The sequence below is a fragment of the Eutrema salsugineum genome, unplaced genomic scaffold, assembly GCF_000478725.1.
Source record: "Eutrema salsugineum unplaced genomic scaffold, Eutsalg1_0 scaffold_1, whole genome shotgun sequence".
In the NCBI taxonomy this organism is placed as follows: Eukaryota; Viridiplantae; Streptophyta; class Magnoliopsida; order Brassicales; family Brassicaceae; genus Eutrema; species Eutrema salsugineum.
The window spans coordinates 18562906-18634462 of NW_006256909.1; the positions used below are offsets into that span (position 1 = coordinate 18562906).

At 40.4% G+C, this 71557-nt stretch overlaps 1 protein-coding gene, 2 long non-coding RNA genes and 1 other non-coding gene across 5 annotated transcripts; 2 read left to right on the plus strand and 2 right to left on the minus strand.

Moving 5' to 3' along the window:
• Positions 1-7232: 7232 nt before the first annotated feature.
• On the minus strand, positions 7233-8586 carry LOC112082176. Of its 2 annotated transcripts, XR_002896808.1 has the most exons (4): positions 8539-8586; positions 8383-8466; positions 8086-8249; positions 7233-7993 (listed from the first exon to the last, which is right to left on the minus strand). It is a non-coding gene; the product is annotated as an uncharacterized LOC112082176 (long non-coding RNA). The 2 variants fall into 2 exon arrangements; XR_002896807.1 differs by lacking the exon at positions 8539-8586 and having other exon boundaries at positions 8383-8522.
• Positions 8587-12495: 3909 nt separating this feature from the next.
• Positions 12496-12825, plus strand: LOC18029966 (CLAVATA3/ESR (CLE)-related protein 44). Its single transcript, XM_006414895.2, has one exon. The coding sequence runs from the start codon at positions 12496-12498 to the stop codon at positions 12823-12825; it is 330 nt and encodes a 109-aa protein (XP_006414958.1).
• Positions 12826-13920: 1095 nt separating this feature from the next.
• On the plus strand, positions 13921-15078 carry LOC18029967. The gene is made up of 3 exons (XR_002896942.1): positions 13921-14102; positions 14184-14217; positions 14718-15078. It is a non-coding gene; the product is annotated as an uncharacterized LOC18029967 (long non-coding RNA).
• A 22324-nt stretch (positions 15079-37402) lies between these two features.
• Positions 37403-37509, minus strand: LOC112082645. Its single transcript, XR_002897311.1, has one exon. It is a non-coding gene; the product is annotated as a small nucleolar RNA R71 (small nucleolar RNA).
• Positions 37510-71557: the final 34048 nt, after the last annotated feature.

Here is a 71557-nt window from a genome sequence, read left to right on the forward strand (position 1 = left end):
GTAAATTGCGAGTGTTTCTGCGGCATGGTCTCCTTCCTCTCCAACTCGCAGGGCTGAGCCGGTTTCTGGGGGATGTAGAAACTGTGCGGGTTGGTCTCTATTGCACTTAGGTCGCAGGCTCAAGTCGGAGTGAATTCCGAGTGATCGTGCGGCATAGATCCAGGCGCGGATGACTCGCATGCCTAAGTCGCACGATTGTGGACTTAGCATTTCTCTTGCTCGGGAGCTCCAGACCTCTTCCAGTGATAGTTTACCCGCACATTTCAACTCGCAGCATCAGCATTCAGGCGTTCATCTTCAGGCCTGCGGGTTAACCAAGTCGCAAGACCATCTCGCAGCATCCAGAGCAGCTTAGATCACTTCGCATTCCGGAGAGTGTAACTCCTGTGATACTTGTCCGAATTGAATGATTTCGGTTGCAGAAGACAGAGGACTCATTTATCTCCAACTTTTGTGAAGGAAGTTTCAGTGCTTGGGAGGTGGAAGGCTTCCTGGAGGGCACATCTTTGCAGTGCATGTATACGACCAGAGAGAGGCGTCTAGACATGTGTCCATTCCGGAGGCCGTATCTTCCTGCTCATAGATCCGAATTGAATGCTCTTGGACGTTCTGGAAAGAAGACTCAAATGTCTCTGATTCTCATGAAGGACCCGGAAGCTGAATCGGCCTGGAAGTGCACCGTCCTTCGCATCCTTCAGAACTGATCTGCTCGGTCCGGAATACCTGCGAGACAGGGGTTTCTTCCGACGAGCTTATCTCTCTGCTCACGCGTCCGAATTCTACGATTCCAATTGCTATGAGACCGTGCTTCAATGCTCTCCAACTTCTATGAAGGACCCGCCATCTGAATCGGACCGGAAGGCTCCCCGGACAGGTGATTTCTGAGACTCGTTCGCACCCGGAGATTTTAGCCGATATACTTAATTCGCGGTACGTGAAAATGGCCGGTAAAGCTTCCCGCGGTACATGAAAATGGCCGGTAAAACCTTCCTGGCCAGCGAGAATGGCCGATAACCTCCATAGACTCAAGTTTTCCACTTTTTCAAGCTCTGCTCACCATTCCACCTCCTGGATTCATCTTTTCAGCTCCATAATCACCTGATAGACACTCAAAACATGCAAAGACTCATTGGGACCTAATGCATCTCCTAAGTTCTAAAACAAACCCTAAGGACCTAAAATACATGAAATAAAACATGATTTGGAATGATTTATGCAACCTAAATGATGCAAATTATGAACATATCAAGACCCAGCTCCAAATCAAAAAGACAAGGACAAGGAGAAGGTGTTGGAAGATAAGAAAGAACTAAAAGCACTTGCATCTAGGCAATTTGAGAACATCAAGATAGTGGTGCCACCAGACATCAGCAAGGAAAAAGAGAAAAATCTTGAAGGAATTGTTGAGAAGACAAAATATGTCCTCAAGGATGCAAAAAATCCTTAAGAAAGGAAAAGAGATTGTGATTCAAGATGAAGGAATCCAAAGTTCAGGCTAAGAAGGACCACAAGGACTCTTAGTTCAAGGGGTCCTGTCTCTTCTTCTCAATCTTAATCCTGCCAAGAGTCTAGCTAAAAGACTTTAAACAAAAGCGCTTAATGGGAGGCAACCCATTTGGTATGATTTTCTTTTTTTTTATTTCTTTTTCTATTTGATTTTTTTTCTTTTTATGCATTTCAGGCTTTCATAAAACGTAGAAAATAAACTAAAAACATTCAAAAAACAGAAAATACAAAAAGAAAGAGTGAAAGAGTGAAAAAGCAGGAAAACGGGAAAAACCAGGAACTCCCAGAGGCATTTACCGCGACCGCGATCAACATAGCCGCAGCTGACCCATCATTTACCGCAGCCCGCACACTTCAGCCACGCCCCAACTCGACTTTACCACAGGCGCGCGCGCCTGGCCCGAGGCCGGCCTTGGTTTGATCACCAGGCGAGTTTTCCCTGTTTTCCGTAAACCGGAACTTCAATTTCCCGTTTTATTTCGGGATTTAACCGGGAAGTTCCCGAAGCGTAATTTCCGTGTTAAACACGCCAGGTAAGTCTTCTAAACTTTTAAAAAAAAACAAATTTCTTAGGAAAACACCTTTTTAAAAGAAAAAGAAGATTTAAAAGATCAAAAGGGTCTTTTCTCTTCATCTTCACCAACAAGCTTGGAGATCTAGAGAAAAAGACAGATTTCAAACTTGACAAATCGCTTCCAAATTTTCGAACATATCTCACTCTTTTTCCAAGGAGATTTCGAATCTATCATCATATAACACTTTCATCAAGGTATGAGCTCAAATTTCTCACTTTTTCTTAAGAACTCAGATTTAGGGTTTTCTTAGAATGAGTAGAAATTCACCTTATGATGATTGGAAACTGTCTTTGGACTTAAGGCTAGACTACTGGGTAGTTTAATTGCATGATTAAACACTTAGACCATAGAGATTTGAAATTTTCAAAAATCTGAGATTTGAACTTTGAGCAAATCGAAATTTGGAGATTTGTTTGGTTCAACTTTGTAAATCTGGATTGTTTGGTTCTTGTTGATAGAAAACTAGATTAGATTACATGTGAATGAGCATAAACAACATCCTGATTCAGAAATCTCATGTGTTGAACATCAGTATATCGAACTTGACCAGAAATTCTCAGATTTTGTAATGATTGATGCATTCCCAGCCTGTTTTTCATGATAATGTGTTTGTGATTTCTTTATAAACACCTTGATCATAAAAATCGATACCAAAGCACCTTGATTTATCCTTTTTCTTGAGAATCTCGTTTTTGCAGGTCGTGGATCTCTCTCAAGTTCGACTGATTCGAACCAAGACGAGCCGTCATGCAAAAAAGCCCCATTCGCAGGAGACATATGATGCATTGAACGAGACACAATTGAGTGAAGATGAGCCTCTATCCACCTTCATTACCGCGCAAAGAAGAATCTTTTCAGGAGAGATTGAGCAGACCTCCACTCAGCTATCTTTCCCAAGAAGATTCAAGTCTTCCTCTAAGCCGAAAGTGAAGTTTGTTGGTAAAGCCATTGACCTTGACATCGATTACTTGGCACAGCTTGAGAAGCTGAAGATCAAGCCAACTCCAAAAATTGACTACTCAACTCTTGAGATGCTTGGAATCAGAGAAGATGTGATATGGTATCTTGATAGGCTTGGAATGAGATCGTTCAAGGAGCAGAACTTTCAGACCTATGAGAACCACACCAAGGAGTTCCTTGCATCAGCAACTTTGAGCTACAAGAAGAGAGCTACTCCTAGAGCTCTAGATGGCACACTCTTCTTCTTTATAGGAGATGAGAATCTTTGGAAGCTGATGGGTTATGGAGTTTATGACAAAGGAAGGTCCAAGGCTTCATTACTTTCCCATCCTGCTGTTCGCTATGTCCATAAGTAACTAGCACACACTGTGTTTTCGCGAGCCAATCAAGCGAATGTCCTTAAGCCAGAGTTGGTGACACTATAGCTACCATTCGCAGATCACCCCAGGACTACTCACCAGCTTTTGGGAGCATCATCACTTTGCTTATGATAGCAGCAGGAGTTGATTTTTCAGCTGAGACACCTCTTAGAGAGGATTGGTTTGATCTTTCTCAGTTCTCTAGAGACAGGACTATCACCAGGGCCAAGATGGACCCAATTGGATTTGCTTACAAGTTCTCCACCAGTTCCACCGACTACAGGGTACTACTACCATCGGATTCAATGCCCCATCTCCGAGATGGTTCAGACCTAGGATGGAAACCAGAGACTAGCGACTTCCTACCATCTTTGCCACTCTTACCTCTGACCATGAAGCAATTTCTGATTGCAAAAGCCAAGAGAGAGGTAGCTGCAAACAGCAGGAGACTACAGCTTGCACCATCCTCATTCAGAGCCAGTTCTTCTCATTTCAGAGCATCCACTAGGAGTGATGCAGACTTTGCAGCTTTGAAGAAGAAGCTTGACCAGCAAGAGAAGATCAACAGGCGCATAAAGAGACTACTGAAGATCCGCCGGTCTGATGACTCCTCATCTACAGAGACAGATGGCAGTCATGAGACATAGGCGCCTATCCATCACCACATCATGCCCACGGTTCTATCACCATTTTTTCTTTTCTTTTATTTTTAGACTCTTTTGCTTTTATTTCACCATCTTCTCACCAACTTTTTCACACTGGAGACAGTGTGATTTATGTATGGGGGAGGATGTCTATCCGTACTAATCTATTTTTCTTTGTTTCTTATCTTTTTCTTGCAATTTTTAAAATTTTCTATGCTTACTAAAAGACCTTGAGTATTTTTCAGGAATGTTTGACACAAAACGATGACGAGTAAGACCCATTTGCTTCTAGACTTTTCATGCTAGTTTCTTTTGTGGTTAGTCTAGACTAGGCAGTAGCTAGACTAGGCAGTAGCTAGAGTACTTGCACTACGAACTCCGACCAGAGGATTTCTATTCATGGAGATCTTTTCTTCCAGGATATACTAGCTCATTCTACTTGAACATAATCTTAACATCTAATTTTCTCATCATTGGTTCTAGCAGGCATCATGATACACATCTAGGACATCTTTACATCATTATTACCACTCTTTGTTGTCCTAGATGGCCAGTTCATCTTTAGCAGGTACCACACCCTTTACCCAAACCTTTATATTTAAACCTCATGCATTCTCTCTTTAGTTTATGTCGACAGATATGTGCAAAAACGCCGGAGAGAGAGGAGCAACATAGTTTTCAGTCACTCAATAAGAAGACTGAAAGAATTTGGGAAAGTCAAGCATGAAGAATCTATCAAAGCTCGATGGTGCCTCAAAAAGCTTGAATTTTTTGCTTTCTAAGACTCTCAATCCAAAGGCGGTTTCCCCTTTCTAAAAAATAAAAAAATAAAAAAATAATAATAAATAATAAAAAAAAATAAAAAGGAGAAAAAGGAGAAAAAGAATGAAAGAAAAGGAAAGGAAACTAAAAGCCTAAAGAGTCTAGGGTAGCCGAAATTATTTGAAGCAAAGGCTGGAAGTATTCATTGGTGAGCATTGGTTTTAAGACCTCTACAAAAATCTAAGTCTGGGGAGTTATGAGGAGAACCTGAAGAAGGGAGATCAATGATCTTAAAGCAAGAAGAATGTGACTGAAAACTGTGGATATCAATAGCTCCACCCTCTCTTACTGTTTTGCATAATGTCTTGTCTCTCCAGAAAAGGTAACCCTATTACTAAAAGCCTCACCTTCTAAACAGCCATTTTGAATACCTAGCCTTAATTGCCTTTCTAAACTCCTTTTGATGAGAACCACTGGAACCTATAAATGAATGTTAAGAGCTAGTTGACTGGAGGATAGGTTTAAGTGTGTAGACATTCGCATGACGGATCAACGGACTAGTTATGCTTGTGCTTTGGTGAGAATTTTCTAGACTATCCTTGATTTGAACATAATGACTAACTCTGGTTTAGAAGCATGGTCTCTGAGATTCTGTTAGTTCCTGCGATTTTCAAACCTCTTTTCCAGGTTAAAATCTTTGGTTTTGTTTGAGGACAAACAAAGGTTTAAGTCTGGAGGAGTTGATAACACCTGATTTTGACCACTTTTATGGATCACTTTCAATATCTTATGCAGGTGTTTTTACTCAGTTTTAAAGGTTTTATAAGTGTTTTCCATGTTTTGGAGTTTCAAAACATTTTTCAGGAAACTTGGGACTTCGGAGTGCATTTTGGAGCAAAAATACATTTTTAAATAAATTCACGCCATCAGAAGTTTGGCAACCAAAGAAAACTTTCTCACCGTCCGATCATCCCCAAATTTGGAGACAGTATAGAGGAGACAACCAGATTTCCAACACATTTGAAATCAAATCAATCCAACGGTTAGATCTCAAGATATCATCAATGCACTTAAGGCCAATCAACACAAGCCCAGTCAAGCACAAGTGCTTTCACCCGCGGCCAGCCTTCTTCCCACCGCGGCTCAGGAGGTTTCACCCCCAGTGGACCTATTTCCGAACCTCAGGAGCCCAACTAAGGCCCAAGACACTTCCTGCACCCATTTTACAAGCCCTAGACGCCCAAGTCTTGGAGAAACACTATAAATACTCATTTTTAGGTCTTTTGTAAGAGGAGTCTCTTTCTTTTCTTTGAGAGAGAACTCATTTGTAGTTTTAGGTTTTGGCTTTAATTGGTAACTTTGCGGAATGGCGGAATTGCGGAAAAAATCTTGCGGAATAGATTAAGCGACTTATAAGTCGCTTTTCTGCGGAATGATTTTTCTTATGTATTTTTGTTAAGCAAAAACGCAGTCTGCGTTTTTGTGTATATTTTTTCATTACGCGGATTTTTGTTGATTTGCAAAAAACCTGCGGAATTGTGTTTAAAAACGCAATTCCACCATTCCGCAGGTTACCAATCAGAGCCTTTATTTTTATGCACTTGTAGAAGAACTCCATCGCCATTCTGTCTTCAATAAGAGAAGTTTTCTGCAACTTTGTTTCTTTTACTTTTCTTCTTCTTAGTTCTAAACCGATGATGATGTCTACCTCAGCCATGTCTGAGTAGTCACCTAGTTGAGTGAAAGGATAATCCAAAGGGACCCCATGTTCGAATGATATCTAGGTTTTTAGAAAAAAGGATTTCGATTTTTAAACATGATTCTCCCATTCATCCAAATTTCAAAGCGGTAATTCTGGATTGATCATCCAGAATCTGATCCTAGGTTTAATCCGAGCCACGAGAGTGTTGTATCTGGGTTGCCTGAACTGGATATTATGGAAGTCCCCGTCGTAGGAGACGAAAGCTACCTACGGAGGATACGTAAGCAGAGATGGATTCCGATCTACAAAGCATGATCTTGTTCTGGCATGAGAGCGAGAATTAATTGCCATGAACAAGTGATTGGATGATTAAGGTGACGAGAGTTGGCTAATCTTACATGTGTATATCCTAGTTTCAGAGTCATAGATTCTATCCTTGCCTAAATTCCTTGTGTTTTAGAACATGAACCCTAAAGATAAACATTGAACCCAGCGCTTTTTCCTTACTGTTTTTCAACCGATTTTTATTCAAAGCTTCTTTTAATTCTCTGCATAATTAGATTTAGTGGCAAACCAAAACCCTTTTTTTATTAGATTAGGTTTACGATTGTTTTTAGTATCAGTTAGAAGTCCTCAACACACAGATCTCTGTGGATTCGATCCCTAAGTACTACTGCGTTTGCTGTGCACTTGCAGCTTGTCTAGGGTAAAACTTGTGTTGCCCACTGCACTCACATCAGATTCATCTTCTGAGCTGACAGTACTTTGAGCCTGCAAGGACTTCATCGATACATCTATTAAACACAAAAAAATAGTTTCTTCTCAACTTTTGAGACTTCATAGAGTTCATGGCCCCTTGCGATCTATATGACCTCAGTCACACGGGTAATCCGCTTTCATGGTGGGGAGTCAGGAATACTCACAACATCCACTGCCGCCTTGATAGAGCAATATAACAGTGACTGGGCTGAAAATTTTCCACAAGAAAGATGTAAGTATCTCCAGTTTGAAGGCTCAGACCACCTACTTATGATCTCTTTCTTTGATGTGCTACGAGGTGAGGGAAAAAGTTTTACCCTTGATAAAAACAATTGAAAGCTGCAAGTGCACAGCTAATCAATTGTAGTACTTAGGATCGAATCTACAGGGATTTGTGTGTCTGATATTTTTCTATGGCTTTTAAGTTTATGTCTAGACTAAATCTGGTTTTAGGGGTTGGTTGTTTGTCACAGATTAAATTAAAACTAAAGAACGTAAATGAATCTATCCTAAAAAGCAAGTAGAAAATCGAATGAAAGCAAATGAAATAAGCAGAAAATCGAACTAAGGCAAAAAAATGCAGATCTAGAGAAGGAAGTAAATATCGACTAAAGGCAGCCAGTTAGTCCTCACGGTTTCTCTCGAGTGCTGGCAAACTAGTTATGCTCAAGTCAGTCCTATCTGCAATTCTTACACGATGTCCTGTTTCAAACTCCCAACCAGCCCCTGCAAAGAATTCAGTCAGTACTCACTAGATTTTAGTGGGATGACACACCATGGATATGCTGGCCAATCTGGTCAGCACGAAACCTCCTCACCTTTGAGAACATAAATTTCTCACCGGAGGATACAACCAAAGCCGTATCTGATGCTCAAGGCCAAATCACAAAGTAATCCAGCAACAGATCAGACAACCTTCAGACACCATCATATGCTTCTCCGATGCAGCCTGGAGAGCAGATCTAAAGACGGCAGACATCGGCTGGATTTTCCAAAATCAAGCAAGAAGAACAATCAGGCAAAACGCAAAGGTGGAAACCTTCGTCAATTCACCTCTAGTGGCTGAAGCTATTGCCATTAGAGAGGCCATCCAACATGCAAAAGGCCTTTGATACCTGAATCTAAGGATAAATTCTGATTCCCCAACGCTCATCCGAGCTATTCGATCCGGTGATCAGATCGCCGAAATTTATGGTGTTCTGCAAGACATCAAAAAATTATCTCTCTTGTTTTCTTCGATCGCATTAAATTTTATTCCGAGATCTACCAACCTGTTGGCATATTTTCTCAAAAAAACGCTCTGCATAATTTATCTCCTGTAAGCGACGTTGAAGTTTCTGATATTAAAAAAAAAGACTTGTTGTCTCCTTGTTTTCTTTTATTTCAATATGCTTTTGGACTAATTATTATAAATGTAATACACTTATATTAATGAATCCTTTTTATTTCATATTTTACTTATACAAACTTTGAGGATACAATCCACCTAATCAACAAAAATAAAACAATCAGGAATAACAAGCGCTGCTTTTTATTGTGTTCACTAGTGCCCTATAATGTTTTTAATAAAATATAAATAAAAATTATATCCTTAAAGATAAATTTACTATTTACTATACAAAATGTAAACACAATGTTCTACGTTTAAACAAGCATGACAGAACAAACCACATTTTAATTCTTATTATGCTAACAACTTTATATTAGAAAACAAATAAAAAAAAGAAAAACCTTTATATTAGATCCATAACCATATTGAAGAAGATTCAAAAGTCCATCATTCTTAACCTTTAGAACCCAACGCTTTAGGAAAGTTTGAAACTTGTACAAATTAATATATATATATATGTATATATATATATATAAAGTCTAAATAAAGAAAACCAAAACAAAACATCAGGGTTGCAACTTCCATGTGTTTGATTTCTTGTGTCTTTTAGATTGCTACAAGAATACAAAATATGTAATATTAGCCAATGCTTTGGTCGAGATGACGTCGTATCTACGTCTAATTTCATTTTAATTATAGAAAAGCATGCATTATTAGAATTTGTAATGTAGAGTTTTTTTTTTTTTTTGAACTAAGGTTTTTGTAATGTAATGTTAGTATATATTTTCTAAATCTTTTGCCTTTATTAATTCTCTAAAGTTTATTGTTTGCACTTTCTTAATAACCTTTTTCTAAATTTAAAATTTCAACGAAAAATATACTCCTATATGCTAAGGTATGGAAAAAGATTAGGGAAGGAGACAAGAAGCAGGTATGGAGTTACTCTCATACAGGTCAATCAAATATCAATTCCACCATGCTAATAGCTACTTGCTATTCTCTCTTTTCCATGTCTCTATATTTCCAATCTAATTTACTAAGTTCTTTTAACATGACAATTACAGAAATTTCATTGTAAACCGTCGAAGGGTTTATTTTATAAAATAATGAGTTCCGGGATTCTCTAAGACTCTAACTATATTAAAAAAAAGTTGTCCTCATCAATTTATGAGTAGGGGTACTTCATGGATGGAGAATGGCCAATAGCAAATAAATTAAGAAAAAGACAATGAAATGGAGAAAAAAACTGTCGAAAATGAGCTCGAAGTACTATCGTTCTCGAGTGCAAGATGCCGAGAAAAATCTTCGGCCATAAACCATAAAGGTTTTACAAGATAGAAAACGAAAAGGAAATTTACAAGAAAGGATTAAGTACCTCTGTGCAACAATTGTATCTTGTGTATGTATTTTTAAATATTGTTTATCTGACTATTGTTCATGTTTATAACTCCTTTGACTATTGATTATAGGGACATTTTTTATTTTATTTTTGAGATCGAAATAGGAACCTTTGTTAATACACGCAAGGTATATATATCATTGGCCAAGCATCGAGATAGTCAACAAAATTTTTTCTTGCGGAAGAAGCAAAGCTAAAAAATGTGTTACCAGTTAAGTGACTTTTGAGTTATTAATTACAAAAAAAAAAGACTTCTGTGTTTTAATGTCTAACAAATGCACTTCCTATATTTTACTCCTATTTTTTGACTTTTTTACCCTTTTTCTTTTTTTTTTATTTGTTTTATTAAAGGTATGACACCCACTTAACTTTATCCATCAACTTTTACATACTAAAATCGTATGAGACCTACATAATTCATTTCTTTCCACATATAATTATATCTAACAATGTTATATATATATAGATATATATATATATATATATAATTGTGTTTATATATATAACTATGTGGATACACATATAAATATACAATTATTTGTTATTATTTATCTATTATTCAAAAAATATTCAAATAATTAATTTGACATTGTAAAATATATAATTTTTTTTTAATATTTTGATATTCATTTTATATTTTTGATTTAAATTATTTTTATTATTTAGTGATAAACACATAAATATCCATATAGTAGCGTCCACGTAAACACAAATATATGGATATCTACGTAATTATATAGATATTATATTAATATCACACACCCCCATAATTGTTTGTTCTTATTTATCTATTATTTAAAAAATATTCGAATAATTATTTTGACACTATAAATTATATATTTTTTTAAATATTTTGATACCCATTTTATACTTTTTGATTTAAATTATTTCATTTTTTAGTGATAAACACATACGTATCCATGTAGTTGCGTCCACGTGGACACAAATATATAGATATCTATGTAATTATAGAAATATTATATTAATATCACACACTCCCATAATTGTTTGTTCTTATTTATCTATTATTTAAAAAACATTCGAATAGTAGCGTCCACATAAACACAAATATATGCATATCAATGCAATTATATAGATATTATATTAATATCACACACCCCCATAATTGTTTGTTCTTATTTATCTATTATTTAAAAAACATTTAAATAATTATTTTGACACTATAAATTATATAATTTTTTTCTTAATATTTTGATACCCATTTTATACTTTTTGATTTAAATAATCTTATCTTTTAGTGATAAATACATACGTATCCATGTAGTTGCGTCCACGTGGACACAAATATATAGATATCTATGTAATTATATAGATATTATATTAATATAACACACCTCGATAATTGTTTGTTCTTATTTATATATTAATTAAAAATTATTCGAATAATTATTTTGACACTATAAATTATATAATTTTTTTCTTGATATTTTGATATCCATTTTGTATTTTTTTTCATTTAAATTATTTTGTTATTTAATAATAAATACAAACGTCTCCATATAGTAGTGTACACGTGGACACAAATATATGAATACCTATTCAATTATATATATATATATATATATATGTATATCCATGTATATAGAATAGAAATGGATGTAACTATATAGATACATGTATATTTATATGTATATCCATATAGTTATATATATATATATTTATATGTATATAACATAGTTAGATATAACTATGTATGGAAAGAGATTAATTATGTGGGTCTCGTATGATTTAATATGTGAAATTTGATAGATAAAATTAAGTGGATCCCATACCTTTAATAAAGCAAATAAAAAGAAAAGGGAAAAAATGGCAAAAACGTCAGAAAATGGGAGCAAAATATAGAAAGTGCATCTCCTCCAAAAAGTGCGGTTTTTGGTAATTAAAAATAAAAAAGTACATCTATCGGTAATATTCTCTCTACCTCGTTTCTCTTTTTTTTTTTTGCTATTTTTCCTCTAATTACTTTTTGTATTGTATCTCCTTTGCTTATATGCTTTACCTTTTAAGATTCTTTAATTTAGAATAGCGAGTTGACCATTACACGTTTTTTCTTGAAAAACTGTTTCAAATCTTTCACCATTGCAAATGTTTCGATAGCACTCTCTTATTCAAACCCTAGCATGTCCCATGTATACGTCCGCACTCTCCAAAGATGCGGACTCTTTAGTAATTTAACCCCTCGTGACATATCTGCCACACTTTTTTTCCCTGACCAAGTGTCCCATTTTTTTGTCAAAGGCTGAAACACTTGATGCGATGTTCTCCAACAACACCTTTATCATGCCATAAGATTAAAATTGTGTGTGAAAATTTGAGTCTCTCTTTTCTCTCTCTCATAATTAGCTCATCAAGGTCCTATTTTTTTATCCCTTATTTCTTAGTAGATTTTTCTTTTGCTTTTTATTTTTATTTCATGGTTCATGGATATTGAACCTTCTTGTAGTTTTGGGAGTTGTTTTTTATTTTCTTCTAAACTGTATGGCAACTTCAATTGATCAAACTAGCTCCAAGTCATTGCATCTTAATCACGTAATCACACTCGTTTTCTTAGCTTTCCTTCTGCTCATTAACCCTACAAGTCTCATGACTCATCCCATCCATGAATCCTCATCTAAGAACACTATGGCTTCTTCCAAGAGGTTCCTTCTAGAACCTTCCAGTCCATCTTCATCGACTATGAATTTGCATCCAACAGCTCAACTGCGACGTAGTCACACCGCTTCTTCTTCTGCGTGGAAGAGCAGGAGGACAAAATTCGGAGCTCAAGCTCATGCGGTTCCAAGTGGTCCAAACCCTATCTCCAACTAGGTGAGCTTCGGCTTTTTTGAGTAATTTAATTTAATATTTTGGGGGTGAATTTGAAAGATGAGTTCATATAGAAGAATATGTAAGTTTGTAATGGATACATATAATTATAATAGATTTTGAAATTATTATAGTCCATCTTTGAAGTTTCCCTGCTTCGTTTTTTTGGATATTTCATCTTCATCTTTGAAGTTTTGAAGTTAGCATTGTATAAAAAAAAAGAGATGACTATTTTTCAAATATATACATATATATATATATTTCCATCACGATTATGTATTATTTATTTTTAGAAATTAAAAATCAAAATTACAGAATCGGATAAATGTAAACTATCAAATCTATATAAAGTAAAAGAATATAAATTTATTTCATTTATTTAAAAGGGTATTTATTGATAATATGAATCAATTTTAAAACTTTTAATTGTGAATTAGAAATTTAATTGAAAATAAAATTATACGGATCATAACAATATAGATTATTAATTTAGAATCTATATTTTATATTTTATTCGCGTTACACGCAAGATCTAATCTAGTATAAATATAAAGGAGAATATATGCATTATAACATGCTAATAATTAATGGGACTTTTGTTAAAAATGACATAAAATTTGATTTGGAATATAAAAGTAGACCCCTGATGTAACATTTGACAAAAATAACCTAAATGGATAGTGGAAAGACAATATAATCTTGTATGACCAAACAAAAAACGGATGTTTTAATTATGGTTTAAACCTTGACGAAGTCTAAAAAAGCATTTAGAAGTCTAACAAAGCTTATGAAGTCTACTATATAATTAAATTATAAAATTTAAAAAATAAAAAAATAATTTTGGTTTCAAAATTACAATCATAAATTAGATATAGTTATTTGAAATGTATATGAATTATTATTTCATATTCATAAATTTTAATTTATGATTTCAATTAATTAGTATAAAATATTTGATTTAGGATTTAAATTTAGTAGACTTTTATATAGAAATTTGCTAAACCGAATAAAAGAACTTAACCGATAACTAAACCAAAAAAAATAATTTAACCAAAAATTTTATCTCACTATATAATGAAATTAACCCTAACTTTGTCAAAAACATGAAACCATTTCTCTTTCTAACGGCGCTGTACTTCATCTCTCTCTGGCTTCTCTCGCTGCATTGTCGTTCCCGTCTGTCTCCGCCGCTCTATCCAGAAGTATCTTCGCTGTACACTCTTAACCTTCCCCTTTTTAGTTTCTTCGATCCATTTTCAAAGGAACTCCAGTTTGAAAAGGTTTGCCAATTGTTTCTTGTGTTTGGTCTCTGTAGTGTTCATTTGTTAGATCTGTTTATGATTTTCTTTTGGATATTGCAGGGAAAAGGAACCCCTCTCAAAGATATCCCTAATGGTAAGTTCTTATTCTAAATAGTTAGAGCACATATTCCGTTCCTAATAGTAGATTTCCCTGTGTGAATCTCTTTTTTTTTTTTATATAAAGTTTATGCAAGTAGACTGGTTACTTAGTTCACCAGATATGTCCATAATTAAAATATCAGTTAATAATTGTCTTCGTCTTAGAGATTCCTCTAGTAAGGACAGCAATGTTTTAGTGAAAATTTAGTGGGTTTGATTATAAAGTTTGTTTTTTGAAACAGCAAAAAAAAATGAGAAGCTAATAAATTAGCGGCAGATTTCACTCTAGTAGTATAAACTGATTCCAAAGAACCATCTGTCTGTTTGTTTGGGGATGTATTCAAAATCAATTTGAAATTAGGCTTCTCTGAAATCTGGGTTTGTAGTTGATTTGATTTGTATTCTTGGGTTTGTAGTTGATTTGATTTGTATTTTTATTTATGAAATTAGGTTTTCTAATTCAATGTTTCATGCTCTGGTTTTCACTCTCTGCAGATAAAGATTGGGAAGACATAAAGTTCGATGAGTTGTCCATGAGCTGAAGAACAAAAGTCGCAAGCTTCACGTTACCGGCACAGCAGCTCCGGCTATGGCGATGAAGGCATCTTTTCATCATCTACCTCTTTTTCTGGCGTTGTTCCCTTATGTCATTTGTTCATGATGGTTGCTCAATTACATTGCAAAACCATATACTTTAAACTTTTAAGTACACCGAAAAGTAGTATAGTGTCAAAACCATATACCACTATCTTCTTGTTTTTATATGAATACTTTCATTGTTGTTGGAGGTATGAACGATAGTTGAGTGGAGTCACAGTTACACCCTTATATGAGTGCAGTGTCATTTTTGTTTGAATTTTTATGTGCTTTGAAGTGAATTGTTACTTTCCACTGATAGTGATATTTATTATATAAAGACTCAGTTGAGTTTCACCAACTTAACACATAAGCACTCCAGCTTAACACATTGAAGTGAATTGTGACTATTCTAAAACTTTATTTTTTGAAATTATGTCTCTTAAAATACCTAATCGTGGAAATCTGTATTTACATTAATCAAATCAATGGCAATGAATTTTAAACGTTCTTCGATCCATTCCTCTTCTAAATTAACTCAATATGTCGTATCTCATCATGCTTTTATTAATTAATTTGTAATTTGAGACTCTTCAATTTTATATATTGCTTCTGCCTTCTGATGTAAAGGATATAGTCTATGTGGAACATGGTGGTGAAGCTCGTCTTCCCCCTTCTCGTACGTGTGTGGTCGAAATAAAAGAAGCACATGCCATGTAAATTTTCTCGACTCCTAATAATCCAATTCAGCAATTTGGAAGAAATCACATGATTTACATCAAATACCAACAACTAATTAAATATAAGGTATTCTATATAACGTTTTTGTTCGATTCAGTTTTCGTTTTGAAGTTTCTAATCTATGATTTGGAATCTACAATTTTGTTTGGGTATATTATCTGAATTTAAGGAACTTCGAATGTAGCAGAAAGTATACGAAAGACAAATTTTGAAGAGTCACAATAATTTATGTGTTGCAAAAATATAATACTAAAGGGATAGTTTCAATATGAATCAGTTTATATTATTTTTTCTTAGAGGATCACTTTGTTTCAATATGATCGTTAAAGGGGACATATACAGTAGCTACACGGATTGGTTTTAGTCATTAGTAGTATGATTTGAAGGTAGCAATTTTAGTTCCTTGCTCTTTGTTTTTTTTTCTTTCTCTATGCTGTGATGGAATTAGTGTTCACTGGCTTGATCCGTGGATAGAGTTAAATACAAGATATTTAGAATGAAAGAATCCTCAAGTATTGCAACAAAAGTTCTTAACATTGTTTACCATAAGAAAATCTCCATGTGGTAAGGGTTAGTAATTATTTTTAAGAATTTTGCATAGTGTACTATATTTCTTTGAGCTACTGCTGTTATATGAAAAAGTACTATAGTTTGTTATCATAAATTCTCATAAGTTTTATATATGTGTGTGTGAAGTAGACGAAACTGAATGACAGAGATGATGAGAATGAAAGTTTTGTTATTGGGATTCTAAGTGTGCGGCAAGCGTTTGATGTTTGTGTTGCCCTTTTGTATGTCAACTTTACAATCTCTTTTTTTTTTTTTTGGTAAAAAACTTTACAATCTCGTACGGCTGTTGTGATCAGTTTATTTTATATTGGTGTCAAATGATTTTTTCCACATCTCATTTTCCATTTTCTTATATTTTGTAGATAACTATGATTTTAGTCCCTTAATTGGCTATGGCGAAGTTAGATTGCACGGTTATCTATGGTGAGACCGAAACTAAATCAAGAAAATATAATTTGTTACGTGTGTATTAGCAATTATGCGGTGGAATGAAAGAAATTGTTATATATGTATGTATTAGCAATTATGCGGTGGAATGAAAGAAATTATGATATGGTAGGGTGCCTGTGCTATCCCCAATTAATCAACCACCTGGTTTTCATGATGAAGTACAAAACCTAAAATGGCTCTCAATTGTATGAAACATATGGATATTAGCATGGGGGTTTGAGACAGACACAAAGGAAATTCAGTTGACAATAGAAGCACAACATTGTATAAGGAATTCGGAAAAAAAATTATGTAAAAGACCCATGTAGTATTTCTTCTTTAGTCTCATGTTGTAAAATTTTTTAATTAAATTTAAGTAAACAAAAATATACATATCAATCCAAATATGTTTTCTACGGTTATAAATATTTTTTGGGTTTTTTTCTTTCATTTCCCAAAAAGAAAATAGAATATTAAAAAGATTAGTATGTTTTGTGTTCGCATGTACAATTTATTTAAATGGCTTCATACAATTTTTTTTTTTTAAAAATCATCAAAATAATAAAAATTTTACATAATTGGAAGTAAGCGATTTCGAGTCTGCCAATGATCGGTCTACATCAACAAATGATAGTTGGTAAATTTGGACAATAAAATTTTTAAAAATAACCTGCATGTATACGCGACTATTCATCTAGTGATTGTATAACTCTCCAGATGCTAATGCATTCATTTGTTTTTGATGCTGCGAATCTACAGCAAAATGCAAAGTTTGAGGCGTGTATGTACCCAACTGACTCGTGAGTTTGGTCGTGTTTTTTTTCTTTGAATAATGATCATCAAGTGTCATGGTATCCACTGGTCATCAATGTAATGAGCATAAGTGTATTGGTCATGTTATGTATTTTTATCAAATGTGATGCTATTTTATGCATAATGTCTTGTTGTTTTTCCTGATTACAGTCATACTCAAGTTATTCAAATGAAGACAAGAATATTGTGGTTCAGAAGAATAGTTTCATAAACTGATTCCAAAAAAACTTTTGAATCCAACAAAACTTAAATTTTTAAAAAGATAAAGAAATAAAAGAACTAATCTCATGTTTATAATACAACTCATCACCTAAGGCAACACACATTATATCTAAAGCCACAATGCCATTACCTAAGAAAACACATTATATCTAAAGCCACATAAGAAGCACATTAGTAGACTTCAAAATTTCGTTTGAAGTCTACTCAAAAAGTTAACTCCACCAACTCATTTTTCTTGTTCAGATTATAATCATTTTGTGTCATTTCAATAAGTTCCTCAAAGGTACAACCATCACTCAAAAAGAATATTTTTTCTCCATAATCATCTTGTGCTATTTCTATATAGGAGACTTCGTCTGCAGACTTCATCTGTAGACTGGAGATGAAGTCTATTCTTCCAAGCTAACTAGCTATTAAATCAACAAATTCGATTTCACAATATATATCGACTTAAAACAAATGAAACTCATTGAATAATTACACCAGTTGGTAACACACATTCCAAAACCTAAAAATATAAAAAAAATTATTTATATATATATTCTGTAATTTTGTTTTTAAAATAATGATACCGAGCAGACTTCGTGTGTAGACTTCATCCGTAGACTGCTGTAAAAGTCTAATTTGATAAGCTAACTAGCTTAAAAATAAAAAATCTGATTCCCCAATAAATATCGACTTAAACGAAATGAAAATCATTGAGTAGTTCAATCATTTGCTAACACGCATTTCAAAACCAAAATATTGAAAATATACTTTATAAATTTGCCTAAAACACGTTTTTAAAAAAATACAATAAGTAGACTTCTACAACAGACTTCAAACGTAGACTGGAGGAGAAGTATACTTTTTCCTATCGAAGTCTGCGAAAGAGTCTACTTAAAAACAAGTTATTTTTGCAATTGACCAAACCATTGACTTTTCCTTCAGTAGACTTCAAAAGTAGACTTCCGACCAAAAATGTTACTTTAGCATTTGACCGAGCTATTGACTAACAAAGTAGACTTCTATAATAGACTTCAACTAAGAGTAGACTTCCCTGACAGTCTACTTTTGAAGTCTACTTTTTCAATAAAAGTCTACAGAAAAATGTAGGTTATTTTTGCAATTGATTGTTTCTAGTAGACTTCAACTCAAAAAAAGATTCCTTCTAAGTTTGACCGGAAAACAGAAGTAGACTTCCTGACTTCTTTCTGAAGTCTACTGCAGTTTTCCGGAGTTTTCTGTATTTTTTATTTTTTAAAAAAAACTTTAGTCAAACACTAAAATGACATATATGCTTTTGGTCAAACTACAAAAGTAACTTAAAAGTAGACTTCTTGTGTAGACGTAAACTGTAGACTTTAGAAAAAAGTGTATATTAAAAAGTCAATATACAGTCAAGTACAAAAATAACCTTTTTTCTTTCGTAGACTTCTTAAGCCTTTAAACGAAGTCTACTAGGTTTTTTTTTTGTTTTCAAAGGATATCGAGTAGACTTCTCGTGAAGTTTAATGAAGTCTACTTTTAAAAAGTCAATTGCAAAAATAAGCTTAGGTTGACTAGTAGACTTGAAGTCTACTTTGAGTTAGTTTTTAGGTCTCTCATGCACCCAAAACTCTGAATTTGACCCAAAAAAAAAACAACACAGGTCATGATTAAGCTGAAATCACCAAAAATGTATAAACTTTGACATTGTAACTCAGCCCTGAAGTTTTAGAGAATAAATTAGGAAAGAATATGGAATGTTATGAGTGTATGAGCGCTCATATTAACTTATTACAGCTTTAAAATTGGTTGAGAAGCATTTATTCTATTTTTGGGGTTGTTCATGGTGGTTGAAGGTATTGAAAAAGATGACATTATTGTAATAAAAAAATTTTAGGAGGTCCAATGAGACTTTAGCGAATATTTAAAAAATCAAAATAATGGTTTATAATGATATTTTCGTTAATATCTTGAGTAAGAAAAATAGAATTGTGACAAAATGGCAAAAGTTGGAGAGAGAAAAAAAAGTTATTTTGGTGTTTGACTTCTTTTTTAAGGTTAAATTTGAAACTCTTTCATAATTAATTGGTTGCTGATAGATTTGGAGCATCACCGTTTAATTGAAGTTCATTATATGAATTCGTTATATTTTATTGACATTTATAAGAATGAATTTTTGTTATAATACCTATGACATTATATAAGTGAAATTCAAACATGAAATTATATCTTTGATCTTTCAATTTTAAAATATAACTTATATTCTATTTTAACAACTTCTGTGTTAGATATCTTCTTTAAGAATTAACTTTAAAAATAAACACCTGTCTAAATTATAGGTTTCGAACCATATCCTTTGAGGTTTTTTTTTTTTGTTTTTGAACTGAACAATCCATTAGCGAGTATAAAACTTTATTAGAGAAAGCATTGTATAATTTTACTTATATGAATGAACCTCTTCCATATATGACACATATTTTTTTCAATATTTAAATTCCAAAAAGTATGTATAATAATTTTGTACTCCTGGTAAAAAAATTAATATAGTAAACTTACTGAAAAAAAAAAATTTGTATCACAACTTCTATCTCAACTTTCGATAAATAAATGTTTGTTATCAACGGAGTAGGTTGTATATATATACATAACTTTAAAGATTGTTCTAACTTCTAAGGGTACTTCCAAACACTTTGTTTCACATATACGATTGTTTCCAAAGGAACTTCCATAAAAAAATTTCAACCGCTAGATCATGGATTTTTTTTTAGAAACAAAAGTTTTCATTGTGATCTTTTATTGGAATAATATCTTAAATCAAAAGTGTGATGAGACACTAAGTGATATACATGGATTATATATCAATTCACTCATTGCCAATTAGTTTTAAGTTGAAATCCGTGAACTTTAACATAATATGAGAGTTGAAAGATAAGTACCCTATCCAAACCAAAATCAATCCAAGTCAAAATAAGTCTAATTGTTTTGTGTCTTAATTCAGTGTGACTCGAATTTAAATAAGCTAATCTAAGCCGAAAATGATCATATAATTGTTTGAGGTTGCATCTGTGGATGTTTGTTTCAAGTTTCCCCCTTCTTCGTTTCTGATATTAATCTGATGTGAATTGTTTGCGTAAGTTGAATCTCTTGGCTAAAATTCTGAATTGTATACTGTATGACAAAATCCGATGCTTTCGACAACAGTCCTGAAATTTGATAATTTGATACCTCTGTATAAGTCTTTTGAAATATTTTGATTTGTTGTTCTCCTAATTCGATACATAGAAAATCTTATTCCTTCTTCTAATTAAATGATGTCATCGATGATTCCAGGATAAAAACCCAAATGAAACCTTCATACCACAGAGAAGGACAATCACGGGTTGATAACCGGACTTTTTTCCGGCAGAGATAAAACTCACCGGAAACAAATACTCTACTAAGAGATATTGAAATTCCACTGAACCATCACTAAGATATTAAAAGAACGAAAACGGTTCCAATTACAAAAAAAAATTGCCGAAGTATTGGAGAAGGACTAAGAACCCCGAATTAGGTAGGTCCATCTTAACACTAAAGTTCGTTTGACCAGATCAATCCAGAAGTCAACATATCCAGTCAGCTGGGACCCACTGAGCTGACACCTGCGCGCACCAATCTATAGTGTCTGAACCGAGTAGAGATCGACACATGGAGAGGCAGTTCACCAACAGTACTCTACCTACACAGTAGCTCGGCGCCGAACTCATGACTACCTTACTAGACGTAGGACAGCCTAAGCGCGTGGCTCGAGACGCCATACAAGTGAAAGACGCTGAGACTGCCATGTCATCTTGGAATACGCAGAGACCTGCCACATCATCCCGGAATACGCAGAGACCTGCTACGTTTTCCAAGAATACATGGAGACTTGCCACGTCTTCCCAGAATATGTGGAGACCTGCCACATTGTGAGACCCCGCTCCCTTCTTCCCTAACGGGAACCAGTCTGACCGGCTATCAATCCATGAGACCCCGAATCCGCTTATCATCTGGATTGGCTATCAACTCTGAACGCCCCCAACCGCCCTTACCAGTGAGCCCAACACCATATAATCTAGGGCCCAACATCCTCTCTCTAGGTCCGTTGGCCCACCAACAGCCTCTACCAGTGAGCCTAACATCTCTCTAGGCCCGTTGGCCCACCACTGTCCGACGGTTGGCCTCTTTCTAACCCCAAGGGCCCACCCCTGTCTGACCGTCGGGAGTCGCTTGGTCCGGGAAGCTTGTAAGAGTTGTCTAGTGTCCCTGCAATCACCACGTGATCTTTCTCCGTGCTTTGTCCTTCCTCGCATGATACCGCAGACTACTTCCCGGTAGGTCACCCATCCTGAGATTACTCCAGCATAAGCATGCTTAACTCTGGAGTTCTCTCAAGACATTTGAACGGAAAAAGATAAGTGCACTTTGATGACATATGCTCCCTTCTTCCCTAACCGGGAACCAGACAGACCGGCTATCAATCCATGAGACCCCGAATCCGCCTTTCATCTGGATTGGCTATTAACTCTGAATGCCCCCAACCGCCCGTACCAGTGAGCCCAACACCATATAATCTAGGCCCCAACATCCTCTCTCTAGGCCCGTTGGCCCACCAACAGCCTCTATCAGTGAGCCTAACGTCTCTCTAGGCGCGTTGGCCCACCACTGTACGACGGTTGGCCTCTTTCTATGCCATGGGCCCACCCTTGTCTGACAATCGAGAGTCGCTTGGTCCGGGAGGCTCGTAAGAGTTGTCTACTGTCCCTGCAATCACCACGTGATCTTTCTCCGTGCTTTGTCCTTACTCGCACGATACCGCAGACTACTTCCCGGTAGGTCACCCATCTTGAGATTACTCAAGCATAAGCACGCTTAACTCTGGAGTTCTGTGCGAGCCAAAACTCGCATAACCAAAACTTTGTTAAGGAAAAACTTAAGGGATCAGAAATTTCTAGGGTTTATCGCAAGAACAGTAAGATCAAAAGAAGGTTTTTGCTGAAAAGTGTTTAAGTCTTATTGCTCTCGAGTCGTGAAAAGTTACATAATGAATCGCGTAAATCGTCTATTTATAATAATTCTCTAAACCGCATAGCCGAGAATCTCGGGAGAGATTTTCGGCATATTTTCTTACCGCTTCGTGCGGCTGCCGTCACGATACTTCGCCTAGGGCTTTTATGGGTTTTCATCCTTCCAGGCTTCGGTTCAGCCCATTTGAACAACTGGCTCGGCCCAACACAGGAGAAAACAGCTCGGCCCATTCCTCTTCTTGCACAGCTCGGCCCATTCTTCGTTCTCTTCACGACTCGGCCCATCTGTCTTTGTCCGCGGCTCGGCCCACTCGCCTTGATGAACATGGCTCGGCCCACTTGTTTTGTAGGTTGGCTCGGTTCTGTTTGGCGGGCAGCTGCTCTCGCTAAATCGGTTTTCTTTGGTACTTTGTCATTTTCGAGATGGTTTGATCAAGGAGGGGTGAAACCGACCCCAACAGTTAGCCCCCCATCTCGTCAGTTTTGGAGACGAGAGTGATGAGGTTCATTGCTCCTGGCCATAGGATAAACCATCGAGTTAGGCCGTTGTGGAATGATTTTGGATGAGCCATTCTTTAACGGAGCATAATAACGAGCTATTGCTGACGAGGCTGTTTGAAGAGAAATGGCGAGCCATTCAAAGATAATGGCGAGCTGTTTTTAGTGACGTGATCTCTATATAGTGCTGAACCGTGCCTTGTGACGAGGCGTGTTGAGATAAAATAATGCCGAGGCGTCTTATTAACGACGAGGCAAACTGTGGAAGCTACGCCGAGCCGAATAAACGATGAGGCGTTTTGTGTAAAGATGTCGAACTGTCGGGACTTTCTTGTTTGATAATACCGAGCCATGTTCCAAGGCAATTCTGTTAGTGATGGCGAGCCGTGTCTCAAGGAAACGACGAGGCGTTTCCGTTAACAATGCCGAGCCGTGTTTCAAGGTAACGATGAGGCGTTTCCGTTAACAATGCCGAGCCCTGTTTCAAGGTAACAATGAGGCGTTTCTATTAGCAATGCCGAGCTGTGTTTCAAGGTAAGAACGAGGCGTTTAAGGCGAAACAGAATGCCGAGCCGAATAAACGACGAGGTGTTTTGTGACAACTGTGCCGAGACATCAGCTGAAGACTCAGACCTCCCGACCGTTGGTCTTCCAATCGAAGATTCTCGGATATTAGCGCGTGTAACCGACGCGGCCAGAGTTTGTTTATACGCCGCGGATTCCACGCGCTGTTATATTGATGGCTTCCCAAGGTTCACGCGGAACTCACGCGCCTCGGCCTGTTCTATAAGAAGGTGAATCCCCTTCTTTTTTCCTCATAATTTCAGATCTTCGATTTCACTAAAGGTAGCTCTCCCTTCTCTCTTCTTTCTCTCTCTAATTTATTTATTTTCCGGCTAGGGTTCCGAGGCTTCCGCCGCTCCATATCTTTTTCCGACAAAAATTCGCCGCGTAGTATTGTAATTCCTGTACAAACTATAAATCATGTCGAACCGCTCCGACGATTCGCTGGATCCGCTTTTTTACTATGAGCCGAGCCGCGTAGATGCCGAGGTGAGAGGCGTAGCAGGGTCCTCCGAGGCGTCTGTCTCGCCAAGCCCTTCCAATTATTCAACTGAAGGCGACGAGGCGTTGAATCACTCAAATCCATCAGGTGCTCGCTCTCCCAATAACGAGCCGTCGGTTTCGACGAGCTGCTCACGGGGTCCTGCCTTTAATGAAGACGTTGATTATGCCGCAGTAAAAGCTGAGGAAGAAGCGTTTCCCTTTGATCCGGTTGGTTGCGAGACTTGAATTAGAACGTTTCATGGCATCCCGAGGTGCTTCTTCGTCTGGGCAGAGGAAACACAAGCGAGGGAAAAGACAAAAACCTGACCCGCCTGGTTCCATACTCGCTTCCCCCGACTCACTTGAGGCGTTGCGATGTCGTTTTGGAATATCCGAGGCGGTGGAATTCGTCCTTCTAGAGAAGAGCGACCGAGCTGAAAAACCCCCTAAAAATCACTTTACCCTGTACGAGGCGTTCTTCGAGCTCTGTTTCCTCTTGTTCCTGATCCCTGGAGTTATCTTCGAGTACCTATGGAAACACGAGATATCGATTGGGCAGATTATGCCGAGGGGCTTGCGGCATATGATCGGCATCCTAGTTCGGGGTTTTTAATGCGGACTCGACATCGAGCTGGATCAACTGCTAGACTTGTTGGAGATCAGAAAGGCTCCGAAGAGATGTTGATTTTATATCTCCAACAAGTCCAATCGCCGGATTATAGGCGGTTTCCCAAGTAAAGATCAGTTTTGGACCGAGCGATTCTTCTATGTCTTGGTGAACGAGGCGTTGGTTGGCGAGGACTTCGTCCGAAAAACCAAGACCGCTTGGGGACCACTTGGTAGCTGATCCGAAGATTTGCCTCGGCTCGGAGCTGTTATGGTACGATTTTCCCTCACTAAACTGGTTATTTTTGTGTTGTTTTTGCAGTTTGGAGCATTCATCCCCCAGTTCGTGACGACCTCTTCGTTGTTTGAGATACTCTTGCGGCTCGGAGAGTCAATTGGAGGAAGCACTTTACATTTGAGAGAGTGGAAAGAGCGCGAGCCATTTTTGCCAGAGTACCTGTTAGCTCTTCGTCTTCGAGTTTTTCAGGAGATACAAGGGAAAAAATGGTGACCATCACTCTTAGAGACAGAAAGAGGTGTGAAGAGGAAGAGGCTGCAAAACAAGCCACCGAGGTGGCTCAAACGGAGGCCGAGGCTATCCCTCAAGGTGATCCGCCGAGCCGTGAAGGGGAAAGCGCGATCCGAGCTGTGGAGGCAAATGTTACCGAGGTGATTGAGAAGGAACCGGGTGAGATCATCCCCGAGGCGCCCAAAGACTATTCTGCAGTTCGGAGCAAAACACCTTCCAACTCTGCTATTTTGGCTCTCCTGAAGTCGTCAAGGCCCCCGGCTTTGCATCTACAGAAACACGATGCTGGTTGAAAACGATCAGCCACAAAGAAAGGGAAAGGCGTGGCTGTCAGAAAAACGAGCCGCCCAAGAAGAAACGCAAGCCGGCGTCAGGTGATCCCGCCTTACGCAAACTGGTCGTCGACGACCCGGATGCCTCGGCAGTGATGTTTTCGCGTGTTAACAACGCCAATACGCGTCTTCCTCCTCCCGAGCAGCTGAGGAGACCGAGGTCCTATGGCGCGATGGCACAGCGCGGCACCAAGGTCTATTCTGTTTATTTTTCCTTACTTTTTTCGTGTCGAATTCTGGCTAAGTGTTTAACACATATTATTCTTTGCAGTTTGTAGCGGCTATCAACGAGCTGAGGGCTGAGTACGAGGCGGACCTGTCTAAGCTTAAGAGGCGTATCGAAGCCAAGGATGCCTTGTTTGATGCTAAGGTCAAGCGTGCGAAGAAAGAGGCGAGCCGAGAGTTGACAGCCAAGTTTCAGGAACGCCTTGCCAAGGTGGAGGAAGGTCTTGCCAAGCTTGAGATAGCAAAAACTGACGAGAATGAGCTAGGGCAGATCAAGGACAACTTTGCTATGATTGACGACCTGAGGAAGCCGGATGGCCCGACTCTCGATGAAGAAGAGGCAAAGTTAAAGGGTTGGGAGAGCGAATACGTCAACGATGAGGCGTCTGAGCGCATCACATCTGAGATCCGAGGTAAGCTATTCTTCTCGCCCGTGTCACCAAACTCTGTAGGTACCTGCCTGGGTAACGAGCCGAATGAGGAGACAATGGCTAATCTGGGTGTTGGAGATCCGACCGGATCGAACGCAGGTACGCCAGCCCTTTCGAACCTCCTTGCCGAGCGAGAGACGCAGTCTGCAGCTTGACTCTCCCCCTTCCTCCCTTGTCTTTTATTTATCGCGTTTTGTACTAAGTGCCTAGATGGCTTTATCCACTTTTCGAACTCGCGTGTTTTTGTAATTGGTGCCTGGATGAGTTTATCCACTTGACTATTGATTTTACTGATGGATTGATTTGGTAGTGGTTATACCTATCTTTCCCCTTAGTCATTTTTTGGAATTGTTACTTTTGCCTTCAGCGGATTGGAAACTTTTTAGGAAGCTGTTGTTGGACCGAGCTGTCATTAATTGGTTCGTCAAGCCGGGCCAAGAGTGCTTTTGTTTTCTTTTCTGGCCGGACCGTTACGAAAGGTCGATAAAAAATCGGATTAAGGAATAGGCTGTTTAAGTTATAGTTGGTTTTTCTAGATATCGTATAAATTCTGTTTAAGTCTAAATCCCGAGCTGGGAGTTGCTTTGTGACGGGTCCTTGTTTTAGGTAACTCTTACAAAAGAGATTAACGTTCTCTTATGCCTTCGACCGTTAGCACCGAGGCGTTTGAGTTAGGAAAGAGAGAGTGCGAAACATTTTAACTCGGATTTAGTTTTGGCTGTCTGAGGCGCTAAGTTTGGAACTCTCGTTGCCGAGGTCCACGTCCTAAGATGATATCAGAGAGGTATCAGAGTTTGATTATAGACCGGCGTTTGCGAGAGGGTGAATGCGTTTGCCGGGTTTAAGAGTTCGTTTCGGTTTTAGAGAAAGCGATGTAGTCTCGACTTACAATCTCGTGTGCGATGACGAACCGTGGTAACCGATACGTTTTTGGTCCGAAATTTGTATAGCGCGCTTGATTTTAATCCATAGAGGATGTGACTTGCACCTCGTCCTAGGAAAGGTGGTAAAAAGTCCATTTAGAAAACTTTGTGATTGTTGTCTCGTTGTTGCCAACAACGAGGCGAGGTGTTTGGAACTATAGATCAGAAAGTTTTGCCGAAGTGAATGCAAGGACAAGTAAAAGTCTAGGAGAAGTGTACACAAGTGATGAATGAAAAACTAGCCGAAGTGACAATGAATGAATTATAAATCCGAGGTGAACATGAGTAAATGAAAAACAAGCTGGAGTAAAATGAATGAAAAACTAGCCGAAGTGACAATGATCTTAGAGATAGTAGACTCAACAAGCTGAAATCTTACAGTTAATGAAGGTATGTGTATACATACCCACTCCCCCCCCCCCCACCTTGGAGGGGGGACAGTTGAACCCGTCTGAGGACGGGCTGCCTACGTACCCTTTTTGCAGGGATCAAGCCGTCCCATAGTTCATGTTGACCGTGTTGTAGCCCTAGTGATAATACTTCTTTAGGTGCATTGCGTTCCACGATCTTGGAATTGCTTCGTCAGCTACCGTCGCAAGTTCTTTGACTCCTGGGCAAACTACTTTTGTACTGTTGTAAGGGCCTTCCCAATTTGCTCCGAGCTTTCCTGCATTCCTCTCGGCAGTGTTTTGGAACACTTTTTGAAGAACGAGCTCTCATTCTTTAAATCATTGGCTTCAGACATTTTTGTTGTAGTATCTCGCCGTTGCTTGTTGGTAGTTCTGGACTCGGATTAGAGCCTGGTGGCGCCTTTCGTTGACTAAGTCGAGTTCGTCCAGCATCATTAAGTGAAGCCCTCTTGTCCTGGCAGAAGTCTTTGTCGAATCCCTGGGAAATCCACCTCGTGGGGAATTACGCACTCCGTTCCATAGAGGAGAGCGAATGGAGTTTCTCCAGTGGCTCGGCGCGGAGTCGTCCGATGCGACCAAAGGACTCCTTCGAGTTCGTCTACCCATCTTCCTTTTTTGGCATCGAGCCTCTTTTTTAGACCGTCTAGGATCGTCTTGTTGGCTGCTTCGGCTTGTCCATTCCCCTGGGAATATCTCGGCCTAGACTTGCTTAGACGAATTTTCCATTTCTCGCAGAAAGCTTTGGAGCGAGTTGAGTTGAACTGGGATCCGTTGTCGGTGACTATCTCATAGGGGACCCCGTGTCGGCAGATGATGTTTTTCCAGACGAAGTGTTCGACTTGAGCGTCCTTTATGCTTGCGTAGGAATTGGCCTCGACCCATTTAGAAAAATAATCTGTAAGGACGAGCAGAAAACGCTTCTGCTTCGATCGATGTAAAGGCCCGACTATATCCATCGACCATCTCATGAAAGGATAAGGTGACGAAATTGACGACAGCAGCTCGGTAGGTTGATGGATTGTAGGCGCGTGCCGTTGACACTTCTCGCACTTTGCCGTAAACTTCGCAATCCTTGACAATCGTTGGCCAGAAGTAACCGTGCCGTTTTATCTTCATCGCAAGTGACCTTCCGCTAGAGTGATTTCCACTTGCGCCGCTGTGCACCTCGTGCTTTTCTTGCTTCTGGTCCCTCGACACACGTCATTAGTGGTCCTGAAAATCTCCATTTGAACACTTCGCCGTCGACGAGAACGTATCGTGCGGATTGAGCCCTTAATTTGCGGGTTTCCCACTTGTTGGATGGTACTTCTCCATCGGCGATGTAGACTTGGATAGCTCTGAGCCACTCGTTGTTGCAGCCGTACTCCAGCTCGGTTGGCGAGGTATCTTCTTCCATAGCGATTGCTTCGCCGTTCTCTGGTTCTTCCTCGGGAGGATTGATCAGCTGAACTCCTTCTACCTCCTCTATGCTTGGACGTTCGATAAATTCGACTGGAATGATTCGACGTAGATCCGGGTTTGAGGTTGAAGCAAGTGCTGCTAAGGCGTCCGCCGAGGTATTTTCGCCTCAGGGTATTCGTGTGAGTTCGAACTCGTCAAACTTTCGTACCAAATCTTGTACTACTCTAAGGTAAGCTCCCATTCTTCCATCATTCGCCTCGTACTCTCTGTTAAATTGACATGCTATGAGCTGTGAATCGCAAAAGGCTCTTATTTTTTGAACTTTGATTCCCTGCGCCAGTCGTATGCCAGCGATCAGTGCCTCGTACTCTGCTTCGTTGTTCGAGGCGTTGAAGTTCAGGCAAAAAGACTGCTCCAATATTTCTCCGGTAGGCGAGGTGAGACGGATTCCTATTCCCGAGCCGTGTTTAGATGACGAGCCGTCGACGTGCAGCATCCAAACTTCGTCTGGGGTTGCCTCGGTCAGCTCGGTCGTCGCCTCGGTCGGAAGTTCGATGAGAAAATCTGCGAGCACCTGTGATTATGCAGATGACCTGTTCCGATACTCAATGTCGTACTCGCTCAACTCTATGGCCCATTTGGCGAGCCGCCCAGATTGGCTCGGGCTGTGCAGTATCGAGCGCAGCGTAAGTGTAGCAAGCACAATAATCGAATGTGATTGGAAGTATGGACGCAGCTTGCGAGCCGATACTACAACGGATGGCGACCTTCTCGATCTGGGGGTAACGGGTCTCGACATCGGTCAATGTCTGACTGACGTAAAAGATGGGTTTCTGTTCGGATCGGTCTTCTCTTATCAGCACCCCGCTCACGGCCGTAGCGGATACAGCGATGTAGAGGAAGAAAGGCTCTCCTTCTACTGGTTTCGCCAAGACCGGCGGGCTCGCCAGATAACCCTTCAACTCCTGGAAAGCTGCTTCGCATCGCTCGTCCCACTCGAACTTCTTATTTCCTCGGAGGATGTCGTAGAAAGGCAGACACCTCACGGTAGAACGGGATATGAATCTGTTAAGCGCGGCGACTCTTCCCATGAGCCTTTGAACTTCTCGCTTCGTTCTTGGAGGGGCATCTCGAGTAAAGCCTTGATCTGCTTGGGGTCCGCTTCAATGCCTCGATGAGTTACCAAGTAGCCGAGGAACTCTCCCGAGGTGACCGCGAATCTGCACTTTGCCGGGTTTAGTTTCATGTTGTGCTTTTTCAATTGCTCGAAGCATTATCGTAGGTGCGCGATATGGTCTTTTTCTTCAATCGATTTAACCAGCATGTTGTCGATGTATACCTCCATGGTTTTTCCGAGCTGATTTGCGAACATCTTATTGATGAGCTGTTGATATGTTGCCCCCACGTTTTTGAGTCCGAACGGCATGACTTTGTAGCAGTAAATCCCGCGATCGGTTATGAACGCCATTTTTTCTCTGTCATCAGGATGCATCAGGATTTGGTTGTAACCTGAAAATGCGTCCATGAATGTCAACAACTTGTTCCCTGCAGTGGCTTCGACGAGCCGGTCGATGTGCGGTAAAGGGAAACTGTCTTTTGGGCACGCGTTGTTGAGATCAGTGAAATCTATACAGACTCGCCACTTGCCGTTCTTCTTCTTCATGACAATTGGATTCGTGAGCCAGTCCGGGTACTTTGCCTCGGCGATTGATCCTAGTTTGAGCAATCTTTCCACTTTGTCGTTAACTGCTTTAGCTCGTTCGGGTCCGAGCTTCCTCCTTTTTGCTTGATTGGTTTGAAGGTTGGGTCCACGTTCAGCTCGTGACAGGTCACGTCGATGCTTATGCCTGGCATATCCTCCGCTGTCAAGGCAAAAGTGTTGATATTCTCCTTGAGGAAGGAAAGGAGTTCGTTTTTCAAAGGTTCTTCTAGCTTAGTTCCGATCTCGACGCGCCTCTCTGGATGCACTTCGTCTATGCACACCGAGTCCACCGCATCACATTCCGGCTCGGTGCGCATTTCGCGGCTCTCTGCGATCTGTAATTGCTATAAGAGTTTTGAGAGCTCGTTCGCGGGCTCTCGATCTGTCTTCAGCTTTTTGCGATCTACGTCTGCTCGTGCGTTGGTGACGGGGTTCCTCAACTTGTGCTCCATCAGAAAACTCATTCGCGACTCCTTCTGATTTCCCCAAATTGTTTTGATGCCCGCTGGAGTTGGGAATTTGAGGCAGAGGTGATAGGTGGAAGGGATCGCCTTCATTGCATTTATCCATGGGGTCCCCATGATCACATTGTAGATTTCTGGGTGATCGGTGACGGAGAATTCGACGATCTTAGTGACTCGTCCGGCCATTACTGGGAGTCTAATTGTGCCCATAGTCATTGTTGTTTCTCCTAAAAATTTGGTTAGAGGTTTAGGGACTGCCGTCACCTCGGAGATATCGATTCCCATCCTTCTGAGTGTCTCCTTGAAGATAACGTCTACCGAGCTCCCGGTATCGATGAGTACTCTCGCCACGTCGTGGTCTCTGAACGTCAGTTCGATCACTAGTGGATCAGTGTGTGGTCTATCAATCCCTGCCATTTCCTCTTCGGCGAAGGAGATCACCGTGTTTGGGATATCGGTCGGTTTGGTCCAATTCTCCTTTGTTTCGGCTCAGCGCTAATAGGCTTTGATGAAAGATACCGTGTCTTGGTAGTATTGGGATCCACTCATGATCATGTTGATTCTCTGTCTTGGCTCGGATCGTTCTTCGGGTTCGCTCGGGTCGTTCTTCGGGTTCGCCTCTCCTATCGCGCTTGGTGTTATCATCTCGTCAGGGAGGATTTTTGGGTTCTGTCGCGCCGTTCGGCTCGGTTCCCTCTTTTGGCTCAGTAGGGACGAGGTCTTTAAGATTCACCGCGCTCTGGAGCTATCCCGCTGCCATTTTAGCCGCGAGTTTGGCTCCCAGGGTTCGGCATTGCGCCGTCGAGTGCCCGTGGTTTGGTGATACTCGCAGAACACCTTTTCATCGTAGTTAGTGGGTCTCCTCACCCAAGTGTTGCTGCGCGGCTCTCCTCTTCTGCGTCCAGCGCCTACTTGGTAGTTGTGGGCGCCTCCGCTTCTCGGTTCCTCCAAGCTCTGTTTTGTTGCCTTTTTTCGAGGGGCGCGTCAGAAATCGAGCTCCGGATCGCTGCTTTCGTTGCTTCGTACTGCTCGTCCAGATTTTTCATCTCTTCCTCGTTTACGACAAAGTCTGACGACCGATATAAAGCGTCTAGAATCGTTTGTGGCGTGTTGAGGGCCATTTCCCGTCGGAATTCAGATTTGTACCACAAGGACCGCTTCAGAGCCTCGAGTGCAGCCTTGTCGCTTATTCCTTCTACTTTGGACAAGACCGCCTTGAATCTCGCCATGTAGTCCCGAAACGATTCGTTCCGTTCTTGGGATAGCGTCCATAGGTCGGCATCGGAGGTTACTCAAACCATGAACATTGAATACTGCTTGGGGAAGAAAGCGGAGAGCTGTTGGAAACTGCTGATTGAATTGCGCTCCTGTCTTGAAAACCATTCCAGCGCGGCTCCCTTGAGATGCTCTACGAAGAGCAGGCAATATCCGGCATCTACCTCCCGCCCGGTCAGGTTGGCAGCGTTCTTTGTGAAGGCTCGCCCCATTGCTATCCGAAACGCTGTGATGTGCGCCTTCAGGTCAGTTGTTCCTTCGTAGACAGGGATTCTCACTTTCCCGGGCTCGGGAATCCTAGCCTCCGTGATTCTTGTGTTGAACGGTGTTCTGTGGGTCTCTTCAAGCATTCGATTCTCAGGCGCAACACTTGTCGCGTTATGCACTTGAGATTTCATGGCGCGTATCTCGACCACTGTTCAAGCCATTGAGGCTCGCAGCTCTTCGATTTAGAGGGTTTGTGCGCGAGTCATTCTCTTAGATTGGCGAAGCCGCTCCTGATCTTCTCTCCTGCGCTCGTCTTCGCGCTCCGCCTTCTCGATCCATTGGAGATTTTCCTTTTCTTCAGTTGGGTTGTCGTCGCAAGCCAGGTCGGTGACTTCATCAGTCCGTATGCCATTTAGTGCCGAATCAAGCTCTTCTTGGCTTATTCGCCGAGCTGAGCCGTTTTGTTGCGAATTTGTGGTTCCATCGTTTTGTTTGGCGTCCACGTCGATCACGTCGTTCTCCTCTTCGTCGGCTCGTTGCCTTGAATTCTGACGGAATGGAGGCGGCTCGGTGATGTTGATTCGGGTTGCTGCGGGAGTCTGTTCGCCGAGGGGACGAAACATTGGTGGAGCCATGGGGTTTCTTGTGCCGCTACCCGAGGCTCCTGCAGGTGTTGAGAAATCGAAGCGTCTCCGGACTCCATTCATCGGATCAAAGATTCCGGCTCTCCAAGTCGGGTGTCGTCTCTCAGCCGTCATGGCGTCGAGCCTTTCTGTAATCGCCTCGTTCCTTTTGTCCTGCTCGTCGATTTTCTTCATCAATGTAGCCATCATGTTTCGCATCTCCTCTTGGGTTTCGGTTGTCGCCGTTGTTGTGCCCGATGGTGGAGCGTCCTTTTCCGTGCTGTTGTCGTTGTTGTTGTTGTTGTTGTCGTCGGGGGTGTTGCTCGCCATGTTCTTCAGATCTTAAAGTCTTGTTGATTTAGAGTAAGAAATTTTCGATTTCCAACAGACGGCACCAAATTGTGTGAGCCAAAACTCGCACAACCAAAAATTTGTTAAGGAAAAACTTAAGGGATCCGAAATTTCTAGGGTTTATCGCAAGAACAGTAAGATCAAAAGAAAGTTTTTGCTGAAAAGTGTTTAAGTCTTATTGCTCTCGAGTTGTGAAAAGTTACATAATGAATCGCGTAAATCGTCTATTTATAATAATTCTCTAAACCGCCTAGCCGAGAATCTCGGGAGAGATTTTCGGAATATTTCCTTACCGCTTCGTGTGGCTGCCCTCATGATACTTCGCCTAGGGTTTTTATGGGTTTTCATCCTTCCAGGCTTTGGTTCGGCCCATTTGAACAACCGGCTCGGCCCAACAGAAAACGGCTCGGCCCATTCCTCTTCTTGCACAGCTCGGCCCATTCTTCATTCTCTTCACGACTCGGCCCATCTGTCTTTGTCCGCGGCTCGACCCACTCGCCTTGATGAACATGGCTCGGCCCACTTATTTCGTAGGTCGGCTCGGTTCATGTCTGGCGGGCAGCTGCTCTCGCTAAATCGGTTTTCTTCGGTACTTGGTCATTTTCGAGATGGTTTGATCAAGGAGGGTGATATATTCATAATTTGCCATGTTTAGGACTGCATTTTTGTCCAAATATTGAGTCTCATGCATACATTTAGCTAGTTTTGTTAGAGTTTGTCTTTGGTTCTAGCTTTGTTTAGGATTTGCATTAGGTCCTAGAGTGTCCTGCATTTTTGGAGTGTTCTCAGGTCATTTGGAGACTTTTGGAAGCAACTTGGAGCTGGGATCATGGAGGAACCCTCACCTGTGTACAGCAACTCGGACAGATAGTTTGGTGCAGACAAGACCCTCACTTTGATCGCGTGAGACGAAGGACTTGCAATGCGATTCAGCTTCGGAAATCTTCATCAAGAATCAAGAGTGTCGAGTGTAGTTCTCAGAACACTTGAGATCGTCCTATTTGGAGTTTTGAGATGAAAGTTACGACGATCGGAAGCAGTGCATGTCTCGGAGCTGATAAAAGACCAAAGCAACGCGCGTCAAAGAACTGACGGAACGGAGCCTTTGCCGACGTCACCTGAGCTCGAGCCCTTCACCAAAGTTGAATATGTCTGAGTCTTCTGTCCACTGAAACTAGAATCACACCGTTTCGACCAGTATCCTGGAAGTTACTCTCCCCTGAATGTGAAGTGGTCCGAGGAGCCCTGAATGTTGCGAGATAGTCTTGCGATTTGGTTAACTCGCAACGCCTGGACACTAATGCCTGGGGGTTGAGCTGCGTGTTGAGATGTGCGAGTAAGGTATCACTGGGTAAGATCTAAGGTTCCCGAGCAAGAAAAATGCTAAGTCCACAACCGTGCGACTTGAGCATGCGAGTTGGCCAAGCTTGGAACTGAACCACATGAAGACTCGCAATCTACACCGACTTGAGCATGCGACTTGGGAATGATGGAGACCACCCGGTACATATCTCTGAAGGCCCCTGATACATGGTCGTGCGAGTTAAGGAGCAAAGAAGACTTAGCCGCATGAAGGTTCGCAAATCACACCGAGAGAGTAATGCGGCTGAGCTTACAAGGGTTTTATCTCGTTCAAGCTTCTTTCTTTGGTTGTGCGACTTAGGCATGCAACTTGGGATTACATGAGGACCAAGTCGCACACATATCCTCCCCAGATTTCGTCTTGGTCATGCGAGTTGAAGAGGAAGAGAACTGAATCGCACAAAGACTCGCAAAACACACCTAGATGGGCATGCGGCTGAGACTAAGGGACTTAAGGCTCACAAGACTGCTTCTTCACCTGTGCGACTTGGGCATGCGACCTGGGAGGCTCCTGACCAACTCGCACATTCGTCACCTTATCCACTAAAGCCGGGTCAGGACCCGGTTTGTTCTGGGCTGACCCGGTTTGTTTTTAGAGACCTATATATAGTTTTTAGGGTTTTATCCCCAAGACTTAAGCTTTATTCCATAATCTCTTTGCCTCTTTTGTGTAAGAAAACTCCTTTTGAAGAGAAATACCTGATTTGGGCGTTTTAATCAAGAGAGTTTGAGAGATATTGAGTTTAAAAGCTGTCTTCTTCTTAATCTATCATCTCCATCTTCATTTACACACTTCTAATCATGATTAACAACACATCTTGCAAAGGATCTAGTGTGTTGATCATGATTAGTGAGTAATCCCTATATTAAGGTCTTAGATATGTAGATTAGGGTGCTTAAGTGGTAGATTAGTGAGCTTAGGGGTTAGATCATTCATATTCCATTCTCTACAACCTGTTCTTAATGCTAGATCCATACGCATCATATGTGGTTTAGATTCTGGGCATTTCATGCACCAAAAGTGTTTGATGAAATGCCTGAACCAAGGTTGTTAGAGGTTTAAGTGTTATTGATCATGAGAATGGTTGTTTATATGCTTAAATGACAGATTAAACTGGTTCTTAATGCTTGTTGATTCATGTTTCACTAATGATGATTAGGTTAGAAACTGTTTTAGCGTAGAAGTTGATACCTTCATGAGAGGATTAACTTAATCAATAATGTTTAAGTTGAATGGTTTGCTTGATCACATGATTCATTAGCTCCCTAGTTTAACACTGAAGGCACCCTAATCCACTATCATGTTTAAGACCTTTCTCATCATCATACATACAATCTCATCTCATTTAGCTTACTTGTTTGCTTGTTCAAGTTGATCATTAGCTTTAATCCTTGTTTTCCATTCTTAGTTGTCATTAATCATAAAAACCTCACTCATTTGGCTTGAATTAAGAACTGATCCTGCATCTTAGTGTCTACACATGATGGATTAATACCCTTTGTACTGCAAAGTGACAAAAGGGATTGATAACCCCTCATTTAAAGCCTTGAAAACTCTAAGTTATCAATTGGCGCCGTTGCCAAAGTGTGATAGCATTAAGATTGTGTCATTTATTGAGATCAAGCATTTTCTTTTGTGTTTTCTAATATCTTTCAAGTTCTGTTTGTGAGTTTCAGGTGCATGAACACCAGGTCCAGATCAAGAAGTTGTGGTTCACCTTTCCCCTTAAACGACAACATTAATCTTTTGGTACCAAGGAGGAGAAGGGACAGGCGTGGAAGACAGATTGATCAGGCTGATATGGAAGATCAAAGAGAGCATGTGGTTGACATGGAACAACCGGCTTAGGAGCAACAAGCTCAGGGTAATGGAGCTGGTAATGGAGTTGGTCAAGGGTTACACCAGGTAATGTTCATCAGGAACAGGTGCATCAACAGCAAGCTTATGTCCACCAGGGACAAGCTCCAGCTCATCAGCAGAGGCATCAGGCCAATGTACAGAAAAGACAACAGGTGCACCAACATCAGCCCTTCCAACACCAGCAAAGGAGATATGAGCAGCCACAGGTCTATGTTGGAGAGAATGACAGGGCCAATGCTCATCAGTATGGAGCTGCAATTCAAGCTCCACCTGTGCAAAACAACAACTTTGAAGTGAAGGCATCCTTGTTGAATATGGTTCAGAACTCAAAGTTCCATGGATTGGCAATGGAAGATCCCTTGGAACACTTGGATCAATTTGATAAAGTGTGTGACCTGACAAAGATAAATGGAGTTTCTGAGGACAGTTTCAAGCTCAGATTATTCCCCTTCAGTCTTGGTGACAAAGCTCACCAATGGGAGAAGAACCTCCCAAGAGGCTCCATTCAAACCTGGGAGCAATGCAAGCAGGCCTTTTCTATCTAAGTTCTTCTCCACCTCCAAAACTGCTAAACTGAGAAACCAAATCTCTAGCTTCACTCAGCACAGCAATGAGAGTTTTGGTGAAGCATATGAGAGATCCAGGAGCTACACCAACCAATGCCCACACCATGGGTTTAGTGAGGCTTCTCTTCTCAGCACACTTTATAGAGGAGCTCTTCCCAAGATTAGAAACCAGCTGGATACTGCCTCCAATGGAAACTTTCTGGGAAAGGAGATTCATGCTGCTTTAGAGCTAGTTGAGAACTTAGCAATGAGCAATGACACTTATGATGAAGACTATGACAGATCAAATAGATCAGAAGGTTCAAGCTCTGAACAGAGGCTCACTAGAGAAGTTAAGGAGTTGAGGAGTGAATTGGACAAGTTGAAATTGGTTTCTCACAAACCAATTCACTATGTTGGTGAATATGATGATTCTCCAAAATTTGAGAACATCAATGAAGAAGGCTTGACACAGGAGGAGTTGAACTACATTGGGAACCAAAACAGATTCCAAAGGTTCAACAACTACAATGCCAACAACAACCTGTCTTATAGAAGCAACAATGTGGCAAACCCACAAGACCAGGTTTATCCTCCTCAACAAGGTTTTGTGCCTAAACCTCAATTTCAGAGCTCTTACCAGTCTAAGCCACAATTCAGCCAACCTCAGAATCAGGGTTTTGGTCAGCAACAGCAGCCATTTCAGGGATCTGGTTTCAGTTCACAGCAGCAGCAAAAGGCACTACCAGGGTTTGGTCCACCTCAGTTCCAGCAACAAGCGCCGGCTCAACATCAGTTTCAGCCACCACCGGTATAGCAGCAGCCACAGATGGGGTCAGATATGATTGGGATTCTGCAACAACTGCTTCAGGGTCAACATGTATTTGCAAGCCAGAATGCAGCCATGCAGCAGGAAATCAAAGAATTGAAGCAAAACCAGGCATCTAGCTTAAGGAACCAAGGCCATCTACCTGGAAAGCCTGAACCCAACCCCAAGGAATATGCTAAAGCCATTACACTGAGGAGTGGAAAGGAGCTACCTGATATTGAGCACAACAATGTGATCATTGAGGACAATGATCAAACTGAGGGGGAGGCAGCCTTGAAAGATGATCAAGTTGCTGAGAGATCAAGAAAAGAAAAGGGTAAAGAGGTAGAAAAGGAACCTGAATCAGGAAAGATATATGTGCCACCACCTCCATACCAACCCAAGCTCCCATTTCCAGGGAGATTTAAGAAGAAACTTGTAGACAAGGCAAGAAATGTATTTGAGAAGGCACTCAATGAGACACCACTCACAATGCCTCTCATTGATGCATTTCTAATGATGCCAAATATTGGTAAGTTTTTGAAAGATGCCATTCTGAACAAGACTAAAGAGCTTCAAGGCATGGTGGTACTAAGTCATGAATGCAGTGCCATCATTCAGAGGAAGTCCATTCCAAGAAAGTTGACTGATCCAGGGAGTTTCACACTCCCTTGTGCCATTGGGCCTCTACTATTCTCTGGATGCCTTTGTGATCTGGGAGTATCTGTCAGCTTGATGCCATTCTCCATAGCAAAGAAGCTTGGCTTTAGAGTGTTCAAACCTGCAAGGATCTCTCTTGTCCTTGCAGACAGATCAGTTAGATTACCTGTTGGGATGTTGGAAGATCTGCCTGTTAAGATAGGTGGTTTTGAGGTTCCAACTGATTTTGTTGTGCTAGAGATGGATGAGGAACCAGTAGATCCTCTTATCTTGGGCAGGTCATTCTTGGCCACAGCAGGAGCTATTATTGATGTGAGAGGTGGGATCATTGAGCTTCAACTTGGGTCTGAGAAGCTTAAGTTTGATGTGAATGAAATGATGAAGAAACCCACCATAGAAGGTCAATGCTTTTATGTGGAGACAATGGATCAGTTGGCTGATGAGTTGCTTGAGGAACTGAATACTGAGGACCCTCTTCAAGCTGCTTTAACTCAAGAACAAGGAGACAATGAGTTCTTAGCAGAAGAAAGTGAAGGGTACAAGCTGTATTTGGACAATGCTAGAGAACTTGGTCCTGAGACAAGGTTTTTGGAAATGGAACAAAGTGGCTCCAAGGTCTTGGATACCAGAGGATCAGACACGAGCCAATGCAGCTTTGATAAGGATTGGAATGAGGCTGATGCACCCCCTGTTAACCTCAAGCCTCTTACAACAAGGCTCAGGTACACTTTCTTGGGCTTAAACTCCACATATCCAGTGATCATCAATGATAGCTTATTAGAGCATGAAGAGAGTGCATTGCTTAGTGAGATAAGAAAGTTCAAGAGAGTCATAGGATACTCTTTAGCTGATATTATAGGGATCTCTCCTGACATGTGCACCCACATGATACACCTAGAGGACCAATCTATGTCCTCTATTGAGCATCAACGACGTCTTAACCCAAACCTCAAGGAGGTGGTTAAGAAGGAGATACTCAAGCTCCTTGAGGCAGAGATAATTTACCCAATCTCTGATTCAAGGTGGGTATCTCCTGTTCACGTTGTGCCCAAGAAAGGTGGGATCACGGTGGTTAAAAACGAGAAGGATGAGCTGATAGCTACTAGGACCATAACTGGACACAAAATGTGTATAGACTATAGAAAGCTCAATGCAGCCTCTAGGAAGGATCATTTTCTTTTGCCTTTTATTGATCAGATGCTAGAGAGGCTTGCAAACCATCCTTTATTTTGTTTTCTCGATGGGTACTCTGTGATATACTCATATTTTGTCATGTTTAGGATTGCATTTTTGTCCAAATATTGAGTCTCATGCATACATTTAGGTAGTTTTACATATATTTGTCTTTGCATTTGTCTTTAGTTAGGAATTGCATTAGGTCCTAGAGTGTCCTGCATTTTTGGAGTGTTCTCAGGTCGTTTGGAGACTTTTGGGAGCAACTTGGAGCTGGGATCATGGAGGAACCCTCACCTGTGTACAGCAACTCGGACAGATGGTTTGGTGCAGACAAAACCCTCACTTTGATCGCGTGGGACGAAGGACTTGCAATGCGACTCAACCTCCGGTGTCTTCATCAAGAATCCAGAGGAATGAGTCTAGTTTCCGGAACACTTGGAATCAGACGATTTGAAGCCGTGTACTGGGGGATATTGCCATCAGAAGGAACACATGTCTCGCGGCCCGATCAGGTCTTACGCGATGCGCCTCAAAGAACCAGTGAAATGGAGCCCTTGCCGATATCATCTGAACCCAAACCCTTCATCAAAGTTGGAGATGATAGAGTCACGGTCCCAGAACAGGTCGAATCATTGGATTTGGAGTCGTGATATGACAGTTAAGGAAGGCGAGAGACATACATATCAGCCAAACGTCTAAGAGTGGATAAGGTGCTAAGTGTCATGATTTGACACGGTGATAATGCCACGGCCTGAGATTGGCCGTGGCATAATATGACAACTCTCGGGATTTGACATGGTCTTGAAGCACGGCCTTGGACCTGACCACGACAAGCAATGAAGATCTTTGACACGCCCATAATGTCATGGTCGGGATTTGACATGGTCTTGAAGCACGGCCTGATGTTTGGCCGTGGCAATCACCGAATCATCAACACCTTGCCACGCCCAACATGACACGGTCCAGATCAAGAACGTGGCAATCGAAGAAGTTCATCACCCAAACCCAGAAAAGAAGAGACACGGCCACTAGACATGGTGTAAATCAAGCCATGGCAACCTTGATCATGAAGAATCTGTCCAAAAACTTTGACACTATCAGTTTGCCACGGTCTGGCTAAGCATCATCTGACCGTGGAAAACCACACCACTATCCATCAAAGCCGGGTCAGGATCCGGTTTGTTCCGGGCTGACCCGGTCCATAACACTTAATATATATAGCTTTTTGGAAAAAAATCCTAAACATCTTATCTTCTACTTAGTTTTCTCTCTAGTTTTCTTTCCTTTTGAGTGTAAAAACGTTTTTGATTAAGAGATATCTGAAGGGATTTGATCATTCCAAAGCTGTTTCTTATCATCTCATCATCTCATTTCTGCTTCTAATCATGATTAACATCATCTCTTGCAAAAGATTAGATGTGTTCTTCATGATTAGTGAGTAGTCATCTTTTAAGCTTCTAGGTGTGTAGATTAGGGTGCTTAGATGTTTGATTTATGATGTTTAGGGACTAGATTCTCATTTCATTTCCTTAGTTAGCTGTTCCTAATGCTAGATCTTTGCACATCACTCTGGTCTAGAGCTTAGGCAAATCTCCACCCACAAGGTGTTTGATGAAATGCCTGAATGAAAGCTAACTAAGGGTTTATGCATTAATGCCATGGGAATGTTTGTTAATTGCATAAATGACATATTAGAACTGTTTCTTAATGCTCATTAGTTCAAATTTCACAAATGGGAATTTGGTTTGAAAGTGGATTAGTGTAGAGATTAATGCCTTCATGAGAGGATTAGTCTAGATTAGAGTTCTAAGTTGAAATGTTTGAGATCATGTGATTGCTTGCTATGTCTTTCTGTGTAAGATTCAGTCTTCTTGGTTGAGAGATTGTTTGGTCACTTATTAGGCTTGATGCATTATGCTTGTTGATTGCTTGATTATATCTAATGGTTGTTAGACTTGATTAAGTGATTAGCAAAGGGATTATTGTCATGGGAATGAATTAATCTGCTTTTGAAGTCTAGACTAAAGAGTAACTTGCATTGCATTATTGTTCTTAGCATCATGAATTGATATCTACAGCACCCTAATCAATGATCACATCTAGAGGTTTAGCTTTTATCATTTGCTTAATCATCATCACTTTGTTTTGTTTGCTTGCTTTGTTTAGTTCATTCATAATAGCTTGCTTGTTTCTTGCTTTATGCTTTCTTGTTACTTTGTTCACACCAAAACTAATCTTTGATCACTTGACTTAAGAGCTTATCACATAAACTAGTGTCTAACTACCACACATATGGATTGACACCCCTTATACTACTTTGACAAGGGGATTGATAACCCATCTAAGACCTGAAAAATCTTAGTTATCACTCTGGATTCTTTCAAATCCCCATAGATCCAAGAGATCAAGAGAAAACAACATTTAATTGCCCTTATGGCACATTTGCATACAGGCGCATGCCTTTTGGTCTTTGTAACGCCCCTGCCACATTCCAGCGTTGCATGATGCATATATTCTCTGACATCATTGAAGAGAAGGTGGAGGTGTTCATGGATGATTTTTCTGTCTATGGCTCCTCCTTCTCGGATTGTCTCTCTAATTTGTCACAGGTCTTGGAGAGATGTGAGCAGCATAACTTGGTGTTAAATTGGGAGAAACGCCACTTCATGGTGCAGGAAGTAATTGTACTTGGGCATAAGATATCTGAGTAGGGCATAGAGGTTGACAGAGCAAAGGTGGAAGTGATGGTGAATCTGCAAACTCCCACTTCAGTCAAAGGGATAAGGAGTTTCCTTGAGCGTGCAGGGTTTTACAGAAGATTCATCAAAGATTTCTCAAGAATAGCCAGACCCTTGACAAGGCTGTTGTGTAAAGAGGTTGACTTTATCTTTGATGCTGAGTGTGAAGAAGCCTTCAGGATGATCAAGGATGCATTAGTCAGTGCACCAATAGTCCAGGCTCCAGACTGGTCCCTTCTTTTTGAGGTTATGACTGATGCATCAGATTATGCAGTTGGAGCTGTACTTGGCCAGAGGAAGGACAGGACGCTTCATGTCATCTACTATGCCAGTAGAACCCTTGACTCTGCCCAAGAGAAGTATGCTACCACAGAGAAGGAAATGTTGGCAATAGTCTTTACTTTTGATAAATTCAGAAGCTACCTGGTGGGATCAAAAGTCATTGTATATACTGATCATGCAGCCCTCAGGTATCTGATGACCAAGAAGGATGCTAAGCCTAGACAATTGAGATGGGTCCTTCTACTTCAGGAGTTTGATATAGAAGTACAAGACAAGAAGGGTATAGAGAATGGAGCTGAAGACCATCTATCTAGGTTAAGAGTAGACTCTGAAGTCCATCTTAATGACAGTCTTCCTGAGGAATCATTGATGGTGCTCAACTCTTATTTGGAGTTTGAAGAAGTGGATAGCATCCAAGAGAAGAGAATGCCCTGGTTTGCTGATATTGTGAACTTACTTGCTTGTGGAGTGGAACCACCTGAACTTGATGCTTACCACAGAAAGAAGTTCTTCAGAGATGTGCAAAGATACCATTGGGATGAACCCTACCTGTATGTACTGAACAAAGATCAGCTGTATAGAAGGTGTCTTGCTGAGGAGGAGATGCAACCTGTGTTGCAAGAGTGTCATGGTTCAGCTTTTGGGGGTCACATGGGAGTATTCAAGACTGTGGCCAAGGTTCTTCAGAGTGGGTTTTGGTGGCCCACAATGTTCAAGGATGATCAGATGGTTGTTTCAGCATGTGATGCCTGTCAGAGGCATGGGAACATTTCAAAGAGGAGTGAGATGCCTCAAAATCCAATACTAGAGGTTGAAATCTTTGATTGCTGGGGAGTTGACTTTATGGGGCCTTTCATATCATCTTATGGGAATCAATACATACTAGTTGCTGTGGACTATGTGTCCAAGTGGGTTGAGGCCATTGCTTCCCCTACCAATGATTCCAAGGTAGTAGTGAGGTTGTTCAAGAACATAATCTTCCCAAGATTTAGAGTACCCAGGGTTGTTATTTCTGATGGAGGATCTCATTTTGTGAACAAGACCTTGGAGGGATTGCTGAGAAAGCATGGAGTGAAACACAAGGTAGCTACTCATTATCATCCTCAAACTAGTGGCCAGGTTGAAGTGTCTAATAGACACATTAAGGCCATTCTTGAGAGGACTGTTAGCTCAAGCAGAAAAGATTGGAGCAAAAGACTGGATGATGCATTGTGGGCTTATAGAACAGCCTTTAAGACTTCAATCGGGACATCTCCTTTCAATCTTCTATATGGGAAGAGCTGCCACCTTCCTGTTGAGCTGGAGTACAAGGCTTTGTGGGCTGTGAAGTTGCTGAACTTTGATATCAAGACAGCTCAAGAGAAAAGGATCATTCAACTCCATGAACTTGAAGAGATCAGGTTGGGGGCTTTTGAGAGCTCCAAGATTTATAAAGAAAAGACCAAGGCTCTGCATGATCAAAAGATTCTGAAAAGAGAGTTCAAGGAAAGTGATCTGGTGTTGCTGTTCAAATCTAGGCTTAAGTTGTTTCCTGGAAAACTTAAGTCTAGATGGTCTGGTCCCTTTAAGGTTCTTGAGGTCAGGCCATATGGAGCTGTTGTGTTAGAAGGCAAGGATGGTCAAGAGTTTGTGGTAAATGGCCAAAGGATCAAGCACTACCTAGTTTCACAAGGGAAGGAGGAAGCTACATCAGTTCCCCTTCTTGATCCACCACCAGCCTGTGAAGCAGGTTTCCAAAGTCAAACTTAGAGACTTTAAACAAAGTGCTCTTGGGAGACACCCCAAGCTTATCCTTGTACATAGTTCTTCTGATTTCTTTTCTTTCTTTTAGGTTTTAGTACTTTTTGATGGATTTTGTGAGCTGATCTCAGGTTCCAGGTGACATTTGGAGGCCATGGCTCAGGTCAAAGTGAATTGGGGCATGTGAGAATGCTGAGAAGAAGGTCTAAAGCTTGGAAACAGGTGAAAGCCGGTGTGCTACATGGGTGTGCGGCTCAGTCAATCCAGAAACCAGGCCGCAGCAGAATTTGCCGTGAACACCTACATAGGCCTGCAAGTTATTCACTTAGCAGAAGGAGAGCTGAGCACAAAAAAATGCTAAGTATCAAGGACTGCGACTTGGGTCTGCGACGTGAATGGACAGAAGACCAGGCCGCACACACACTCGCAATTTACACCGGTTTAGTCATGCGGGCTGGGTGCAAGGAGGACCAAGTGGCACAGGATAAAAAGAGGCCGAAATGCTAAGTGTCAAAGACTGCGAGTTGGTCATGCGGCTTAGCACAAGAGGAGGCCAGGTCGTAGCAGAACTCGCAAATAAGAACAAGATGCAAAATCGTCTAAGTGTCCAGACCTGCGACTTAGGTGTGCGGCCTGAATCAAGGAAAGACCAAGCTGCACTGACATCCGCAATTCACACCGAGACGGGCTTGCGAGCTGATGCACTAGAGCCCAGGCCGCACATAAAAAGAAGAAGCCGTGGTGTCTAAGTGTAGAGTCATGCGACTTAGGTGTGCGGCCTGAATCAAGGAAAGACCAAGCCGCACTGACATCCGCAATTCACACCGAGTTGGACCTGCTAGCTGATGTTCAAGAGCCCAGGCCGCACACCAAACAAAGAACACAGAGATGCCTAAGTGTCGAAGACTGAGAGTTGGTCGTGCGGCTTAAACTGATGAGGTCCCAGGTCGCAGGAACGTTTGCAAATTGCACCGACCTGGGAATGCGGCTTATACAACAAGGAGAACCAAGCCGCACATGGAGAAGAAACGAGCACATTGTCTAAGTGTGAGAACGTGCGACCTGGTCATGCGGGTTGGACACGAAGGATCCCAGGTTGCACGTTAACTCGCAATTCACACCGGCCTGGTCATGCGGGTCATCAGGGAGTAGCACCAGGTCGCAGCATGGGAGAAGAGACTAAGCCTGCAAAAGATTTTTTACTGCGACTTGGACGTGCGGGACTGGAAGAAGAAGGGACCATGTCGCACATGGATTCATGTTCTACACCGAGTTGGTCGTGCGGCTCGGTTACGGAAGTTCCAGGTCGCACAAAGAGAGAAAGGAGTCCGGTCAACGAGGAAAGGACAGGTCAAAGCCTTGACTGGTCAAAGTGGATTTATTGACCACCAGTCCAAAGGCTGAACCTAGTCCCACACTCTCTCTTCCTCACCAAAACCACGAGTTTGCTCTCTTACCTCATTTCTATCCATCGTTTTCATCATAACTCTCTCATTTCTCCACCAAATTCGTTGATTCAAAGTGCTCTGAGCTCGTTTTTGAGTTATTAACATCATCCTGATTTCATTTCGAACTCGTTTGCATCATAATCCCAAGTTATTCACTCTGTTAAAATTCATACCTTTTCCATGTTCTTAAATGGTGATTTTTGAACTTCAAAGTGTGGAATCGGTTTTGATAGGTTGTTTTAGACCTTGGGATTATTTTTATAAATGCTAGGGTGCTAGATAGTCATGGAAACCAGAGCAATTTGTTGGTGATTCATTGTTCTTGAGTTTTGAAAATTGTTGCAAGTTAATTCATGAAAAATAGATTTTTCTTGGAAATGAAATGAACTTGTTTCCTGCTGAGTCCTTGCTTTGCACTCTTGTTTTTGCATTGCTATGAACTTATTGGACTGATGCTTGGCTTGAGAAACTTGTTCATGTGCCTTGGAAATCGATTTTGCAACAAATTTTTTCAAAATTTTGGAGAATTTTGTGAAACTTAATCTTGTGCTAATCTTGTTTTTGAGAAATTTATTGGCAGATGACTGAAAGAACCAACTCTCTAGCCAAGAAGAAGGGCACTGCATCCAAGGACAAGGGTTTGGTCTCAGGGTCTTCACAGCCAAAAGGAAAAGGCCAAGTCACCAAGAAAGTCACAAAGCAAGGGAAAGGTGAACAAGCGCCGAAAAGGACAAGGCATGAAGAGAAAGCATTGGTGGTTGCTTCTGGTTCCAAGAAGAAAGGGAAACAGTTGGCTGTGGTATCTGATGATGAACATACTGAGAGTGGCTCAAGCAGCTCAGCTGGAGGTTCCCAAGGCACCATTGAAGAGGCATCAAAGAGGATCAAGAAAACTGAACCAGAAACACCTGATTATGGCCAAGTTTCCACAAATGGGGATCCAGCAAGGGAGGTTCCCTGATGTTGACTTTCTGAAGAAGATTGGCATCTATGAAGATGTCAAAACTTTGCTTGGGAACATGGGCATTGAATCACTTTTGGAGATGAGAGAAATTGCATATGAAGAGGAGTCTCAAGAGTTCTTGGCTTCTTTTGATGCTTTTATGTACTACCCAAGGGATTCAAGAACTCTTCAAGGGGATGGTCTTGGTTACATGGAGTTTACTGTGAAAGGAAAGGACTACACAGTGTCATTCAGGGAATTGAATGAGATATTTGGGTTTTCTGCGCCTAAGAATGTCCCTCTCTCCAACCAGATAAATCTTAGAAAGGAAGATATTCAGGCTCTATGGAGATCAATAGCTTCTGGGAAGTACACATATGGAGCAGCTAAGTCCTCTTGGATAAGGAACCCAATGCTGAGATATGTCCACAAGATCCTCTCTCACAGCTTCTTCTTCAAACTTGATGTTGGGAGAGTTCACAAGGGTGATCTGAATCTCCTTGGTGTGGGGCTGAAAAAGTTGATGCCAACTCATGAAGATGGGAAGCCCTATGAAGGATATGCTTATACACCTTGCCTTGCCTCTCAATTAGCAAGGTCTTTGATGTTCTACAAAAAGTTCATTTGGGGTTCAACAAAGAAGGATGCAAAGCTGACCCATGGATGGGTTGTAACAAAGATCTTGAAGGCAAATGGGTACAAATTCAAGGAGAACAAGGCAAGGTTTGACCTGATTAATGAAGCCCATCTGTGTAAGATCGGTTTCCTTCAAGGAAGAGTTGGAGCCAAGCTGGTTAACAACTTCAAGTCCTTCATTGATGAGACAGTCCAAACTCTCCTGCCCAATCCCTCCATCACCACAGTCCAAGTAAAGAGGAACATTCACTTCTTCTTGCTGAAGGAAGAGCTGTACAATGTCCAAACTGATCCACCAATCCTCAAGTACAAGAAAGCTTGCAGAGAAGAAGCCTCCAAGGAAAGGAAAGCAACCGCTGAAGATGCTACCACAAGTGCTGCTGGTGCTGGAGATGATGGTCTGCCTCCATCTCAAAAACGTTATGGTGGAAACAGATATCACTTTGATGATTACAACTGGGAGGAGCCAGGCACTTCAGGGTTTAGAGCTCAACAAAAGATCGGTGTTCTCCAACAATGGTGCAAGTACCAGGATAAAACAATCCACAAGATGGCAAAGTGCATCAAGGAGATGAAGAAGAGGATCAAGAAGCTTGAAAACCCTTCCAAAGGTGGGTCTTCAACACCGGTTTCACCAAGGAACAGAGAAGAGGTTGGAGAGAGTTCCATAAACTGCACAGCCCTGGTCCCATATGGCACAGCATGGGTGGATCTTGATGACGGTTCTGATGAGGTAAGCCATCACTCTTGGGAAACACCATCCGGTCACACTTCAAACCCCTCTTACTCTTTGGGGTCAGACTTCCACAGCTCTTAGGTAACACTCCACACCTTGTACATATGCATGTAGATTTTCTTTTCCTCTTTGCATTTTACTTGTTTGTTTTGCTTTCACTCATTTCTCATGCTTTTATAACACAAGGGACTGTGTTATTTAAGTGTGGGGGACGAGTTTCATCTTTTACTAATCATGTTTTCTCTGTTCTTATTTTATACTTTGAGTCTTGAGTCACATTCCTGCATGCATTCATGTAGTTTCATCTAAATGCATATAAAAAACCAAAAAAATCGAAAAATCAAAAAATTTTCACAGAAAAAAATGTTCATGTAGTTGCATTCTCATTTTTAGGATTGAGTCTAGTTGCATATTCATGTAGGCTGCATCAATGCAAGGGAGTAATGATAGGTTTTTCCTTGAGAGAATATCACTTTAAGAATTCGGTTCACTGCCCTAGTTTCTAGTTCTTTGCTGCATGTAAACAAGAAAGAAATCAAGACAGATCCATGCTTTGAACTTGTTGAGTGAATCAAGCTTTGATTAGTCCAGCCTTATCTAAGTGAGAACCATAATTTGACAATCCAATTATCATTGCTTGTGCATGTCATTGTGAACTCATGGGTACCCTTAAAATATTTGAGCTCTCTTATCCCTTTCACCACTCTTTGCTAGCTCAAATAGCTGTTCTCCCACTTTGAGACAGTTCCCTGCCTTTAACCAAACCTTCCTTGAAGCCTGAAACACTATAGTGAGAGATGTGGGGCCTTTTTCTGAATAAACTTGACAGAAAGTGTTGGGTTTAGGGCGACAAGAGTAGGGTCTCATGTAGATCTAGCTCAGCATCATGAGTCTAGAGTAGGCTAGGAAGAGTTCTTGAGAAACACTGAGTGGTAAAGAGAAAGTTTGAGATGAGAACCAGGGGATGGAAAAGAAAAGAAAGCGGTTTGGGGTCTACTGTGTAAAGAAAGAAAAGCTCTTGTGTTTTGAAAAGAAAAGTCTAGCCTCTAAGTTAAAAGAAAAGAAAAGAAGCCAAAAAGGTTCAAGTGTTTGAAAAGAAAAGAAAAGAGGCTAGAAAGTGTTTTATGAGAAAGAGCTAAGTGGAAGGTTCAGACCCCAAAGCCTGAGTTTCAAGTTGAAAAGATGAACCCCCTGGTGAGAAAAAAAAGAATGAGAGTGAAGTGAGGAGAGGGTTGATAAGGCAATGAATGTCTTGAGAAATGAGTAGCTAGGATGTAATCTTCATGGGAGTAGAGTTAAGGTGAAAGACCAATTTGGGGCATTGGGTAGATGGGATTCTGCTCTTGTATGCACCAGTTGCCTTTTACCCTTAGCATTCTGTTAAAGTTTATTCCTTATTGAGTGATCTCTTGAGCTGCATGGAAACCATAAACATTAAATGAGATCATCTTTGTCTCATGACCCTGTCCCAAGACAAGTGAGTTCACATGATTTGCATAAGCATGATTCACATGGGCTTTAATGAATGTCAAAAGGTTGGAACTATGGCTGTTTGTGAAAACTTAAGCTTAAGCTTGATTCATTTATTGATAAGTATGGCTAAAGTTTTGTGAGTAATCTTGTTTGCAATGCATCTTAGAATTAGCAACTAGGACAGTGAGCCTTGAATTCTTTTAGTGATACACTCTCTCATTAAGGAATATGAACTCCCAATGCATCCAACCTCTTTCTCTCATTTGCTCTTTTTTGCTTGAGGACAAGCAAAGGACAAGTGTGGGGGAGTTGATATATCCATAATTTGCCATGTTTAGGACTGCATTTTTGTCCAAATATTGAGTCTCATGCATACATTTAGCTAGTTTTGTTAGAGTTTGTCTTTGGTTCTAGCTTTGTTTAGGATTTGCATTAGGTCCTAGAGTGTCCTGCATTTTTGGAGTGTTCTCAGGTCATTTGGAGACTTTTGGAAGCAACTTGGAGCTGGGATCATGGAGGAACCCTCACCTGTGTACAGCAACTCGGACAGATAGTTTGGTGCAGACAAGACCCTCACTTTGATCGCGTGAGACGAAGGACTTGCAATGCGATTCAGCTTCGGGAATCTTCATCAAGAATCAAGAGTGTCGAGTGTAGTTCTCAGAACACTTGAGATCGTCCTATTTGGATTTTTGAGATGAAAGTTAAGACGATCGGAAGCAGTGCATGTCTCGGAGCTGATAAAAGACCAAAGCAACGCGCGTCAAAGAACTGACGGAACGGAGCCTTTGCCGACGTCACCTGAGCTCGAGCCCTTCACCAAAGTTGAATATGTCTGAGTCTTCTGTCCACTGAAACTAGAATCACACCGTTTCGACCAGTATCCTGGAAGTTACTCTCCCCTGAATGTGAAGTGGTCCGAGGAGCCCTGAATGTTGCGAGATAGTCTTGCGATTTGGTTAACTCGCAACGCCTGGACACTAATGCCTGGGGGTTGAGCTGCGTGTTGAGATGTGCGAGTAAGGTATCACTGGGTAAGGTCTAAGGTTCCCGAGCAAGAAAAATGCTAAGTCCAGAACCGTGCGACTTGAGCATGCGAGTTCGCCAAGCTTGGAACTGAACCGCATGAAGACTCGCAATCTACACCGACTTGAGCATGCGACTTGGGAATGATGGAGACCACCCCTCACATATCTCTGAAGGCCCCTTCTACATGGTCGTGTGAGTTAAGGAGCAAGAAGACTTAGCCGCATGAAGGTTCGCAAATAACACCGAGAGCGTAATGCGGCTGAGCTTACAAGGGTTTTATCTCGTTCAAGCTTCTTTCTTTGGTTGTGCGACTTAGGCATGCGACTTGGGATTACATGAGGACCAAGTCGCACACATATCCTCCCCATATTTCGTCTTGGTCATGCGAGTTGAAGAGGAAGAGGACTGAATCGCACAAAGACTCGCAAAACACATCTAGATGGGCATGCGGCTGAGACTAAGGGACTTAAGCTTCACAAGACTGCTTCTTCACCTATGCGACTTGGGCATGCGACCTGGGAGGCTCCTGACCAACTCGCACATTCGTCACCTTATCCACTAAATCCGGGTAAGGACCCGGTTTGTTCCGGGCTGACCCGGTTCGTTTTTAGAGACCTATATATAGTTTTTAGGGTTTTATCCCCAAGACTTAAGCTTTATTCCATAATCTCTTTGCCTCTTTTGTGTAAGAAAACTCATTTTGAAGAGAAATACCTGATTTGGGTGTTTTAATCAAGAGAGTTTGAGAGATCTTGAGTTTAAAAGCTGTCTTCTTCTTAATCTATCATCTCCATCTTCATTTACACACTTCTAATCATGATTAACAACACATCTTTCATAGGATCTAGTGTGTTGATCATGATTAGTGAGTAATCCCTATATTAAGGTCTTAGATATGTAGATTAGGGTGCTTAAGTGGTAGATTAGTGAGCTTAGGGGTTAGATCATTCATATTCCATTCTCTACAACCTGTTCTTAATGCTAGATCCATACACATCATATGTGGTCTAGATTCTGGGCATTTCATGCACCAAAAGTGTTTGATGAAATGCCTGAACCAAGGTTGTTAGAGGTTTAAGTGTTATTCATCATGAGAATGGTTGTTTATATGCTTAAATGACAGATTAAACTGGTTTTTAATGCTTGTTGATTTATGTTTCACTAATGATGATTAGGTTAGAAACTGTTTTAGCGTAGAAGTTGATACCTTCATGAGAGGATTAACTTAATCAATAATGTTTAAGTTGAATGGTTTGCTTGATCACATGATTCATTAGCTCCCTAGTTTAACACTGAAGGCACCCTAATCCACTATCATGTCTAAGACCTTTCTCATCATCATACATACAATCTCAACTCATTTAGCTTACTGATACGATCCAAGGTGATCTACTCTGAAGCAAAGAACAATGGATGCGGCGATATGGTGGATAGACTGAAACGATGAAGGGAAAAGGATGGTGGTAGTGATACGAGGATGGCTCGCGACGATGAGAGATGATGGTGGAGACTCGGCAGATCGAATCGTGGATGTGCGATGGTGGTGTGGCGGATCGATGGAGATGATGGTGGCTCGGCGGATCGATGGTGATGATGGTGAGATGATAAGATAGAAGAATCTCTTGTAAACAGATTAGTTTTTAAGAGATTCGAATTTCAGAGTTTTTAGTTCTCAGAAATCAAAAAGAGAGAAGAACACGTTAAAAGTTTGATCAAAATTCTTCACTGAATATGACTTAGGCGATTTTCTCTTTTTTATAGACTAAGAGAGAAAATCGCAGCCCTAATAACAAAACAACATGGAGTTTGAAATAAAACAACAAGAAGTTTAATTTAAAAATAAAACAGCGAGGCGTCCCTTCTAAACCTAAGTGGTGCGCCTAAAACAACTAGTGCACAAGTCATTGTGACTTTGCACGTTATTACCCATTAGTAACAACTTCTAAGTAACTCGACGTAGCAATGATTTCTGCCTCGTTAAAAACCTTGGAGAAGAACCTCCTTGCCTTCCAAAATCTTCACCAAGGAAAAGAGTACAGAACCATCACCTAAGTTACCTAGTCATTGTTACTGGGTTCCTCATTCTTCAAGATAGAGATGTTGAAGATGTGAGCTCCAGCCTCCTGGTGATCGCTGTCCTCTGTGGCAATGAGTGCGTGAGCCTCCTTAGCCATCTCTCTAGCTCTGGAACGAGTGATCCTGCCAGCTACCTCTGGTTCCTCCTCCTCTGAGCTGGTCACGATCATATCATCCTCTCCCTCTTGAAAAGGATTTGTCCTCAAATCTGAATCTGCAACATAAGGAAGCAAGTCAGAAACATTGAAAGCATCAGAAACGTCATACTTACCTTGAAGATCAATCTGATATGCGTTGTTGTTGATTCTTTTGATGACTGCGAATGGTCCATCCACTCTGGGCATTAGCTTGTTCTTTCGTTCAGCTGGAAATCGCTCCTTCCTCAGATGGATCCACACCAGATCGCCTTCTTCAAAAATCAGCGCCTTTCGTCCTTTGTTGGCATGCTTCTCATACTGCTTTGTCTTTTTCTCGATATTCTCCTTAGCCTTAGCATGAATTCTTCTGACCTGTTCAGCTTTCTCCTTGCCATTCAAACTGCATTTTCCACTTAAAGGCAAAGGGATCAAGTCTAGAGGTGATTGTGGATTAAACCCATATACAATTTCAAAAGGAGAAAAGAGAGTAGCAGAATGCTTAGCGTGATTGTAAGCAAACTCAACATGAGGCAGGCACTCTTCCCATGTCTTGAGGTTACTTTTCACCAAAGTCCTTAAAAGTGTGGACAATGTTCTATTCACCACCTCGGTCTGTCCATCGGTCTGAGGATGACACGTAGTTGAGAATGAGAGCTTTGTTCCCAGCTTAGCCCAAAGCGTTCGCCAAAAGTGTCCTAAGAACTTCGTGTCTCGATCTGAAACGATAACCTGTGGCATTCCATGCAGTCGTACTACTTCCCTGAAAAACAAGTTAGCTACATTCACAGCATCATCTGTCTTGTGGCTAGCGATGAAGTGAGCCATCTTGCTAAACCTGTCAACAACTACAAAAATAGAATCTCTACCATTTCTGGTGCGAGGTAAGCCAACTACAAAATCCATAGAGATATTAGTCCAAGGTTGAGAAGGAATAGGCAAAGGAGTATACAAACCGTGAGGTTGAGCTTTACTCTTAGCCATCTTACATACGACACATCTAGAGCAGATTTTCTCAACGTCCTTCTTCATGTTCGGCCAGTAGAAGTGCTCTTGTAGTCCAAGAAGTGTCTTTGTAACACCAAAATGTCCAGCTAATCCACCTCCATGAGCTTCTCGTACCAGTAACTCTCGAATGGATCCTCGTGGTATGCACAATCGGTTACTGAAGAACAAGTATCCATCCTGTCTATAAAATTTCTCACAGGCAAACTTATGACATTTGGCATAGCTCTCAGAAAAGTCAGTGTCAGATTCATAAAGATCTATAATATGCTCAAATCCAATCAACTTTGATGTTAAAGTCGAAATAAGAGTGTACCTCCGGGATAATGCGTCTGCGACCACATTATCTTTACCTTTTTTGTACTTAACAATGTAGGGGAATGTCTCAATGAACTCCATCCATCGCCCATGTCTTTTGTTAAGTTTCTGCTGACCCTTGAGGTGCTTCAGAGACTCGTGATCGGTATGAATGACGAATTCCTTAGGCCATAAGTAATGCTGCCACATCTGGAGAGCTCGAACCAATGCGTATAACTCCTTGTCATACGTGGGATAATTCAGCGTTGATCCTCCTAACTTTTCGCTGAAGTAAGCGACGGGCTTCTTATCCTGCATAAGAACTGCTCCAATACCTACACCAGAAGCATCACATTCAATCTCAAAAGTCTTAGTAAAATCAGGAAGTACTAGTAAGGGCGAATTGATAAGCTTCTCTTTAAGGGCTGTAAAAGCCTGTTCTTGCGCCTCTCCCCACTTGAACCCCACGTCTTTCTTGATGACTTCGGTTAAGGGCGCGGCTATGGTGCTGAAATCACGAACAAAACGCCTGTAGAATCCTGCTAAGCCATGGAAACTTCGGACTTCTCCAATATTCTTGGGGGTTGGCCACTCCTTGATAGCTTTTATCTTCTCTTCATCTACTTTAACTCCTCCTGCACTTACTACAAAGCCTAAGAAAACAATCTCGTTAGTGCAGAATGAACATTTAGATAAATTAGCAAAGAGAGATTGAGAGCGAAGAACATCAAGAACCGATCTGATGTGATCTAGATGTTCTTCCAAACCTTTACTGTAGATGAGGATATCGTCGAAATAAACCACTACGAACACGCCAATGAATGGTCTCAGGGCATGGTTCATTAGTCTCATGAAGGTGCTGGGAGCATTGGTGAGGCCAAACGGCATAACTAGCCACTCGTAGAGTCCCTGCTTTATCTTGAATGCCGTTTTCCACTCATCCCCTTCCTTCATTCTGATCTGATGATATCCACTCTTCAAGTCGATCTTAGAGAAGATTGTCGACCCACAGAGCTCATCCAGCATATCATCTAGCCTTGGGATCGGATGCCGATACTTCACAGTGATGTTGTTGATAGCTCGGCAGTCTACACACATCCTCCAGGAACCATCCTTCTTTGGCACCAACAGAACTGGAACCGCACATGGACTCAAGCTTTCTCGGATATGGCCTTTGCTCATCAGCTCCTCCACTTGCTTTTGCAGCTCCTTAGTCTCTACAGGGTTGGTTCGGTATGCTGGCCTGTTAGGTAAGGCTGATCCTGGTACCAAGTCAATCTGATGCTCTATCCCGCAAATTGGAGGTAGCCCTGGTGGAATTTCTACTGGAAAAACGTCCTTGTATTCCTGCAAAATCTCAAACATAGCACTAGGAAGCTCCTGTGAAGGGTTAGTACTAACAAGGGATTCCTTGTACACAAACATAAAAGTAGTCATTTCAGGATCAAAGAGTTTAGAAAATTCACTGTGGTTTATCTAGAGGCTGTTGGCGACTTTCTCCTTCTCCTTGAGCTTCATTTGAACTTGATCTTGATAAATCTCGGTAGGCGTGAGAGGTAGGAGGGTAATTTTGCGACCTTTGAACTCGAATGAGTGTTTGTTGGTGTAACCGTCGTGTATCACCCTACGATCTGATTGCCACGGTCTGCCTAGCAACACATGACTCGAACCCATGGGAATGACGTCACAGAGAACCTCATCTTCATACTTCCCAATGGATAGAGAAACCATCACTTGCTGAGATACGGTCAAGGCTCCACTGTCATTCAACCACTGAAGCTTATACGGCCTTGGATGAGGAATAGTCTTGAGCTGGAGCTTCTTAACCATCTCTTCGCTTGCAGCATTAGTACAACTTCCTCCATCTATGATCAGGCTACAAACTTTTCCTTGAATGAAGCATCTCGTATGGAACAGGTTCTCTCGCTGACAAGTCTCTTCAGGTTGACTCTGAACACTCAAAGTCCTTCTGGCAACCAGCATCTCGCCCACAGCAGCAGCTTCTTCCTCTTCCTCTAATTCATATTCGGCCTCTGAATCCTCTTGAGGAACTATCTCTCCTCCCTCATGTAACAAGAAAACCTTCTTGTTTGGGCAATCTCGAGAGTAATGTCCCATTCCTTGACATTTGAAACACCTCACATTGCTGATAGAAGTGCCACCTCGAGGCTTGAACTCAGCTTTAGCTTCTTCTTTAACTCCAGTAGATGGCGGTTTGATGTCTCTGGAGTAAGCTGGCTTGCTGATCTCCTTAGGCTTAGGCACACTAGGTGTGAATGTGGACTTGAAATTTCGCCTCTTAACTTGAGATTCCACCAATTCAGCCTTATGCACCATCTCTTGTATATCTGCGAAATCCTGAAGTTCCACCTTGTCTTGAATTTCTCGGTTAAGTCCTCCAAGAAATCTCGACATTACCATCTCTTCGCCTTCTCGTAAATCTGCACGAATGAGCAAAGTTTCCAATTCTTGATAATAATCTCGAACAGACTTCGTACCTTGGACAAGGCGCCTAAGCCTGTTGAGTATCTCGCGCTGATGATGGGCTGGAACGAACCGCTTCCTCATCTGTATAACAAGCTGATCCCAAGTAGTAATCGGAAGTTCCCTCAGGCGATTTCTGGTGACTCCCAACTGCTCCCACCATAGAAGCGCATACCCATGAAATTCTGAAACTGCAATCTTCACCTTGTTGAGCTCATAAGTTCCTTGGACCAGAAAATTAGACTCCATCTTCCTTTCCCAATCTAGATAAGCTTCGGGATCATTGGTTCCATGGAAAGGAGGATACTGGATTTTGATATGACGCAGCTGCTGACGTAGAGGATCATAATCTCGTGCATGTCCTCGGCCTCGATCTCGTCTCACAGTTTCTCTGCTATGATCAGAAGCTTCGTCCTCCTCATAGTATTCTGGATCTGATTCCAGGGTAACTCGATGCCCAGCAATATATTCCTCTCGGCGGTGCTGACGATCTACCCTTGGGCCATCTCGTTCTGCACCAGTAGGATCCCTCCTCGGATTAAACGTAGTCTCTCTGCCCCCAATCTGGCTTCGACTGGACTTAGCTTTAGTCCTGGCTTCGGAAGGTGTTGGGTGGCGTGGAAGTTTCCGGGAAGATCCTATGTGCCCTTTACCCTTTGCTAAGCGCATTGCTTCCGAAGGAGTTGGAGTTTGAGACGACTCTTCTCCACTTGCACTGAGGTCTTTGAGCAGATCAGTTATTTTCGTCTCGAACTTGTCATTGAGTTGTTCGATTTGTTGTGTGAGCTGAGTTGCTATGGCCTGATTCGCTTCTTTAATTTGTTGAGACATTGCTCGGTTCAGAGCTTCCATCGTCTCAGCCGAAAGCTCCATGGTACCTGAAATTTTTTTTAAAAAAAACTCGCAGTAACTTGTTCTAGAAGAAATCACAAAAACAGCAAAACTAAACGCATCATAAAAAAAAAAATTAAAAGATCCCCACGAAATCTAAAAACAAACTTAACGAAACTAATGAAATTTAACGAAAATTTTTTTTTTTTTTTTTTTTTTTTTTAAACTTAACAGAAATCACAAAAAGATTTCCTAACAAGCCTACACGAAAAAAACGATGAAAAACGAGGCCTAACAACAAAAATCGAAGACTAACGGATCCCTAACACACTAACAAACGAGTTACGAGATCACGAAACCCTAACAAACCTAACGAAGTCGCGCAGACCCTTAACAAACCCTAAGAACACGACTACACGCAGACTCGAAAAAAAAAAACAATCAGACTCGAAATAAACTTGAGACGAACACGATCTAACAGGAATCCTAACAGCGATCGATCCTAAACACAAAACAAGAGGGAACGATGCGATGATATGAAACAAAAGGAATCAAATCGATGCACACAGTCACAAAACTCGCTAACCCTAATATCACAGAGACGAAAATTCAAAGCACAGAGATTAGGGTTAGAGTTTCGCTCAGCCTTTGGTTCAGAGTTGGCTCTGATACCACGTGATACGATCCAAGGTGATCTACTCTGAAGCAAAGAACAATGGATGCGGCGATATGGTGGATAGACTGAAACGATGAAGCGAAAAGGATGGTGGTAGTGATACGAGGATGGCTCGCGACGATGAGAGATGATGGTGGAGACTCGGCAGATCGAATCGTGGATGTGCGATGGTGGTGTGGCGGATCGATGGAGATGATGGTGGCTCGGCGGATCGATGGTGATGATGGTGAGATGATAAGATAGAAGAATCTCTTGTAAACAGATTAGTTTTTAAGAGATTCGAATTTCAGAGTTTTTAGTTCTCAGAAATCAAAAAGAGAGAAGAACACGTTAAAAGTTTGATCAAAATTCTTCACTGAATATGACTTAGGCGATTTTCTCTTTTTTATAGACTAAGAGAGAAAATCGCAGCCCTAATAACAAAACAACATGGAGTTTGAAATAAAACAACAAGAAGTTTAATTTAAAAATAAAACAGCGAGGCGTCCCTTCTAAACCTAAGTGGTGCGCCTAAAACAACTAGTGCACAAGTCATTGTGACTTTGCACGTTATTACCCATTAGTAACAACTTCTAAGTAACTTGACGTAGCAATGATTTCTGCCTCGTTAAAAACCTTGGAGAAGAACCTCCTTGCCTTCCAAAATCTTCACCAAGGAAAAGAGTACAGAACCATCACCTAAGTTACCTAGTCATTGTTACTGGGTTCCTCATTCTTCAAGATAGAGATGTTGAAGATGTGAGCTCCAGCCTCCTGGTGATCGCTGTCCTCTGTGGCAATGAGTGCGTGAGCCTCCTTAGCCATCTCTCTAGCTCTGGAACGAGTGATCCTGCCAGCTACCTCTGGTTCCTCCTCCTCTGAGCTGGTCACGATCATATCACTTACTGTCCCTGCAATCAGCACGTGATCTTTCCCCGTGCTTTGTCCTCACTCGCACGGTACTGCAGACTACTTCACGGTAGGTCACCCATCCTGAGATTACTACAACATAAGCACGCTTAACTCTGGAGTTCTCTCAAGACACTTGACCGAAAAAGATAAGTGCACTTTTATGATATAGGTAGCCAAATCAATTCTTATAAGCCTTTTTCACATATACCGGAAATCGAGATGTCACACACGTCTTCCGAGAATACGCGGAGACATACCTGCTCATCCCCACTATAAATACTCATCGAAGATCATTTATCAGGGATCCCAGATTTATTACTCTCTCTCTCTCTCTCTCTACTTGTAACTCTCTCTCTTTAAACCGAACTCTTTGTACCAAGTGTTGAGAACACCAAACTGACTTCTCTCATGACTTAGTTCAAACTTTTAAATGTTTTCTGTATCAATATAAAGGACACGGTCTCCGACATGCCTGAATACTTAGTCAATTTCCTTGTCAATGTCAAATCCTTTCTATATTACAGAAATCTCACCCCCATTACATCTTAATCATATTTATTACCTTTTAAACATATTTAGTGATCATTCAAATCAACAATTGGTGCTAGAAGGAGGGGATTTTTAAGAACGAATTTAACGATGAAAGGGCCACCGACCTCAGGAGTGTCTCAATCACCTCAAAGTGTCGAGCAATAGGTGTCGGCCCAGACCGCAGAAACTTCCTCAACATCTCCATCGTGCGTGTCACCAGCGACTCTAAAAAAAAAAAACCAGCTCACCGCTCGCACCAAACAGCCCCCCGAGCTACAAAAACATTATAAGCCGAGGTCTCCTCCCACCACAGGACACAACAAAGCACACAAGCTCTAAGGGCATCTACAACCCTACCACATTTGTTACTCCAAATACAAATTTGGAGAAATTTTTCTCCAATCCTACTCCAGTTTCAACTCCAAAACGGAGAAATGCCATTTTTTTTCCCAATATGGAGTAATCCATTTTCAACTCCATTTTGCCGTTAAAATTTTTAATTTACAAATTAGTCCTTCACTTTTTATAAATTCTAAAAACTATATTTTTTATTTATAATTTAGTCTTTTATATTATATATACTTAATTCAATATAAATGATAGATAAATTTAAAACTGAGGATAAAAATAAGAAATATAATAGTATTAATTAAAATTAGAAATAACATAAAATAATGATATTTAAATTAAAATGTACTTATTTTGTTATTTAAATATTGTGTAATGATATTTTAATATTATAATGGTTGAATTTTGAAATATTATTATAATTGATGAAAGTTTTTAAAGAAAAGAGACAAAATGAATGAGTTCATTTGTAATTTTATAACTAAAGTATATTATTAGTAATTAATTATAAAACAGAAAAGAAAAAATATATTTAAAATATTTTTTTGGAGTTGAAAATGAAGAAATACATTGGAGATAAACGGAACTCCATTTTGGAGTTATTCTATTTTGGAGGAATACATTGGAGATGCTCTAAGTGCTTAAGCCGAGCTCTCCGCTCGCACCTCTCCCACCACGAGACACAACAAAGCACACAAGCTATAAGTGCTTAAGCCGAGCTCTTCGCTCACACCACTCCCACCACATGACACAACAAAGCACACAAGCTAAAAGTGTTTAAGTCGAGCTCTCCGGTCGCACCTCTCCCACCAAAGGACACAACAAAGCACAAAAGCTCTAAGTGCTTAAGTCGAGCTCTCCGCTCGCGCCTCTCCCACCACAGGACACAACAAAGCACACAAGCTATAAGTAATTAAGCCAAGCTCTCTGCTCGCATCTCTTCCATCACGGGACACAACAAAACACACAAATTATAAATGCTTAAGTCGAGTTCTCTGGTCACACCTCTCCCACCACGAGACACAACAAAGCACACAAGGTATAAGTGTTTAAGCCGAGTTCTCCGCTCGCACCTCTCCATCCACCTTTCCCTCCACCTCTCCCTCCACGGGACAATACAAAACACACAAGCTATAAGTGCTTAAGCCGAACTATCACCTCGCGCTAAATCACCCGCGCGTTCCTACTACCCGACTCAGCAATAGATGCATATTCAGCGCCCCGTCACGACCAGCTAAATGAGCTCAGATCTTCTACATCTTGCCTGCCCAATACAGGTCGGCATAGAATTTGTCCGTCTCGGCAGCTCGACCTCGTGCCTGCTCCAGCTCGGCAAGAACCCCATCCAGCAAAACAGAAATGGCCTTTTCATCACCAAGTTCATTCGTCAGCTCGTCGATCCTTCGTCAGCTCGTCGATCCTTCTCCAGCTCGTCGATCCTTCTTCAGCTTGTCGATTCTTCGTCAGCTCGTCGATCCTTCTTCAGCTCGTCGATCTTTCTTCAGTTCGTCGATCCTTTGTCAGCTCATCGATCCTTCTTCAGCTCGCAGATCATTCTTCAGCTCGACGATCCTTCATCAGCTCGTCGATCATTCGTCAGCTCGTCGTTCTTTCTTCAACTTGTCGATCCTTCATCTGCTCGTCCATCTTTCTTCAGCTCGCAGATCCTTCTTCAGCCCGTCGATCCTTCTTCAGCTCATGGATCCTTCTTCATCTCATCGATCATTCATCAACTTGTCGATTCTTTGTCAGCTCGTCGATCCTTTGTCAGCTCTTCGATCCTTAGTCAGCTCGTCGATCCTTTGTCAGCTCGTCGATCCTTTCGTGGATCTTTCTTCAGCTCACGGATCATTCTTCAGCTCATTGATCTATTTCAGCTCGCGAATCCTTCATCAACTCGTTAATCCTTCGTCAGCTCGTTGATCAGTCGTCAGCTTGTTGATCCTTCTTCAGCTTGCGGATCTTTCTTTAGCTTTTCAATCTATTTTCAGCTCGAGGATCCTTCTTTTGCTTGTCGATCCTTCGTCAGCTCATCGATCCTTCGTCAGCTCGACGATATTTCTTCAGCTCGTTGATCCTTCGTCAGCTCGTCAATCTTTCTTCAGCTCGTCGATCCTTCGTCAGCTCGTCGATCCTTCTCCAGCTCGTCGATCCTTCTTCAGCTTGTCGATTCTTCGTCAGCTCGTGGATCCTTCTTCAGCTCGCAGATCTTTCTTCAGTTCGCCCTCTAGATCCTTCTTCAACTCGCGGATCTTTCTTCAGCTCGTCAATCTTTCTTTAGCTTGTGGATCCGACCCACCAACTTTTACACCTAACACAAGAGTAGGGAAGATCAACCCTAAGCTCACAGACATCAACGTCATAGCCGAGTTGAGATGTCCCAAGCTAATAAAAACCAAAAAACTTTGATGCATTCGCTATATCTTTATACACCAAACTAGGGGGAGGGGTATTGGAGGTGGGCTTAGAACCCCCAATTAGTTAGGCCCATCTTAACACTAAATCCCGTTTGACCAGTTCAATCCAGAAGTCAACATATCCAGTTAGCTGGGACCTACCAAGCTAACACCTGTGTGCGCCGACCTACACTGTATGAACCGAGCAGAGATCGACACGTGGAGAGGCAGTTCGCCAACAGTACCTTAACTACATAGTAACGCCGAACTCATGACTACCTACCTGTCGCAGACCAGCCTAAGTGCGCAGCTCGAGATTCCATACCTCTGAAAGATGCTGAGACTATCACGTCATCCTCGAATACACATAGACCTGCCACGTCTTCTCAGAATATGCGGAGACCTGCCATGTCTACCAAGAATACACGGAGACCTGCCACGTCTTCCCAGAATATGCAGAGACCTGTCACGTCTTCCCAGAATGCGTGGAGACCTGCTTGCTCATCACCGCTATAAATACTCCTCGAAGATCATTTATCAGGGATCCTGAATTTATTACTCTCTCTCTACTTGTAACTCTCTTTCTCTAAACCGAGTTCTTTGTACCAAGTGTTTAGAACGCCGAACTGACTACCCTCTGGACTTAGTTCAAAATTTTAAACATTTGCTCTATCAATACAATGGACACGGTCCCCGACCTACCTGATTACTTAGTCAATTTCCTTTTCAAAGTCAAATCCTTTCTATATCATGGAAATCTCACCCCATTAGATCTTAATCATCTTTATTACCTCTTAAACATACTTAGTGCTCATTCGGATCAACAGTAAGGGAATTTGATTGAGCAAAGTGTGTTGATCCATTTTTGATTTTGAGATTCCACCAACACTGATGTCTGAATGAGAATCCAGATCGACAAGTCTCCGTGAAATCGTATCAGTGGTGTGCACACATTTACAATCACCACCACAAGACAAAACAAACACCGTAAAATCAACATATCAAAAGCCCAAAAATTCAGGAAAGACAAATTAACCATATCAATTATCAGAGATGACAAGGGATCGATCGAAGAAGAAGAGAAATTGATCCAATTTGATTTGGATATCTATCTCGATTGAAGGATCACAGTCTCTGATAAGGATTTATTGAAATAAACTTATATACAAACAAAATAAACTCGAGACGCGAGAGACTGCTATATGTCATAGAATAAAAATATAGAAAAATATATATCAGCTTTTTCTTTCATTTATTTGGAACCTTGTGTAGGAAGACAGGAGACTGTCGAGGAGAAAAGGCAAAATTAATTGACAAAAAGATTCTTAGCTAACTTTTTGTCTTCTCAAAAATACAGTGTCGAAGAGGGAAAAGAAAAAGATAATTTGATGACAATAATGATCGTATAGTTTCCTTGTTGTTGAATAATAGGCTACCAATCATTTAATTTATTGTGCTCACATTTCTTTTCTCTCTGTATTCTGTTGTGATTTAGATCGACCCTCTGCTCAATTAAGTCGCGGAATAGAACAAATATCACTGATCATCTCTCAAACACTCAATCTCATGATCACTCAAGAAAACGAAGAAGTATAATCGCATGTTAAAGTTTTATGCGGAAGCGTTTAAAACGAACACATACCTTTGCCCGGTTTAGTGATGAATATAACTCGGTATGATCTGAAAACGGATGCAGAGATCGGGAAAGAGATCACAGATAAAAATCAACCACTTATCACCGTTCAAATGTCTTTCCAATTGATCTCTCCAAGCTTTCTCTCTCTAAAAAATGTTTTTTCTCTCCTCTGTAATTTCTTTGTTAACCAACAATCACCAACTGTTGTAAACACTACATTTCTTCTCTCTGCAATGTCTCATATAAATATACGTAATGAAGATACACAATCTGAAGAGTCACAACTTTTCATATAAGGAAGTTATAAGAACCAATTTCTCATAACTGCTGGTTTAATCAAACCATTTTGGTATGCTGTCAAATTATGGGCGCAAACGGATCATAAACCAATATCTCCCACTTGCACATGATAGGGAGCATAATAAGCATTGAATAAGCTTGAGAATCCTAAATCGGAAAAACAAATGAACCGTGCGACCTTTGCAAATACACCTGCACTTGGGAGGTAAACTATGCACCTGTTAGGGATACATACAAGTTACAACCTTAAGAGAAATATTTGAATTTCAGCATGTCTCGCTGTTCCCCAAACTCATTTGCCTTTTATATCAGCCATAACATATCTTATCTCTAAAGCATATGTTGGACATTTTCTTACATCGTGTGTTCACTATATACAAACTCCAATTGAGTGATATAGTGGCTGGCCAGCAAACACATATCTCAATATAAAAGCAAATAATTTTCCTTTTCTTTCTAACGTCTGTCGGATCTGAACTAACTGCTTTATTGGTATCAGAGCATTAGGATTCGGTTCTGGAATGAAAATGTTTATAGTAATCAAGAATTAAAACCGCTATTTGTTAGTCATGCTCATTGAGGATGAATTGGAGAAAATGGTTAATGCTTAAATGATTAAAAAAGTGAATTCGTGAATATATGATGAAATGAATTGAAACTTTGCATAAATGTTCTTCATATAGGATTGAATGATTCTGGAAAATATTACTTTGAGAACCGGAATAGTTTGCATGAATTTGGAATAGGGAGAAAAATGAAAATATTGTTTCGCTCATATATCTCTGTTTATAATTTGGAATTACGTGATTTTAGTTTTCGTGTGTAGATATTGAAATTGTCTTTCGATTGATATATATATAATGCATGATTTGGTTATGTATTCAGGGTCGAAAATTTCGAACTTTTTGCTGTTTAACAATCTATTTTAGGAAGATGATGAACAGTACCTAGGAAAAAAAATTTTTGATCATTTTTTAATACATTTTTTATTTGTTGACTAGTGAATTGGCCCGCACCCTGTGCGTGCTCGAGATGTTATTGTATATGTTTTCATTAGTATTTTGTATTTGTTTTTCTTGTATAAAGTTATAAGTATGTTTTTACTAAGACATGATTGTTATTGTTGTAATTTGGTAAGTCTATTTACTTTCAAGATACATGTATAGCTCGTGGAGTTTCCAATTTAAAATATATTTGACGTTTTTCATACTTTGGTAGCTATACTATTGTCTGCTAGTGTTCAATAGCTGCAGAAAAGGTTAAAGTTCGTAATGGCATAGTTGTTTTTTCAGCCTTAACCTTACTCTTTGATCGCAATTTTCTTGTAAAGATTATATGTTAAGTTTGTTTCTTCAATTAAATAGCATCCCTTCATAAGTTCCAATCAATGTCTGTTAAACAAAGAAATATGTAAAAGAGTGCAACGAATGACTTCAATTCAGAAATCGATATAAAAATGACATGTATCTCTAAGCAGAAATCGCTATAAATAATGAAAAAAAAAGAATGTTCTAATAGTTTTTGTAAACCTATCGATTAAGCACTAAATTTTAGCATAAACTTCTTTGTAGACAATATTCAGTGTTTTCCTTTGCGGTACTCATTTCTCGTCGGTAACTGCAACATAGAGTTGACCGTGAGAGAATACAGGTTGGGGTAAATACAACCCAACTCTCTCAAGCGTTTGACCTTGATTCTTGTTAATAATCATTGCAAAAGCAAGTGTTACGGGAAACTGTCTACTACGCATACGGAAGGAAAAGCGTGTGTCTACCGGTGTTACAAACATCCTTGGTATTTACACACGATTATCAAAGTTATTGTCGTAATTTCCTGTAATCACCCTATTCTCAATAACATGATTTGCCAACTTAGTCACTATCAATCTTGTACCATTGCACAATCCATTCTTAGGGTCAATGTTTCGTAGTAACATTATCAAAGCTCCCACCTTCAAGAATAGTTCATGATCAGGCATACCTGAAATCATAAAGCTATTCAAAAACCCTTGCATATATACGATGTCGTCAGCATCACTTGTGTCTAAAGGTTCAATATCTTTTTTCTTAACATGAATATTAAAAAATTTTGAAACATTAGTTACATATAACAGAATATTAATTTTAGTACCATTTTTAATAATCATTATCTATTTCATTTGAAATATGAATGTATAAACGTTTAAGGTGAAGATCACTCATGACTAAGTCTATATTATTAATTTAAATTAATTGGCCGAATGAATGATATTAAAATTGTCTTAAAACTTTGAAAAATACCTGGTCACTTTGATAGCATATTTTGGTTTATGATCTCCACATCCACATTCCTAGGACTTAATATAGCTCTATTTTCGAAGAACTTTGCATCCATATTGGTGGCAAACCGATTCACCGTAAATCTCCCAAAAAATCGATCGTACAAAATCATTGCAATCAAGAATTAGCAAATCTTCTTGTATCTCAATTTCTACTTCTCCACTATTAGGCTCATTTTTTTCCCATCACACATAACCAGTATCCACTTTGAGAATGATTTAAGATCTTCAGCATCGTCATCAGTCAGACCTGCGTGCAATCTCATATTTTGTGTAAGTTGTAAAACTTTACACTTGCGCCAAAGCGCTGATGAATTTAGAGCGGCCATCGCGGTTTGAGACCTTGTCGCATCTGGTATTACTGTCAAAGCCTGTCTAAAATCACTGCCAAAAATAATCACCTTACCACCAAATAGTTCCTGAAAGTTTAATATATCACACATGCTTCTATGCAATGTCTCGAAGCAGAACTTGCTCATCATGGGGTTCTCAACCCATATTATAAGCTGTGTCTCTTTAATTAATCCGCCAAAATACGAACCAAACTTCATCGAGCATGTGGTATGGTCATTAACATTTATAGAAATGCAAAATCTAGAATGTGATGTTCTACCACCTTGCAATAGCAGTGACACAATCCAACTAGATGCTACATTTAGAACTGACTTCACCTTTTGATCTCAAAACAGCTCCTAGAACACTCCAGAGGAAAGTTTTCCCAGCACCACCCAAACCGTAGACGAAAAAGATCTAAGCACCACCAAAATCTGGAAAAGTTTTCACCTTTTCCACCAGCATCGCGGTTCACTGCGTCTAATATCTCTATGTAAATCCCAAGCTTTTCAACAGTTATCTTCGAGCTCTATATGTTTTTCTTGCAGTTCGTTTCGTTTTGACATGAGCTCTATATGTCTAATATATTGCAGGTTGTATTTGTCGATCTCGATGTCATCCGGACAGGGCTTCTTGTTGAAATTGGAAAGAGAATTACCACTTGCAAGCAACAACTTCTCAATCTCTGATTATAACTCTTCTCGGCACATATGTAATCATGCCTATAGTTTTTCGTCGTTTTGTGCTCCCAAGTTCTTGTCTTGACATGCAAAGCAAACTTAGTTGGAAAATCAGCATAAGTGAGCTCCTTAGCTTGTGGATACATGTAATTGCATTCCATCCACACTAAGAATTTAGACTGACTAACAGATATACGATTTAACGCATCTTCAACCGGGTCATTTTCATTATAGACGAGAAGTCGTTGATGAGGATGATGGAACAAAAGCTTCTCAACTGCTATCATAAGAAACTGAATAACGAATGCCAAGACACGCCATACTGACTCACAAGCAGACACATAGCTGTATATTATATTGACTTTAGAAACCAAAAAAAAAAGTTAATTGTTGAGACTAAAAAAATTTAACGTCATAGAGGAATGAATTATAGCTTTACTGTGGTTATTTGTTTCTATATTTACTATATCCTATACGATTGTTTTTCTTTTCACTTTTTTTAACAAATATTTACTTAAACTTTTAAAAGTACAGTTTATAATGAAAAACAACTTAAATGAATAGTTAAGAAAATCGAATTTTAACCTGCAACTATATTGCTCTTTTATTTTGGTTTTTTATTGCTTTCACCAAATCCAGCTCGTATGTAGTCAGGACCTTTGGTTATGTATTTGAACAAATATTTAATAGAGCATGATTGGTTGCACCATTTGACATTGATGTGAGATCGAAATCGAATCAATAGATCCCGATTGTATGGAATAACATAAGAGTTATCACATTCAACTTCCTTCTTCTTAGTTGTTCCACCATCTTTCCGCCTCTGATATTTTGGGTAACCAGCTTCATCAATAGTTGTTTCTGGATCAAAGGCCTTGGGGAAGAATTTTGAACATAACCTACGATACAGGGACTGCGCTGATTGTTTGTGCCGCATGGTCCATGTAACATGACCTCACCAAGAATATCGTATAGAAGGGGATCTTAATCTTTATCAGGAATCTCAGCACTAATAAACTTGTCGATGTCCTCACCGGTGCGTAATTTCGAGTCTGGGGGTAGAAAAAGAACTATATGCGCATGTGGTAATCATCTTTTCTGGAACTCTATTGTGTATATTGCTGCATTCATGAGGCAATAAATCAGTGCGTTTTAAAAGAAGATAAATGTTAAAAAAATTACCATGTGCTTGAACTAATGCATGTGTCTAACTTTTTCTTAACATGATTCAACGAGAGGAAGGACAAACAAAATGGGAAAAAACTGGAGAACGACCTATTTAAGTTGTTGGTGATATGCAGCCACATGAATTATAGGGTTATGGATTATGAAAAGTGGTTTTATATATAGATAATAAGAATTCTGATTTTTTGCTTTTTGGTATATTTATCTGCTTATTTTATTTTTTGGTTAAACTACAGTTAAGATATTTAGATGGAAATATTAGAGAACATTTTTTTGATATGTTTTACTTTTTGATTTCAGTTTGTCAAAATAACTATTTTGATATGCATAAAATTATTCTTTCGTGGAAGGAGATTTTTTTTTTTTGTTTTTTATATGTGTCTATTATCCTTTTATATCCTAAATGTGGGCGTAATAGTATTACCTATTGTATTTTTGTATATTTAACTTTTTTGTTTTAATTTAGTTAAATTAAGTTTTAACACCAAACAAATTTTATCCTTCGAATAACAGATGAGGTTAAATATCAGAATCTAATCGCGAAATAATTACACGATACCAAAATTTAAATAATCCAATTAATACAGTAATCTGATTAGTTAGTTGAAAACATTACAAGCATACCAGAATAATTTTGATTTTGTGGGGTTTTTATTAAAGAAAATGGCTAATCCCAAATTCGACCGTTTTACTTAAATCAAACTGATATTTACACTTATATTGGAAATCAGTTGGTTAGTTGTAATTAACAAACAAAATCAGAATTCTTTTGGTCAGGTAAACCATTCAAAATCATTTTAAAAAATTTCGGTATGTTCAAATTGGATTCTCAGTTTGGTTTAAGCGAAACCGACTTGGGATTTTTATCAAAGAAAATCTCTGTTCCTGAATTTAACCGATTTACCCAAATCAAATCGATAGTTAAAATTTATATTGAAAACCAGTTGGTTAGTTGTAATTAATGAAACAAAATCAGAATTTGTTTTGTCAGGTAAACTATTTGAAATCATTTAAAAATTTTTTGGTACTTTCAAATCGGATTCTCGTTTGATTTAAGTGAAAATCATCCGTTTGATTTAAGTGAAGTAACACGCAAACAAGTTAGACGAATAATAATGACACATAATCATTTTTTCCGAGAATTGCTGTGAACGCAACACATCAGATTAAGACTTCACATATAATATAATGATTCATGTATAAGATACATTAATCAAGTGGGAGTTCTGATTAGTTCAGAACTTAAAATTTTGCATGGAGTAAATTAATTTATTATAACAAATTTTTGATACGAGTGATGATTGGGAACATAGTGAACTCTCGATCTCATATCAAAATTGAGTTATTTTTAGATTAGTTTGTGTTCATGGCAAAATATAATGTTATATGTTAAGATTATGCAAAGAAAGTAATGTCTCTAGATGTTCAAGCAGGTATGTCATCTGCTTGTAAGAACATCATTGCGAAGCTCAGTCGAGGAGACAAATTGAATGGTGACAATTATAATATCTGATATCGAAAAGTCCAGTATGTCCTCGAGGAGGAAGAGGTTAAGGAGACTCTTTTCCATCACTTGGAAGAGCCTGAGCAGAATACTACGGCTCAACATGAGAAAGATCAGGAGGCATATGTTGCATGGAAAAGAAAGAATAGCATCACTCGCATCACATTGTTGAGTTGTATGCAAGATGATCTCATGTGTGAGTTTGAAGAGTACGAAACTGCGAAAAGTATGTGGGAGGCCTTGAAAGATAAGTTTGGTACCACATCGGCTACCAAACTTAGGAGACTTAATCAAATGTAAATGATTATAAGAAGCGTCCAAATCAATCGATGATACAGCATCTTAGAATCATGTCAAACATGATTAGAGATCTCAAAATTGCTGGTCAGATTATGTCTAATGAACAACAAGTCCAAACGGTTCTCTGCTCGTTTCCTGAAAGTTGGGACCATATGAAGGTTCAGATGACGCACAAAGAAATTGTGAAAACATTTGAAGATATATCACATCATCTTGATTTAGAGGATGAACACTTAGAGGCTTCTAAATCCTTTAGTGAGGCCAACTTTGCGAGTTGAAACTCAGGGTTGAAACGTAAGAAAGTTAACATGGTAAACAAGGCTCCCCATCAGTCTGAACTTAAGAGGCCAAAGAAATATGCCAAGCATGGCAAGCATGGAGGCAAGAAGGATAAAACAAAAATGAAGTGCTACAACTGTAGCTCATTGGATTACTTTGCTCGTGAATGCACTGAGGCAAAGAAGGTATTATCCTTGGACTATACTTCAAATATGCTTATGGTTCTAGTTGTGTAATGCTTACAGAATCTCATCCTTCGTGGATTGTAGACTCAGGAGCAACATACCACATAGCTAGAAGTCGAGATC

What these genes read in the sequence shown, in the direction of transcription:
- LOC18029966 (XM_006414895.2), top strand. Translation starts at nt 12,496, where the DNA reads ATGGCAACTTCAATTGATCAAACTAGCTCCAAGTCATTGCATCTTAAT.